The sequence below is a fragment of the Phoxinus phoxinus genome (assembly GCF_949152265.1).
Source record: "Phoxinus phoxinus genome assembly, chromosome: 12".
Taxonomy (NCBI): domain Eukaryota; kingdom Metazoa; phylum Chordata; class Actinopteri; order Cypriniformes; family Leuciscidae; genus Phoxinus; species Phoxinus phoxinus.
Genome location: NC_136887.1, coordinates 16943669 through 17008560, shown reverse-complemented (window position 1 = coordinate 17008560; position 64892 = coordinate 16943669). Strand labels below are relative to the sequence as shown.

Here is a 64892-nt window from a genome sequence, read left to right as displayed (position 1 = left end):
AAAACTATTATATAAAGGTGTTAATTAACCTTAAATGTAACTAAACTTTCATTCCAAAAGGTGGCAGCAAAACTCTACACCAGAGCTTCCAGTTTACAGTTTTTTTCGATTGCTAAACGACAGTGAGCACAACTGGAGCTACATGTGCAAAACTCTAACTACAGTCTGCACAGCAGCAGTTCATGTGGACCAAACTCTAGTTCGTTTTTCATTGCTTAAACACAGTTTTCAAAACTCTACACACTTATCCCATGACTTTAACCACAACCTGCACAACACTGTGGATTTACAGCACTTTGTTCAAATGCTAACACACTGCTGTCAAAACTGTGAACCACACATTCAAAACAGAATAGATTTCAGCCTTGTGCCTTTCAAACACTGCTGATGGCAACTTCAGCTGAAACAGGTGAGATTTACATCCTTACAGTAAATGAGAACATTACAGGAATTTATTTTGTTTTGCAATTATAGAATATTTACACAGATATATATTACAGTAAGTTTGACTGTAAAATATATTTTTACTGTATTACTGTATATACTGTAATATACAACATAACCCAAAGGCTGGCCCCAACAGGAGGAAGAGGAAACATATTTTCAGATGCGCAGGAAAATGCTATTGTCGCAGATTTATGGTTTTGTACCTGCCTGCATATTCACCCTTCCTCAACCCAATAGAGTTGTTCTCTGCCTGGAGGTGTAAAGTGTTTGGTCACCACCACCCACATGACCAAATGTCTCTTTTGGAAGCCATGCGTGCCGGATGTGAGGACACGAGTCCAGAGGACTACCAGGGATGAATAAGGCACTCCAGAAGGTTCTTCCCCAGGTGCATGGCAAGAGAGAACATTTGATGTGATGTTGATGAAAACCTGTGGCCTGATGCTAGAGATTAGCAGGATTAGCCCCTCAATTATTTGTTTGAATTACATGTACTTTTAGTTTCTATCTTTTTTTTCCTCATTACTGTAATTCTGTAAATTACTACAGACTATTGTGAAGCAAACTGCTAATTTTCATTTACCTTAAAGAATTGTTATGTTCTAAAAATTTACTGTAAATAAATCATGTGAAAGAATGTCACTCTTTTCTTTGAAGAAAATATTACTTTGTATGAAGTCACTGAAATTGTTCAAACTGTAAAGATGAAAACTTTGTATTTTCTGTATTGGTGTTTGATGCTAGTGTTTTTACTCTCAGTGTGTTCTGAGTGACAGTGTGTGTTATCTCAGTGAGGGTTGTGCTTAGTGTTTGGCTGCACTGAGCCTGTTTTGAGCCATGTGTTAAGAGTTGTGTTGCTTGGAGTGAGTTTTGCAGGTGATGTGAACTGTTTAGCTCAGGTGACTGTTGGTAGAGCAGACTGTAGTTAGAGTTTTGCACATGTAGCTCCAGTTGTGCTCACTGTCGTTTAGCAATCGAAAAAAACTGTAAATCCCACAGTAGAAAAACAACAACAAAGCAGCAAAATAGTTTAAAGCATTATTAATGCAGTAATTATTAATGTCGTAACAGACTTCCTTTTTTTTTTTTTTAACACAATAATGGATGAGTGGTAGTGCTACATTATGAACTTGACTAATACATCTTGAAATATTTTCCTTAGCTTATTGGTAAAACACTCTTGTTTTAAGCATGTTGAATTTGAATAGATTTTCAACAAGAAAATAAATAAATCAATTTGCCAATAGGGTTACAAAAATAAACAGTTCAATATATACTATCTAAACACAAGTCAAGCAACTACTTTTCAGGGAAATTTATCTCGTTTTAAGGACATTTAGGTATTTTTACAGGAAAACATGACAAAATACTGATTAAGATTTTTTTTGTGTGTGTGTGTGTGTGTCTTGTTGCTTTAAAAAATGGTTACAATTTAAAAAATACTAAGGATGCCAATTTTCATTGAAGTATATTTTATTTCTAAAGTATATAGTCCCTGGCAGGTGAACGGGTGGTTTGTGTATTTTAGCACAGCTGGAACGCTGTATTGACCCATTGGCATTCAGGACGGGCACTGTATGTTTTTGTACTGTCTCTGCAGTAGATAACAGGCAAAACGATATCAGTCACTTTAGAACTTATTGACGAATCATGTGGCATTCACGAGCTGAAAAACAAATAATTTGGACATTTTAGAAGAGTGGACTACTCGAAACATGGTAATAATGAGTATTTGACTGCTAACCTGTATTGTGTGTTTGGATTGATCAATGTAAGATTGGTACGAAGCACACTTCTTTTTAAAACACGTTTACATCTCTGCAAGCTGTGATGAGACAGTTGCATGACTTGTTCAGAGTTCTTTGAAATCATCTTTGGTATCCCACCATTTGAATGATTTAATTATCATCAATGATAATGAAAATGAATCAATAATAACATGCAAAGGCCTGTTTTCCAAGCACAACCCATGATTCCCTGGACAGCAGTGGCTGTTGTCTAAGTGGTTTGGATGCGTTCAATCAAAGAATCAATGTAAAGCTTTAGTGTAAATATTATGTAGCAGTCATAAGTGAGCATTATATGGCCTTTTATTCACCCAGGCCCAGTGTAACAGTACAGCAGGGAAGGATTGGGAATACTGGGACTGGGTAAACATCATGGGACCTCTGCCAGCGCAACGTAACCCACAATTAAACATTTTCTTTCATATATACTATATGCTGTATGTTCCTTTCACCATTTGTATTTTGCATATTCCAGTAAATTGCAAAAATGTGAATTTTCAGCATTTAATGATAAATGTTTTTACCGTCACTTTTCATCGATTTAATGTCTTTACTGAATCAAAGTATTAATATAGTAAAAATATATGCATTTACTTTGCAACTAATTTATTTAACTTACATTTTATTTTATTTATTTAATGGAAATAATGGATGAGTTCTAGTGCTACAGTATATTATAAATAGGAGTATTCAATTTAATTATTTTTCTTAGCTTATTGGTAAGACGTTCTTGTTTTAAGCATGAACCTTCCTGAATTTAAAAAGATTGTTAAAACAAGACAAAAAAATAAATAAATAAATAAATATATATATTGGACAAAAATAAACAGTTGTTCAAGATTTTCAGGTAAGTGTATCTTGTTCTAAGGATATATATCTAAGGAGATATATGTATATATAAAAGCGGTATAAGAAAAAAAATTAAAATAATAATATGTATATATATAATTATTATTATTTTTTCTTCTGGAAAACATGGCAATATAGCCTACGGTATACTCTGTATACACTGTATATATAATACATAATAATATAATATAATATATTTTTTTTGTGCAAATAATTAATTTTAATATATAGAGCACGTTTATGGGATGACTAGGATAAAACAGAATTCTAAATGCAAGGTCAGCCTTTTTTTTTATTATCTGACAGTGCATCTGTTTTTGCAGTACGGTAAACAGTCTAATGTTCTCTGATGACAGATTGCATTCACCAAGCCTATACAAGAAACCGTTTGTTTGCTATCTGTCTTATGACGCATTTGATGTTTTTTGTTCTCAGATTGTGTTACAAAACCTAAACATTTGGACTCAGAGAGCTTACTGAGCATATAATGGAACCATTTCATATCCCACGGTCAATTCTTCATCTGTTATTATCTGCACTGCACTGCTCCTGCCAGCAGAGGGCCAAATAATTAACTGAGTTGACCCCATGCTGGCAAAGTCCTTAAATGGCCCTAACGTCTCAACCACTTTACACACTCAATAAAGCAATCATAATTCACCTATTCTCTGCTAAATTACATTTCTCGCACTCCTATTAAGGGGCTTTTGGTAAGTCTTATTACACAATAAATGACGTTTCAAGAGATGATCCAAAGAGGCATTTAACATGTTATTAAAGGAGCACAATGCATTGAATTGATGAGCTCTGCACTACACACACATAACACAAGGTGCATAGTTAAAATATCATATTATACACAACATTTTTAACATTTCAGTCTCTGTCATTGCACAGGCCCCAACAATAACAAATATTTGGTTTCGACTGAATTTCAATGGAAAGTCTAGCAAAAAATGTTTCAAACACTCTCTCAGAAATGAGTGGATCATTGGAGGGTGTTCTGAGAATTTACTGACCACTAAATGATTTTTAGAGCACACTGTGTTGCGTTCATGTCAGCATTTCTACTTTATCATGTTAAGCAATAGGAATCCTTTACTTCAGATAAACAGATCAACGTCAAAATCTCTCCCCGAACTAAGAATCTAATAGACAAAATATATTGGATTACTGACCGTTAACCTTTAACTAATGATGCCAGAGCAATTGTTTGGTATGATTGGAATAATGGTGCGTTCCATTTGTCCTCAGATGGGGGAAATTCCTAGGCCCCAGTAGGAACTTTTAACTGAAACACTCTCTCGAGTAAGATTTTGTGTGTGGGAAACACGCAACAACCCTGGCTTCAGAATCCAACATGGCTGCTCAGTGCATCAACCATAGTGACACAGTAGTAAAATCACTTTTGTTTGTCTGTCTCTCAATAAACGCAGTGGTCTACACAGTACCATCCAACCTCTATTTCTGGACGTGATACTTCGGCATTATCTGTGCAAAATACCGCTCTTTTACGTGTTTGTTTTCTGAAAGAGCAAGCACAATAAAGGTTTGCCTGGACGTGTCCATCTTAGTTTTCTGTTTACTGGAACGCCGTCACCTCGGGTGTGAAGTCATTCCCAGCGCATACATTCCTCTTCCCAGGTAATGGGAATGCAGCATAATATGGTCTTCAAACTAAATTAAGGTCTGATTAAGTGACATTTTATAGATACTGATACTTGAGCCAAATTCTCTCTTTAAAAGGAAAGGGGAAAACAACTGGTAAAAGGAAACAAGACTGATAAAAACATTTAAGTGATGAATCATTGGACAAGGAACACTGCACACAAGCAGTATTTGTACTGCAGCACGCAAAGTCGAGCCTAAATTCAATAGCCTTAGGAAAGTGAGACCAAACCATGATTGATTCAGTGATATAAACAGGGAAGTAGTACATTGCTCTCTCTCTCTCTCTCTCTCAGGGTTCCGCCCCTGGCAGCACTGAAGTGCACATGTTAAAGAGCATGCTTTTACTCCCTTCCTAGCTTCGCTCCTCCCCGCTTGTGATGTTGAGGGAAAAGTAGGCAGGATCTTTTTGTGAACTGATCGGCCAGCTTTACCAATCAGAAAGATTCCTCCTCCCTCCCTTCCAGCCCTCTCCTCCTCCTCTCTCGCTGTCTGCACTGTCTGCACGCACAGGGGCAGAGAAAAGTGCGGGGCAGGGGACACCGAGAAGAAAAAACAAAACAAACAACAACAAAAAACAGAAGCAGCTTCTGTTTTTTTCTTTTTTCAAACGCATTCCCGCTGCATCATTACGAGCGAACAGGCGCCCCAGCTCATAAAAACCGGCGTTGTGTGCACACACACACACACACACTCTGGCACTCGCTGTCGAGAAGGATCAACTCACAGCAGCTTCTCCCGTGGCACCCGGTATACACTTGCGTGAGAAGGAGGGAGGTCTGCTTTAAGATCACCTGGAGCAGGTGGAGGAGAACCTGTCACAGCTACCGTCTGAGTCCCTCGTGGGGAACCTGACCCGCCTGATGTCAAGCGAGGAGTGCCGTTCGCCCATCGGCCTGGACTGCTGCAGCTGCTGTCTGGATCTGGCCAGCGGCTGCGAGCCTGAGCCGGGCCAAGCGAGCCTGGGCAGTCCTACATCAGTCAACCACTTCAAACAGCTCCGGGACCAGCTTCACTTTCAGAACCTAAACACAGATAAGCTCAACAACATCATGAGACAGGACTCACTGGAGTCGGTGGTCCGGGACCCCTGTTACCTGCTCAACGAGGGCATCTGCAACAGCAACATCGACCAAACCATGCTGTCCATTCTGTTGTTCTTCCACAGGTATGTGAATAAACTCACATGCATCACACACCTGCTCTGGCACACACGTCTAGTTCAGGTCATAAAAGTCTTTGCCAGAAGTCTTTGATTGCTGGTTAATGACCAATGTCAGGATGTTTGAGTTTAATGACAACACCATTTTGTGGTTTTCACTTATTTAATTCTGGCCTCCTCCAGGCTAACTGGTTATTCATGACTAAGCATAGTGTTAAGTGATTTGTTTTTGGTTACACTATCGTTTTGCTTGAAACAAATCAGTCTTAAGCTCATTTTCATTGGTTTGGGTCTACTAATTCATCACTTATTAATTGTCAACCACCAGCCAACACCAATAAATGTTACACAATCTCAATTCAAACACTGAACACTACTAGTTATTTACACTTCCTGATAAACTCGTGATTAAAGACCATGCTCAACCGTGTTATTTAAGAACAGGGTGGCTCACGTTCTCAGCAGGGTTCCAGGAATGTGTAGATTGGTATGAAGAACATGCCTTCGCGCACTGCAACTTAAGAGGATCTTGAGTCAGTCCACCTTATAGCATTCTTAAATCTCACTCCCCATTCATTGCAACTCATTAGGTTAACGCAATGATTTTGTGCAAATATTCTACACACGCTGCATTTTATTTGTGTAGAAATTGCATGTGGATTCCCCCCAACCAGTATAATTTGCAAAACACCCATTAATTTACAAACTATGGGCAATTTACATACCGTTCTGGCATATTCTTTCACCCCATAGCTGAAGTATGCAGCAAAACAAATTCCTCTCCAGGTAATATGCATGTTTGTCAAATTTAATGGTCAAATGAGTTTCCAAAACAACCCTGGATGCAATGAAATCTCAAAAACCTTTACCATTTGCTTTAATCTAATGTCTGACAGCATGTACACATGGTATTGAATTTTGGAACAAGTCGATTTGATGTACAACAGCATATTAAAGTGTCAAAAACAGATCGCAAGCCATCCAGAGGAGATATTTGGCAAAAGTGTCTAATCAGGATCAAGCTCACAGCTATTTTTTCCATGAAACCATGCTATCCAAACTGATAATAAACACTTGGACATCAGGATAGTTTGTTAAAATCTGATAGTGGTTGAAATGTTTAGTCTGCGGGAGAATTAGAGATGAGGCCGATGGGGAAAAATGATCAGCTGAAGCCAGGTAATTACAAAAAAATGTAACTGTATTTAATTGACATTTGCAGCCAGATGATACGAATGCATTCCATTTTGCTATTGATATAACGCACATCACTTAGGAAATATTTAATGTCAATCTAGCAGAGATATACCGGTATAAATGTTTATAGCTAGCCTGTCATACTGTCTACAAATTTTTTTTTTCTCAGATAGTGAACACTTCACACCTGGTCAAAGAGTAAAAGTAAAATTGGTTCATACCATCAATTTATCAACAAGTCAGCAAATAATTTTTACTCTGGGATATACAATTCATACATGAAATAGCTATTGTAAACAAAAAGATTATAATCTGAAAAATGAAAGGAGCATGGCATGACATAATAATGAGACTTCTTTCATTAAAAAAAATTAAAAAACTAATGTATCTCAAGCTATTGCATTTAAGACAACAAATATGCATATGAAAAGTAAGGCCGTCGATTGACTAAAGTTTTTAATTCATTCAATTGATATGTAGAATAATTATTCACAAAATTGAATTTTGTTAAAATAAATAATCCAAGAGTTGAGCTAAAAATGTCCTCGGTGAGCTAAAAATGTGATGCAATTAACATAACATGCAATATAAATAGATTCTTGAGTGGAATCTTATTTATGGCTGTTCTTCTCTTAATGCGATAAAGTTCTTGCTCAGCGTCTAATCTGTTTTACGACAGGACAATATACTTCTTAACCTTACTGGGACGCCTCTGAAACAAGATTCTTGTGTTCCAGCTAATGTTTAATCTTCTTTATCGGGGTGTCCTCAATTTTATACGTGGCAGTGAAAGGTTACAGTCTACATAATAGCTTTTCTTTATGAGCCTGGTGTCGGGATGTAAACAGGAGCAGTCTGCATGGGACCTCTGGCCCAATGACACTTCACAGTCTCAGTTACTAAACACACAAAGTTCAACAGTCCGCTGTTTTATTATGATCAAATAGCCATTGTTAGTCTATATACCGACCCATTCTTGTATTCCATGACAGGAAAGGCAATTATCTGTGGTGTAGGACCGCTCTCTGCTATGGGATAGACTTAATTTCCTTGTGATCCCAGCAATTTTCCAAAATGATCACTCTAGTGTCCTATGGACAAGATTATTCCTTTCTCTCCTCCTTACATGTTATAATATTTCCTTTTTCACACTTCTTGCAGACTAAATACTGACGTATTTGTGTTTCGGTCAAAGGTTTTGATGTCTTGAGGAAGGAACATTGTGTTATTGATAGAACAATGATAAGAAAGGTGTGACTGTTTAATAGTATGTAGGACATAAGTTATAACAGAGGTCTTGCCAACAATAAGTCCTGCATGTCCACTAAACCCACAGACATATTTCTAAAATGCCAGTCTTATTTACTTAATATGCACAAATGTAATCCACATCTCCAGGCATGCAGAGACATGGATCTAGACATGCCAAGCTGAACAGCTCATGATCTGCACTATAGCGTCTGGGAGCCAGTGTTTTTGGGAATTATCCATAGGGATTTAAATAAAAGGTGTGTTTCTGGTGCCTGGTGAATGGGTGCGATTGCACAACATATTAAAAGTGCACTCAGTATTTGTTTGCCTTTAAAAAAGCAATATAATATAATATATTAGATCATTGCATTTAATAAAATTATAATAATCTGATAGCCCTAATTTAATATTTTAAACACCAACACATTAATATTTAAATATCCTTGGTAAGCTCTAAATATAGTGCAATATATATTAATATTTATAGAATATTTATTCTTCGGAATCTGATATCCCTATCTTAGATCCGCTCCAGTTTAATGAAAGTTTTATGATAAGACAATATACATCAGATGACCGAAAACTGACATATGATGCCCACAGTCACTACAAAACACAATATCTGTCCAGCAGGGAGAGAAGCTCACAGTGCCATGCAGGAGCCGGTCCAATACAACACAAACCTCAAAGAATATGGAAATGAGCTAGGATTGCATCCAAAAACGTCCATTTTATGCTCATATTAATATGAGAAATATGAGTCTGAGAAAAACACGAAAAAGAAGAAAACAAAAGAGTTTTGTGTCACCATAACATTGTGATGAAGGAGAGCCAAGTGGAACATAAACAAAAAACATATGTTTAAAGAGAATTGAGAATAAGTCCCTTTACCTGAAAAAAAAAAAAAAAACAGAAAAACAACACAAGTGTGACTCATAGACATGCATAACTCTTGGGAGCAGCGTTCTACTTAAATCACACCCCAAATCCATGCTCAAATGCAGAGTATGCAAAAGCTTGCTAAATGTAGCCTACGCCTTCCAAAACATGTTGAAAAGACAATTGTGCCACCCTTCATGGTCAATGCCCATGTGTGAGATTACATCTGAACCCTCAGCCTTGCTCAGACCGACCCCAAAATCTCTGCCCAGACAGTTTGATCGACAAACTAAAGTCAGAACTGCTTGTTCTCAGTCCTCCATCATAAGTGATGGCTGCTTCTTTAAAATTCTACAGTAAAAGTAAACAATTCTACAATAAACGTTCAAACGGTAACACTTTAGGGTCCAATTCTCACTATTAACAAGTTGCTTATTAGCATGCATACTAGGATATTGGCAGTTTATTAGTACTTATAAAGCACTAATGCCTTATTCTGCATGATATTTTACTTCCATTTAATCTACACGTAATAACTACCCTATTAACTATTAATTAGCAGTAATTAGGAGTTTATTGAGGCAAAAGTCATAGTTAATAGTTGGTTAATAATAGTGAGAATTGGACTGTAATCTAAAGTGTGACCGTTCAAACCTATACTGTAAAAAGTGAAATGATACCATTGTTAGGCTACCTTAAGAATCTAAAGGGATTATGTAAGGGATAATGTACTGTACATCCATCCGCTTGTTATCATAGAATAAACCCCGACATCAGCCTCAAGGGGTTTATCCTGCAATAACAACTGACTGGATGTACATCATCCCACTTATTAAAATGGCTACTTGCAGATAAATAAATAATTAGACATGAAATATTGATCTTTGCGTCGAAATATTTTTATTAGCTCTTTAAACGCAAAGCTCATGAGAGCAATTTCTAGCAAGCGGGAAGTTCAATGTAGACAGACATTTAAGGCATACAGTCATACCACTTATTGCATTGTATTTTACAACATAAATAACTATGGGGATAAGAGATATTGATTTGAGATTAAAATCATATCTGTCAGTTATCTTATCCATTTATAGTGTTCAAAACAATCGTCACAAAATGGCAGCAGCTGCGTTTGTATGAAACAAGAGAGAACGAGGCCGCGATACCGGATGACATAATTAAATAACTGTACACAAAATATTGATATGAGCTGGCCATGGATTATCCCGCTTATACCATTTGCCAGATTTGACAACTTGACAGCTGTTGTTGATGTTTGTAGCGCAATATTTGACTGGAAGTTACATTATTTTCGTCAGTTCGTCTAGATCTACGGCTCATTAGATTGAGCATTCTGCCCGTTTTTAATCAGACACAGAGATGAAGTATAGTGTAAGAACATTTATTTATATTATTTTTTATTTGAATTCATTATCAAGAGAGAAAGAGAGAGAGAGAGAGAGAGAGAGAGAGAGAGAGAGAGAGAGACGATGAGAGACGATGAGAGATGCGTGTGTGAATTACCTGAGTCTGTTCAGCGTCTCTCTCTACTAACAGCTGTGAGTTTAATTACTTCAAAACCAGCTATGTTACCCACTCATTGCTGATAAATATAAGCATTGATATGTTTTCACGCTCCTGAATGATTCTGTGTGCGCAGTGTGATCTCTAATCGCATCAACACTAGAAGCGTGACTACCTTTTGCTCCACTAGCAACGGCCCTGGACTTATTCTTGTGTGTGCTTTAAACTAAAACAGCACATTAATATATGACGGTGATTAATCTGATTTAGAACTACCTGTGCATTTAACATTTTTTTTTTGAATTGAGTATTCAGACATGGTATATAGCACACACAGCACATTTTGGATTGCTTGAAAAACGTTTTACAATGCATGCACATATGGATCAGATGTGCACACTCACACATGCAAAGTCACGCGTATCTCTGCACAGCCAGCATGAAAAGGAGCCACTACTAATAAAAGGCACCCAGCACATCACATGAGGAAAGAGAGCTAATGTTCGCCACATGAGAGCTCGAGCTTTTTGTTCTTTCTCAAGATGTTGAGGACCTGTTGAAGCAGAGACTTGAGAAATCCCTATCAATATACGCAAGTAGGACTGATATGCCAAAAAAACACTCTTTGATAACAATGAACGTCTGTACACTGCCAAGTCTACAGCAGAGGACAAAAACATATCAAAAGATGAAACTATTTTGCGAGAGATCCTCCTAAAGCCTGCAGGATATTATCCGGAAGGGAACACGCAGCAGACTGTTACATAAAAGTCCTGGGGTCATGAGGGTTTTTGGTGGTTTTGGCTGAGCGGTCTTTCTTTTAAAGTTGTTTTGAGAACGTCAGGCTGATTCTGCACTATAAGCGTGAAGAAATCAAGGCTTTGAGAAACCCCAGGCCTGGAACCTCTGAGCGTTATTTCCAACCATCCCTGGCTCTCTGTGGCCTCACGGGCATATTTATTTCACATGGTCATCGTTATATAGAAGATCAGCTTAGACATACATTACACCGCATTCTGAAGACATGCTGACCACTCCCAGCTGTGTCAACAGGAGCAGGAACCATTTCATAAGACTTCTGTTTCAAAAGAATAGCAATTATTTAAACGCTGATTTGATCAGATTTCCAAAGCATGAAAAGCGAACAATCAGAGACAATGTGGAACATTACCCACGGACTGCAAAGCTCGCTGTGATATAACTTTTGATTAGTACTCATATACCGGCTAACAGCACTAGGATGTGCAGTCTAGACAGGTTGGCTGAATTCGAAATAGCATAGCTTACTTTTCATGCCATAACATTTTGCATGCTTTGTGGTGTGCTTTTCTGAATGATAGGGCAGAAATAGAAGGAGTCGAATGCTAGTACGCAATGTCGAAATCAGCCTTTACGAAACACTAATTTGCATGAATAACATTGAAAAAAAGCTATCATGTGTTGACTGGGGAGCCAGCCCGATCTCATGAAAGTGCGTATCTATACCACAAATGTTATTTCTCGTGCCATTTATACGGCAAAAATAGTTTTTGCGTGCATATGATATGCGCTTTATGGCGTGTAATACGCACGCACTCCACACCCCTAATCCTACCCAAGGATTTTCAGTAAGCATATGCACGCAAAAAACATTTTTGCCGTATAAATGGCACGAGAAATCCCATTCGTGGTGTATACGCACTTTCATGAGATCGTGTTGGGGGAGCAGAATCGAACCTGAGATTAAACTACCTGATAGGGGTGACGATGACTTCACTTTAGATATGAACGTGAGTGAGTGTGTAATTCGTGCTGCAAATTTGCTGCTCGCGATCAGCTGTTTCCTAAAAAAAAAGGCTGCATTCTTCTGATATCTGTTGAATTATGCAACATAGATGCAAGTGCATGACATTAATAATGTCGAAGTTAATTATTTGAATGAGATGCAGTCTTTTGATGCAACACATGCGGTGCATTCAGTCGCGCAGCTGGTCGGAAAATTAAACCTCCATTGTGAGAACGAGTCATTTGCATTGATGATTCTGATTGCGAGTTCACACACAGATCTGAACGTAGCGAGCGCTTTCCTCAACACGAGCTGTTTGTAATAAATGGCTTGCAGACAGTAGATGGAGTGCTGTAATAAAATGCAACAGGTGGATCGAGTTTCATAGCGGCTTAACAGGTCAATTGTCTTCATGGCAGAGGCTTGTTCCGTAATTTACTTGTCATAGTCAGACAAACACGCACAGAGGTGTATAATATCCATTTAATTGGCTGACTGAATAGCAGCATTGTTGTGACTGGGCCGGTGGAGAGTTGACAGTGAGCCAGAGGCTCGGGGCCAGCCCAGGCTTTGTTGTCTGGTATAAGGTGCTCCTGTTCCCAGAAGGAGGGTTCAGGGTACTGACAGGCACTGTCTGCAAGCCCACCCAGCACTGGCATTCACTCATCCAGAGCGGCCATGCTATAGCCAAAACACAAACATATTATTGAGGGCACTGGAGTGCCTCAGAGTCCATGACCTGGGACAATAGACTAAATGTTTACACAGGCTAATAAAGAGACATTGTGCGGTTTTATAATCTGCAGGGACCAAATAATGTCACTGACAATCATGTGATATAAATATTGTCTAATAAGGCTTACTATGAGTGATACACTGTCATGGTGGCATTTGTAAATTAATTGCAAAATGAAGACTTACAAGTTTAATGTAAAAGTGGTCAATTTGAATTTTGCTGTATTGCAAGTCTTTTGAAGCTATATAAGAACATTTGTTATTCAATGATAATCTTCATTTACATTGAGATGTTAACAAGAGAACGATTCATTCTTGAATCTGCACATTTTATTTATCTCATTAACACTAAGGAGAGCAGAGATATTTTCAGTGAATATGACTTCAATTTGGGTCTGTTCCTTACACCAACATATTGTATAGAAATTAATAGGAGTACTTTCCATTTATCACAGAATTGAAAAAAATATCACGGTTTCTGTGAAAATATTAAGCAGCATAACTGTTTTAATAATAATACCGGTAATTAATAAAAGAATAAATGTTTCTCAACCAGCACTTCAGAATGATTTCTGAAGGATCATGTGATCAAGTAATGATGCTGAAAATTCAGCTTTGCATCACAGGAAAAAATGACACTTTAAAATGTATTCAAATAGAAAACAGTTCCTTTAAATTGCAATAATATTCCGCAATATTAGACGTTATGGTTTTATGGTACTTTTGATCCAAAGAAATTACCATAAAGGACTACATTAAAAATATTGTATGGAGCACAAGTAAACTACTTTTTTTTTTGTGGAAAACTCCCAAAAAATTAAAAAAAAAAATTTCTGTACCAGGTTTGGGATGACATAAGGGTGAGTAAATGATGATATAATTGTCATGTTGAACTGTCCCTTTAAAGCTAGTGTAGTTTTCCAGTGGCACAAGGTTTCCGCTGGGAGGTAACCTATAATGTTGTTGATTTAGGCTGGCCTTCAACAAAAATATATTACCACAGTATTAGTGAAGAGGTCAAATCAGTTGCTTGTGAAATAGATTTGCCTCGGTGGCTTGTGAAATAGCCTCCAGGGTTCATGGTTTGTTGACTTGCTAAAACACTCTTCTGGATGGCTTCAGTTGTGTTTACCTCAGGGTAAAGCAGAGGTCTGATCATGTTGAGACATAATAGCAGTTTGATCGCAGACGTACAGGACTGTATCCTTAATTTCCCCCAAGGCCAGTTTAATTGAAATGTACTGTACACATCACCTTCACTGCAGTCGAAAGTGAAAGGACAGTTTTGTTTCATGTGATATTGTGCCACATTCAGAATTGAATGTGAAAATATTACATTTATTGGCTAAAAAATCAATGATCGCACAAACTCTGAAAAGATCAGTGGCCAGAGTCGATTTTATCCAAGGCGTTTGTTTTCATGGCCTCAAAAGGCTTTGCTGCATTGTAACTGTCTTGGAGAGAAATCAATTTCACTACTTCCAACATGCAAAAAAGACATTTGTTGATGTTTTCCAGTGATTTTCTTTTTGCAAAGAATGCAAAGTTGTGGAAAGCATCAGGATGAGTTGTATAAATGATGATACAGAGGTGAGCCCTGCAAAAAGTGCTTGGCCTTTATTCTCTTGTCTGCTCACACCCTGGCAATGACGTCCATTGAGATAATGACAGAACTTGTCAACAATAGTCTGCCCTCTGTAACATTTGCCCTTGTTATATCAGCGTCTGGGAGCACATGGGATGAGCAGAATCTGTACATGACTTAGGCCTTTCTCATTTCGCACGCAAAGCAGCGTGCAATTATTTCAACACCCATATTAACAGATTAGAGTATTCACACTGCCCGCCCATATCAGGAACATAGCAAAAAGTAGAGTTTTCGGAGCGGAGTCTATTTTTTCCCACACATAGTGAGCTCAACATGGGCAGAAAACATGTGGAAATGCACTAAAAACCTATTCATCAACATTATCTTTTGTAATATAGGTTTTTATAAAGGAACGTAAAATAATATAGGGTGCATGAATTACTCACCCACTGTTGGGTAAAAAGACGTATAACTGTCTTGAGTTAAAGGGGTAGTTCACTTCAAAATGAAAATTCTGTCATCATATGCTTACCCTCAAGTTGTTTCCAACCTGTATGAATTTATTTCTTCTGCTGAACATAAAAGAAGATATTTTAAAGAATGTCGGTATAACCAGACAGTTGATGGACCCCATTGACTTCTACAGTAGGAAAAAAAAATTATTATGGAAGTCAACGGGGTACAAGTGTTCAGCAGAAGAAAGACATTCATACAGGTTTGAAACTTGAGGGTGAGTAAATGATGACAGAATTTCCATTTTGAAGAACTATTCCTTTAACATAGCTTCAGTTCAGTTAATAACCAGCTTTAAGTGTGAATGCACAACATGATCATGCTGTAGTAGTTATGTGTTTGCTTTGCTTTCACACTGCTTGAGTGGGTGGTGTAAAGAGGCCTTAGTCATTGTTATTATACTTTGTCAGATGTGATGCAATAAGGCAATGATATTTTGTCAGTTGCTTAATTTCTAAATCTGTAGCATCACAGTGGAGGATACCAAGTGCACATTAAACATATTACATATTAATATCAAACATCTTCTATATCAAACAGTAACTATAGTAACGTTAACCATAATTATGATAATAAACATGTTATTGGTATTATTTGTTATTGTATTTATTTATTATATATTATATTTTGTATTATTAGCATACAAATATAATAATAATGAACAATAATAATTTTAGTGCTCTGACAAATTACCTGATGTGTGAAATGTTTCACCCCATGACAGAATTTTTTTTTTTTTTGTCATGGATGCCCTAGTGAAAAAAAACCTATACCAAAATGTATTTCAAATACATTTATTTCATACTAAGTATACTACAAATCCATTAACATATGTACTGACATATCGCTTGAGACTTACAAATATTATAATGAAACTTTAGTTGGATTACTTCTTTATTGCACATTTCTTAATATTAAGCCTAAAATCTGCTTTAATATAACCATTAGTAAGGATAGTATGATCTCTGTATAATAGCAGTATTTAAATGCAAGATATGTAAATTATAAAGTATATTAGCAATAGTTCCGCTTTAGCACAATCAAATATACTTAAAGTATATCTTTAATTGGACCTCAGCACTATTTCTGGATCACTAAAGTTCATTAAGTACAAAATTAGTTGTTCCAAGTCAGCAGACTTTAAGTATACCAATTTAGGATACCAAAAGTACAATTCACTTGATGTGGTATAGTCAAGAACAGAGAACGGTTCTGCTGTGGAGGGAACAAACCTCTATGGAAAGTGTTTTTCCACTGTTCTGAACATTTAACCACGACAAGGCATGGGTCAGGTTTGTCTTGACTGGGCTGGAACATTATGTCCTCTAAAACACAGAGTGAATGAATCCGCTTGCTAGAGCTCATCCCTGTTTGGCCACAGTCCCGTGAGAAGCTTCTCCAGGGTTGCTGTGCAGCATCCAAGCAGGATGTCATAGCTCTACCTATGGACTTTGCCCAGTATTTACAGATCACATGTTACAAACCAGAGACAAATCGTCTCTTCAAGTGCGTGTTGGGCATGTGCACAGCAAGTTGCAGTAAAATATGTGTGCGTGTGGCTACGCAGTGAACAATTTGCAGTCCAAAACAGACCTTTCACAGTAAACAAGTCTCCGTTTTGTTTTAGTTTTTTTTACTTGTGCGGCTAATTAAAGGAACTTGGTTTCTCAAAACACAAGTCTCATGCGACAGAACTAAAACCATATTTTAAGCAATAAAAGCTGAGATTGTTTTGTGGCGTAAAGTTTGCCTGTCCACTTTGGTTAAGAATAAGATATTGTAGTATAATGTTGGGAACTTTGAGTCATCCAACACAACTCAAAAAAGCTTGTCTAATGCGTATTAGGCACAGTGTTCATATATGAATAGAACTTGAAGTTTATCTTGATGTACTCAATCAAAATTGTGGATATGGTATGAATGCAACCCGCATTCATTTTGATCGCTAACATCCATGGAGCAGTTTTGTTGCAACAACTCAAAAGCATTTCTTCCCATAAGCATGTAATTCATTATAAATGTCAGGCTTGATGAAGGAAAGGCACTGTATGTGTCTTCTCATAGACATAAAACTCTTGAAGAGATGCTGACTAACTCAAACACTACTACATCTAAACAGATATTACTTACAAGCTTTATTTACGTAGGTTTACGGTTTGATAGCGTCAATTCTCAAAGACAAGAAAAGGAGAATAAAGAGTCAACGACACTCATTCATCAGGCTTGCTTTTTCAGTGGAATTGACTTGTGTGCATGGACAACCGAATGTCTTCCTCTGCTTTTATCGGAAACGTTTGTGGCGTCCTGGAAACCCTTTGTAAAGCTCATTTGCAGAGTGTCTTTCCTTAACATGTCCATGCCAGTAAACTGCTCTGTCTTTAATTCTTAGTGACTCCAACAGTCAATGTGATAAATGACAACCAAGTGCAGTCTTGGGTTTCCTGTAAACCGGACGAGGTTGTGCAATCCAGCAATAGCAAAAATAGGTAATTTTAATTACACCTCATTTTTTTGTGCAGTCTGGTCCGTAGAAAGGTTGCTTAAAAGGAACATTCACCCAAAAATTAAAGTTATGTTAAAATGTGGAACAGCCTGAAAGAGAAGTAACAATGCGGTTAGTAAACAAATCATTCTTTTGCGTCAGATTTCTTCAAATAATTGGCTGAGTTAATTCACAAAAGCCAGGTCGCTTTTGTGAATTAACTCAGCCAATTATTTGAAGAACGAATGAAGAATGACTTGAATGATCACTTTTATTGCACATTTTGACATCTGTTTACTTTTAGCAGTGTCTAACAGCGAGTAAACTTGAATCATGACAGCCCAATTGTTCATTTTCTTTCATTAAATGTACGAGCTTCCAGGATTCTTTTAAGAAAATCATATGTTCCATAATTTTCATTTTGGGTTAACTATCTCTTTAAGTCAGATAAGTTCAAAAGTGGCTCCGAAGCGAAGAGGCACACCTACGGACAAGACGCACGTTGTCAGCCGTGACTTCTTTCAGTTGTTTACAGTATCTGCCATGCTAAATATGCATGCCTAGTGTTATCATGTAGTTTATTTTCGCGCTGCTACCGTCTTGTGTTTGGATAATTACTATAGTGCCACTAACCACGTTTGCATCATCATTCTTTCCACTGATATGTCATGGAATGGATTATCATGATGGGTTGGTCATGTAAGTAAATACAAATAGACAAATGAGTAAACAGAGAAGTGAACTCTGGGACAGGCGGATATAACTCATGAACGAAGTTCTGCCAAGAAATCTAAGACACTGGGATCTGGAATGTGAAACATGCTGCTCTCAGCCTTGTCCAAAGGGGCAATTGGGTTCTTTTTGGACTTAAAATACAGAGCTGTGGCTCAACTTTGCAATCTCTCAGGGCCTGCAATTCATGATGTGTCATTTGTTCGAGAACTGGGCAGCTCTTACGTCCGATAAGAAAGAGCAAAGAACGTTCTTGTCTTCATAGAACGTACTTAACCAGAGACATCATCTGAGGAGGAGACGAGCTGTTCATAGAACAAAATATTGGGTATGTTTTCTTTTTTCAGAGTGAATCTATGTGCCACTTTGACTTATCTGACATAATCCCAAGCTTTCTGGTGTTCAAATCAGTTCCTACCTGAGGAAATGTATGTTCCTCTACATAACTGTACCTTATATAAATATGTATAGAGGTTCCTTTTTTGATTTCCTGGATCTCAGAAAGTAGAGTGTGACATATACAGTACTTAACACCAACGTCATAGGTTTAACGGGAACACACATGATAAAATGTATACTTTAAAGGGGTCCTTTTATGCCCTTTTTACGAAGTCTTGATTTTGTTTTTGTGGTGTACTAGAATATGTTTTCATGCCCTATTGTTAAAAAAAACGTATTACAGCTCCTCTCTCCCCAGTCTGGTTGAACACGTCATTTTCGAGGAAGCCTCTCCTTCCGAAATACGAAATGTGCTGTGATTGGTTAGCTGTTCCCAGTGTGTTGTGATTGGCAGCGCTTAGGGCGTGTTAGTGAAATGTCACACACCTTCATAACCGCGAGTTCACTCTCGTAATAATGAAAAAGGATGGCGTCAATTTCAAACCAATTCAGACCCTGACAATGTTAACGAACAAGAGGATTGTGCTGAAAGGATTTCAAGCACGGACTTTGCAAGCACGGATTTTTTTCATGGACGTTTCAAAGTTTGTTTGTTTTTTCTTACAGATTGCATGTTATCCACCGTTTAATCATATTTGTCGGAAAACTATGGTCACAAAATCATGGATAATATTCCCCTAAGGGGTGTGAACAGTCTTACAAAAGCAAGAGCTTACAAAAGCTACAGTAAACATTACATGCCAACTGAGTTAGCAGGCTATAGCGGAGGCAAAGCTTTTCCCTTTGTTTACATCATAGCAACTACATAAAACTTATAATTGGAATTGTTAATAGAAAACACAACTACAAATAATAAGACATACTTACAAGTTGTGATCCATAAACAACAGTTTGTCCCGACAACATAGGAACGGTTACGCCTTTCAGGAGAAGCTTTTGTGCGTATAGCCTGCATTGTACTCTCTGCTGGAAGCTGTTCTCCGTGAAATGTGCAAAGCACAAACAAACGTTGAGGTTATAATGTTTAGGAACAGTGTTAAAAATAAATGCTCATGGAGGCAGCTTTTTTTGTGCTAAACATATAAGAAAATGATCTATTAGTATGAAATACTATTACAATTTAACAATATATTTGATCAGCAGCCATTACTCCAGTCTTCAGTGTCACACAATCCTTCAGAAATCATTCAAACATGCTGATTTTCATACAAAGAAATACATACAAAGTCACAATGGAATAATTAGTTGTCATTTAACCATTTGAGAAAGATGCTTTACATTGGATTTCTAGAGGTGAATGCACTTAACATCAGTCCAAAGTTCTGGATGAATTTTGGATCAACAAGACATTTATCTTTTCCTCCAAAACAAATATTTATTCTATAATGATACGATGCCAGACTAGTACAGCCTGGACACATGGAAAGTATTGTAAAGTTGCACAACGAAATGATGATTTTCAAGACATACTCATAGCTGTTAAAAAAAGTATGAAAGACTGACAGAACATATGCTTCCATGGAAAGTATGTGCTGTAGATGAAACACACCTTTATTTTAGTTGTTAACTTGATACAGTTACATTACTAGAGCTGTCTCACAGACCATACCTGAGGGTAAAAGACTGAACTTGTATGAGCCAAATGTCTTGGCATGTTAAATTGATTGTTAACACAACAGTGCTTTTCATGTATTTTCTGAAGTTGAATCTATGAAGTAGAAAAGGGTAATGAGAATTATTTTAAGTAAAAGTATCTGTAATATATATAATATATATATATATATATATATATATATATATATATATATATATATATATATATATATATATATATATTATACATAATAATAATAATCATTATTATTATTAACAACTTCTGTTACTTCCTTGTTGTCCAGAGCAGTATCAATTACAATATGCAATTAAAGTTGATGGATTTCGTTTCAGCTTCAACATTACACAATTCTTTAGTGTTACTGGTAAAATGTATATAAAAGACATTTGATGCACATTGAAATTCAAGAAGACGTTATCTGTCAGGTTTTCAGTGTTGCCATGGTCACCTGGAGAATCATGGTTGAGGGCCCATCGGGAGCTTTTGTTCTCCTCAATTAGTATTCTAGAATAAGTTCCGTCCCTCCAATGTACCGACCAAGTGCAACTCGCAAAGGGTCACTTGTGTAGAACAGATTAAAGAATTAAAGTGTGCCTGTGCCATAAGCTGATCTAGATATAAGAAGCTAATGTCAGCATTGTCAGCATTTTGTGTGATTGGCAATAGTTTTATAAGAGGATATATCTAAAGTATTTACACAATAATATGCTTTAACATGTTTTATTCTTAAAATATTCAAGCAAAACAACTATGCATATATATTTAAGAGAAAATTAAGAAATATTGGTGGGAATCCATAATAAGTGTTATTTTGCATACTTCCACCTCGTCTTTTCATAAAAAGGCGTTGGAGGTAATTGTGTTGTGAGTCGTTTACCTAAAGAACTGGGAGTACAGCCAAGTCCACTATCAGAGGAAACACTGCAGAACAACAGCTGTGAAAGCCCTCCCACCCCAGCTCTTTCTCTTCCTCATTTTTTTATTTCCTTGTTTCAGTATGTACTTTATGTCTTTCTTTCTCACACTCACATTCATCCAGATCTAAAAGAGACACACAGGACATCCCCCAGATAAACTTTACTCAACATTACATCACGTGTCCGTTTAGATCTTGACAATATAATGGCACAAATCAGAAAATAACTATATCTGCGCCAAGCTCACTTCAAACCATGGCAAGTTTCTTAGGATTAATTATATCATTACCAAATCAAAGAATATTAACAACAACAACAATGGCAAAATAAAGAACATTTAGCCAATTTATATCCCCTTTTACTTTCTTAATGTGACATTACTAGTGAAACAGGATATTTAATGAGAAAAACAACTCTAGAATAAGACCTTGTATTTGATAGGAGGTTGAAAAGGGTGTTACATACCAGAATAAAGAAATACAGATCAATGGATGTCTTAGTGAATAAGAATTTTTTTGTTGTTGAGAAAACAGCCTGTGATTGAAACATACGTAACTGGATAAAGTGTAATAAAATAAACAGTTAAAGGGATAGTTGATAAAACTTATGTCATTTACTCAGCCTCAAGTTATTACTGTATTTCTTGTCTTCTATTGAACAGAGAAATAAGATATTTAAAAAAATGCCAGTAACCAAACATGGACCCCATTGACTTCCATATTATTATTTTTCTATACTATGGAAGTCAATGGGGCCTTGGGCCTGTTTGGTTGCCCATATTCTTCTAACAATCTTTTGTGTTTAGCAGAAGAAAGAAATATTTGGATATTTTCTGTCCACTAGTGTGAAAGAAGACCTGTTATGGAAGCCAAAAAAAAAAAAAAAATGGACCAGTGCATGAAAAACAGTGGTTTTGCCAGTAGTGTCTTTTCTTAAGTGACATCAATAAAAACTAAATACGCTAAAGAGGAAGACCAAGTTATTATAATTTAACAAACATTTCATTTTTCTTGGAATGACATGCACCAATGAACCATCAATGAATGTCTTTTATAAAAGTTAATAGGGTCACTTTTGATTTCACGTATGCTTTGAATGTGGGAAACTGCAAGATATGTAAAGTCCATCCACTTTGCTTTCATATGAGCAAAGTGTAGTCAGGGTCTTGTACGACAAAAACCACAACTTCCATGCCAGTGTCTATCACAAAGTGTCTAATAATAGAGCCCATGTCAACCAGCTTCCTTCTTGTCCTCATGTGAGGGTCATGCGGAGTCTCTTCCCGTGGTCCGTGTACTTGGGCAGGGCTTCTGAGAAAACCGCTTACCATGTTTATGTCACAGGGCCGTTTGAAGTGAGTCTGTCCACAGCCAGAAGAAGGGAGATTAATGTTTTCTAGGGTGCAGTGAAGACGGTGAAGAGAGTTCCTTCTAGCAATAAAGAATGCAATGACACATTGGTCGGAGCAGTTCATAACGAATAACAGGGTGAAAGGATTCACATAGAAGTGACTCACCTTGTTATAATCCTACAGGTAATGTCAATGTCACACCAAACATAACACCACTGCTCATGCCAGAAATAGCGTCTGAGTCAGACAAACACTTGCAGACATGCAAAGCTTGAAGCAGGGAGGGGCACATGCAAACATGCAGACGGGACGAGCTTAGTATGTAGACAATTGCTGAAGAGCTTGACCTTCACAATCTGGCGCATATTGTGCAACTCCGAACAAAAGGAATGCTTTTAGGGCAAACGAAGGTGTTGGAGCACATTTATGAAATGGCAGCTATATTGCAGTCTGCAATTTGAGCTGAGATTCGGTCATTTTACAGCTATAATTCCAGTCCTTGAGGACTCAAGATGTGTTTTCGAGAACTGGCGGAAGTGTCATTGTGTGCATTGTGAGACGAATGCCAAATTACTCCATGAAAATGTTAACAGGATTGAACTTTAAAAGTCACAATACATTATTGATCACAACTCAATTTATAACTATAATATTATACATTTTAAAGTGAAACATAATATTCAAAGGGGAAAGCCTATTCCCCCTTGAAAGCCTAAATCAGTGTAATTCAAACCGTGCATCAAACCCTGATCATCCAGACCGCATATACACTATTTTACCGTTTCTAGATTAAAGTGAGCAGCGCATCAAAACAACAGAGCGGTTTAGACCACACACACTCAGTTGTTTATGGTAATGATGTTTCAGATGAACCAACCCATTTAAAGAGACATGGTGATTGGGGGGAAATGAGATGGAAGGAATAATTATACGTTCGCAAAACATTTGCACTCCTTTGAGTAAATTTGCATTCGCTCGCAAAAGTTTTGCGTTTCCCGGAGAAACTGGTGAATGGAAATCATATGAGGTTGAAGTGCTTTTGTGAACAAACACAATGTTTCTAAGGGGAATGCAATGCTTTTGCGAGAGACGCAATAGTTTTCAATGAGAACCCAAAAAATTTGCGAGCAAACTAATTTTGAGTATTTTTTTCAGGAGGACACTAAAGTTGAACACAAAAATGTTTAAAGTCACCCTGAACCGGAAGCTGCGATCGACTTTACTTCAGTCACCTATTTTCTGATTGAAACTGAAAATAGAATGAGACAAATAGAGGGTGTGGCTTGTTTTTCCCCACTGGGAATTGATTGGATCTCGAAAAGTGGGCATTTCATTCAGGTCGTTGTCAAAGCTCGCAGCAGACTGATAGACTACTGTCAAAATGACGTCATCAGAGAAGGAAGGCCATTCCAGAGGGGAAGAACATTATTCACTACAAGATGTGCACTGACAAAATAAATAGGGTCAATTTTGATTTCATGCCGACTTTAAAAATAATTTTTCTACCCAGCTCATATTTTCCCATCACCGTGTCCTCTTAGAGGCTCTGTAATCAGCAGAAATGTAAAGTTGTCTCAGAGACGGAGCAGGATATTTTATTTTGATTAATGATTTACAAGGAATATTTTATGAAGAATACCGTGCATGGATGAATCCTTCACAATATCACCAGGAACATGCATCAAGGAAGTAAATGGGGTCAAGTCAGATTTTATGTTGAGACTACGCACTGAGATTTTTTTTTTTTGATGGTTTAGTCAATGTTAAAACAGGTTTAATACCTATATATATATACAATGTAAAAAAAAACTTGAAACAGAACAAATCTGTTTTTAAAAATGTCTTTCTGCACTTCTGCATTACTCTGGGTGTGGCAGTTGACCTAAGTTCACTGTTATGTAAAACCACGTCTGTGTGCCTGCGTATCTGAAAATAAAAGTAAGTGGTATTTTAAATATGAATAAGGGCCACACAGAGATAACTGTTTCTATAAACATGGGAAGCTTTTATAGCATAGTGACATGATCAGGACTTCTTTCACTGCTTCTGAACTTTAGCTGTGTTGCCATATATTTGAGCTAAGCAATCCTATAGCCTAAGTCATTTTGATGGAAAATACTAATATATTTGTAAACAAAAAATGGAATAATCATGGACAGTGACTGAGAGAGAGAGAGCGAAAGTGAAGATAAACTCTTTGTGTGCAAATAAACTTGCTTGCACCCTTTGTATTTGCATCAGATTGAGACTGGCTTTCTACTAACTGGCTTGTTTTTACAGTGACTAAGAACCGCAAACAATGTCTCGAAAGACACATTCTTGATGGCATTGATATGTTTCAGTCTCAGTATATTAAGTTTGCAGAGTAGAGAGAAGCAGTTGTCTTTCAACACGCACTGTTGGCACACAAAGGTTCTCAAATTATGGAGCAAATCAACGGTTGCGCCACTTTTGCACACAGTGTTTCAGTGGGAAAATCGGTGTGTTGTTCACTGCAATCCAGTTTAGTCAAGCACACTGTCTTCATTTTAAAGGTGTCTGTATCTCGGTGCTGTACGGCAGATCGTACGGCAGAGTGTGTGAGTGACATTATCTGATTTGCATAATTCATTCCCAACCAATACCCTCATGATGTAAGTTATAATCAGAGATCATCTAAGGCCAGTAGGCGAACCCAATCGTAGTTCATGCTGTTGGGCAGCATATGGTCTCCACCTTCCCTGACTCATCTGAACATTGCTTGTTTCTGCAAAAGTGGGCTGTTGGGCAGCATATGGTCTCCACCTTCCCTGACTCATCTGAACATTGCTTGTTTCTGCAAAAGTGGGCTGTATGCCAGCATATCACCATTTTTTAGACAACTTTCTAAAGTCTGACTAGGCTTCTAGATTGTTTGGAGATATACGCTGACAGCTAATTGGCTCAAACGCTGGCTACGTGTAAAAACACTGCACACCAGATAAGAGCATCTCTGCACCGTTCAGTTGAACTACGCGTTTCTGTCCGGTTGGTTGACTTTGATCTCAGCTTTTATGTCACTGCCTTTGCTACCTGCACATGTATCATCTTTCAGTTCTTACGTTTAATCCTTTTGTGTGAAAGGAGATTAAGAATGTACAAAGCCTCAAGATAACACATTTTCATTCTGCAGAGGTAATTGCTTGAATGCACATAACTGGAAATAAGCACACAAACACCTGTACTCAGGCAGAGGCGGTTATATTTCAGTTATGGCTCAGGGTGAGTGAGGTTACCACGTTTCTGGGAAATTCCTTTTTTAGCTAGGATCCATTCATGGCAAAGAGAGAGGAACAAGTTTGGGGTAGAGAGTCTAATGTGCTGTAAATCGTCCTTGCCGGGCTGCCAGCAGACTTTAGCCAACACATGGATCTCATCCGGCCTGGTATAGACTTAGAGGGACAGGATTTGTGTGAATTGTTCTTGTCTGTTTGTGTATATCTTTAAATGTGCGCTGTGATGTCAACATGCATACAAGATAACACTGTATCTTTTAACCTTTGCTCGTGTTCCTTAGTTATTTAGACATCAGTGTTTGCCTTCAGGTTTATGGTTCAATTGTGTCAAAGGCATTTTGTCTGTGTTGGCTTTGGAAATTATCCGATGACAACACCATATGATTTTGAGGACAAATTCTTTCAGTGCAAATTATACAATGCAAGAAAGTAAACCAAAAAATGTTTTCTCTCTAAAAAATAAAGAATGATTGTTCTCAGGATTCTATTTGGGTGATTTATGGTGGCCTTTTATTGCACTGATTAACACAATTATGTTTTAAATTGATTTACTTTAGTTTTCAAGCCTCATTGGTCGTGCAGAATACAAACAGGCAGATCCCCAGCCAACAGACACTGAACCGTACCTGATAAAATAAATGAGTACCACACACACACACACACACACACACACACACACACACACACACACACACACGCTTTGTTTTCAGTTGAGATGAGACGCACTAATGAATGGATTTAGCAGGAGGCCCACCGCCAGGCTTTGCACATTGTGTTGATGCCAGGGGATCTACGTTAAAGCGGATGTAATGACCGCGCTCTGACATCAGAAGCCTTATGCTTCACCCTTCTCCTGGCATGTCCACTTATCTTCCGAGGCCAGAACACTGGGGCTTCGCTATAGCATCGCTGCCACTTTGCAGGCACGGAAGTCACTGGCTACCCACAGACTCCCTTCAGGCTAAAAGTGTCCAGTAATGACACTTTCAGCTGATATCCCCTCCCCAGTCACAATCTTTTTTAGTTTATTAAATCTGATATATTATTTCATATAATAAATAATAATATAAATAAAACTGTAAGATTCAGATTTTTTAAAATGTTTTCTCTTATGCTCACCAAGGCTGCATTTCTTTGATGAGAAATACAGTAAAAACTATAATATTTTGAATTAATTAATTTTCTATTTTAATTTAAAAAAATATATAATTTACTCCTGTGATGTGTATGGTATATACACACACATACACCGACACACACACCGACACACACACCGACACACACACCGACACACACACACAAATAAAAATCTATTTATTTATATATTATATATGTATATTTTATGTGTGTGTATGTGATTTGTGTGTGTAACTTTAGAATATCACTTGAAATCATACACCAATAATATCTAAATCCAACTTTGTTTGACTGTACGTGTTTAGAATGACTTCAATATTGGTTATTATTGGAATACGTGCCAACTCTGAAAGGTTGATGGAACATATGAAGACTTCAGATGCAAAAGCCTCTATAGTGCCATCTGAAATTTTCTTCTAAAATGAGCATTTTTATCAACCTCTTTTATTTCAGTTCAGTAATTTCACTTTAATGACAATTAATAGGTCATTTCCATTGCCAATAAAGTGAAATAACTGAACATAAACATACAAGCTTGATAAAAATGATCATTCTAGAAGAAAATTTCAGATGGCACTTAGAGGCTTTTGCATCTGAAGTCTTCATATACAACAGCCTTAATACATTTTTGAAGAGTTCACTGCTGTAGAGAAACTGCTGCATTAGCAATGACTTTATAACCTGGCTGCAGATGCTTACATAACCCTGCCATGGCATGCAAGGTCCACTTCCTGAGAGAAGGTGCTCTTCCTCATCGCCGAGCCCGTGGGAGGTCACGGCCCATGTAGTGAGAGGCATTGATCAGTATGACCCGTGAGCAGCCGTGCACGGGTAACACGCTCTGATGGTTCTCTGCAGAAAATAATGCATTATTAATTAAGAGTGTACAGACACATCTGGACTGATCTCTTTCCATGTCTGCACAGCAGGGGCTGCTTGAACACGTGGATCATTGGTACATGGCGTACAGAGCTGAAGACAGATCTACTCCCTGACCTTATTGTATTATGTGAGAAATCAGGATCATCACTTTTATAGATAGAGACTACTCATATTTACAGATCTCACTGTACTGATTTGTAAATGCATGAATGGATTTTATTTATTCAACATAACCTTGGGACTAATGTTCTGTGTTTATGATGATTATATTAATGATGATAATGATGACACTTATGTCATTAGAGTGTTCCCTCCTTTTATTGCTTCAATATCTATGACGGATAAATTAGAGCGATTTGATATAATTTTACAAAGTGTGCAGAACAGACGTTTTTGTTGGAGAGAAGCTCTCCCTCTGGACTCTGTATGAAAACATGCCAAGCAGCCTTTTTGGTTTAAGTTTTTTTTTTTCATTTGAGCTCACATCTTGCAAGAAAGAACACAATATTCTTGAATATAATATCAGTCAGTGTTAAATACTCTCCTTTACTTAAACCTTGTTTTCCACTATAAAGAAACTTTTATGCAAAGGAAGGGTTCCAATGATGTCAAAGGTTCTTCAGGGATCCATAAATGCCAATAAATAACCTTTACTTTTAAGAGCGTACCCAGCTTATTACCGGGACAACAATAAGTTATTCATAGATTTTTCACTGAAAAGCCTAAACTCCCTCTCGGTGGCGCCATCAACTCTTAGAAAGATGGACATAAGGGACAAAACTGCACCTTTATCTCCATCTCACTTAATGTGTCATTCCGGCATTTCATACTTTGTATTAGTCGGAGTTATGCAATTTGTCATGTAATTTGGAAATGGCACCATCTAGCAGACCAATTATTTCCTTATTATTTTGCATGCACAGTAATAAGACTGCATTGTGCATTCAAGAGTGAAATTATGTTTGTATCTGAATGAGATGCGTTTAAGTTTTTATAGTCAAATAAAAAATGTCGCACGTACACTACCTTTTAAAAGTTTTTAAAGAAATTAATACTTTTAGTCAGCAAGTAATGCATTACACTGATTAAAAAAGTCTAAGTAAATACATACTGTTCTTTTGAACGGTCTACGTTCAAGAATTGTAAAAAAAAAAAACTGATTTCAACTGTTGTTAACATCAATAAAAATAAGAAATGTTCTTGGGTACCAATGAGCATATTAATTAGAAAGCATATAATGATGGCTGAAAAATCAGCTGTTATCCCAGAAATAAATTACAATTTAAAATATATTAAAATAGAAAAAAGGTTTCCAATATTACTAGTTTTACTGTATTTTTTATCAAATAAATGCAGCCTTGGTGAGCATAAGAGGGTGCAAAAAAATAAATATATATAATAACATAAAATCTTTCCAAACCCAAACCTTTGACCGGTACTGTATCTATACCATTACTTCAGTGATGGTATAGATACAGATATGCCCATTGTTGTACCTTGTAAATCTGAAAAGCCCATACAGCCGGAGAGGGCAGTAGATTCTCTTTAGTAGCGTAAAGACAGATGACTGCATTTGCTGAGATGACACAGCTCTCAAGCGGGTGTAAATATCCAGCAGGAATAGGGGTTCTGAATGTCCACAACAGCCTCAAGCGGCTAAGCCAGTGTATTACAGGGGACCTGTGCTTTCTGTCATGAACAGCTTGGGTCTTTAGTGGAGGCTGTGCAGAATTTCCATGAGGCCCACTGGAAACTGGGTAACAGAGAAGTTAATCAAACCCACGTGCTCTAGTCCACACCGAGTCTTGTCTAGACAGATAACAGAGGGCCGGGTCTGTGACACACCTGGGCTGTAAAGGTAAACATCTGCTAATACTTGCTGTATGATTCGAGGCGGTTCTATAACTGTTAAAATGAAGTCTTACATAAGCAGCTCCTTCATGCACTAAGATAATAGTGCCATTGACAGTCTGAGCAATCATAATTGCTCAGTCAGCCATTGCACGCAAGTTGCTGCATGGGTGATATAATAACCTGTTTTCCACCTCATTTAATCAAGTCAATGGGAACAGGCATTCATGAGCACTGCAAGCCCTCACTACAGTTAATAATTATAAATGTTTCTTGAGTATAAAATCATCAGAAATGCTTTCTGAAGGATCATGTGACTGGAGTAATGATGCTGAAAATTCAGCTTTGCATCAGTAATAATTTGAAAATATATTCAAATAAAAAAACAATTATTTTAAATTGCATCAACATTTCACAACATTACTACTGTATTTTTGAATAAATAAATGCAGCCTTGGTTAACATAAGAGACTTCTTACAATTTTTTTTTATTTTTTTATCTTACCAAACTAAACTTTTGAATGGTAGTGTTTCTCACACTTACAAATGTAAAAGCTCTACAAATGTTCTGTTTTGTATCTGGCCTAAATTGCCATCTTATTGGCTGTTAAGGCAGGACCTGCACTCACGCTATTAACGCTCAAGTAGGTCAAGTCAAGGGCTTCCGTGAAAGCACAATACATGGGGAAGCCATCCTGACATGGGAAAAAACAAGCAGAACAAATTCGCACACGTTGTTCAAAAGGAAAGTTTTACTTTTGGAACATGAAATTAAATTACATTATTGATGCCAACAAACAAACACCTTATTTGTCTTCAGGCTGACTTGAATTACGTCTGTAAGAATTATTAATGCGTTTTTGACTCAGCTCAATTACACAGTTTAATGTATCTAGCAGATTAAAGCAATGAAAACAAAGTTTTACATAACACATTGTATGCGCATCTCCTGTACGGACATGATTTATGTGGGCAAACAAAAACCCAATCACTGTAGTATGCTACATAACTGCTTTTTTTTTTTTTTTTTCGCAGTCACGCATAAGTCCTTTCAGACAGTCAGACAAAACAAAGCTGTCTGATGAGAAATGAGCATGGTATATACATAAAAGTTGAAGCACGTCTTTTCTTATCCTACAAAAGGGAACTTAAACTGAACAAACTTCTTCCATAAACAGTTATAGAAATTATAGATGGAAATTCTGCTGTTTTTGCAGAGTCATCTGAGATTGATATGGTTGGAAATTCCAGATAGCAACAACTGCCCCGTTTACACCTGATATTGATCACAATCAGACGAGGAACACACATGTCCGTTTACACCTGGTATTTTAATCCCTGTCTTTTGTCCACTGTTGTAAAGTACCACTTCTGCCGTAAGTTTTTCGAGGGGAAGGTCTATGGGCGGGTAAATGTACAGACTTTTTTCAGATCTTTTGGACGAAATTTACATAAGAACATGACCGGAGTAAACAGAAAAACAATCGGAGAGCAGTAGCTTTCGTTTCTGCTCTTAAAGCCGCAAGATCACGCCGCCGAACGCTGATGTGAATGCGTGTTAGAAACCAGGAATGGTGAGAGAACAATGTGCTTGGAACGTTTTTCGTCTTATTCAAACCAAAATTGGGTCTTCAGCTGACAAAGTTTAAAACCTGTCACGAAAGCAATCCAGTTGAATGCGTTTTCGACTACCTCTGGAAGTGGTTGAAAGTGGACAAGCTCAAACCGTTTTAGACCCTGTTTACACCTGTATTTAGTGTCATCCACTTGTGATCCGATCGACCAAAACGCATCTTAATACCAGGTGTAAACAGGGCCAGTGAGACTCATTTGTATAGCATTGTCATTTTGTTGACTTTAATCATTTATCATACTCAGAATATTCTGCTCTCAATCATGTTGATCAAACTTCCTATGTGGGAAAAAAAGACATTCGCCATATTTGTCTGACAGACAGACAGTGAACAGAGAAAAACAAGACACAACATCTTTGTATGTCCACCTCCCTCCCATCTAACAGAGGATGGGACATTTTCACACCATCCACGCTGCTCGAGTCGCAAGGTTGCATCTTGGGCTGCATCCGCAGAAACTTGTTCATAGTGACCGTCCACAGAGCAACAACCATGAGTTTACCACCTATTTACTCACCTAGTCTATTTAAGAAGAGGGACAGGCGGTAAGTGTAAGAATGCTGGAGTCGCGTGTGTATCATTACAACTGACAGCTGATGGATTAATTGTGTAGGTGTGAATGTGAGCGAGGAAAAGTTAGTCTGGTCTAACCACTCAAACTGGCGAATACTGCAGGTCTTGCTCTACAAGGTGTGAAAATCGTTACGTTACAGACAGGCAGCGAAGTGCATTACCGGGTTCATCGTCTGTGGATCATGATACAAAGTACTTACAGACGTATTGCATAACTTGTTTTTTTCAATTCGTAGGATACAAAATCAAGAGTTTACACTGATGATGTTATTTACATATTTTATTCTTCACTATGGCGAGCATCTCTAGAAACTAGATCTAATTTGTTCAACTAATAAGCAGCAGGTATTCACAGAATGCAAACTCGACATACTGAAAAAATGCCATTCCACACATTCTTTCGTAAGGATTATTGGTGTGTCCTCACGTACGCAAATGCTAACTAAGTTACCCAAGTATGGTTAGGTGTGTCTTGAAAACTCTAATCCAGTTTTGTGGGTTTTTATTAAATGAAGTCATGTTGCAAGTGAAAATAATTATGCCACTCAGTGTAACTGTATTGAACATAACATATACATTGAGACCAGTCTTAAAGTTCCCAACCTTGTTTTAAATTGTGTAGCAGTGTAAAGGATTTGTTTATCGGAGACTGTCTGGGACATCTCCACCCTGGCCATGGTGACAGACGGAGACACACTGTACCATGGCACATCTGTGTTTACTGTGATGTACGAGTGGCGACTGAATGAAGCATCTGTTTGCTCATCGCGCTGCATCAAAACAATGTGAAAGTTAACATTTATTCAATACTGAACGATTTTTTAGCAAATTTATTTGTAAGTCCCGCTTTCCTTGGAATGTAATGTAGCTTTCTCTTTGCTAGAGAGTCTGGTTGTCCTGGTTTTGTCACGTCACTAAAATGACGACGATAATGAATTACTACTATTAGCTGTAACAGGGAGGTTCTGTTGACACTTCATTGCCTGCAGACTCTCATGAGGCATAACTCTTCAAATTAAGAAGCCACTTCATGGTCTTTCCCTCTTCATCTGAGGGTTGATTATCATTTCATACAGTACAGACTGTACAAGCATTTGCCAATTACCCTGACTACAGCTCACCAGGAGTCCGGTTAACTCTTTCTGGAGCGCTCCTCTGAAATCTAATCTGTCAGCTTTACTAACTCTGCATGAAATGGAAAGTGACAGCACTACGGTGACTAATTTGTGCTTTTCTGTAAAGTCTCATTAGGAGGATCAACTTTGAGCCGTTCCCTTTTAAAGGGCTACACTAGGATCCAAACAAATTCTTGCTCCGCTCAGAAAAGATAGATGATAGATTGTAAAATGTAGTGAAAGAGTCGATAATGTCCGTAAAATGACGTTTTGTGTCATACTGTAATACAATCATTTTCATAACTTTGCGTTGTGCGATGGTGCTAGCACGTCCCATCAAATGATTTCCCCCAAAAATTCAATTCACAAAGCAGATATTATGTGAATAATAACAGTGTCTGTTCATAAGCTGTGCATGTTTATAAGTTAGACAACATTTAAGTTTGATTTTGTTATAGTTTATATTATTATATAGTTATATTTACATTTTGAGTCTACACCAGGTATTTTTAGAAGGATTAAAACATTTATTTTGGTTACTTATATTTTTGTTTATTTTTTGGTGTGTTTTTTTCACACTGTTTTATATCTGCAACATTGTAAAATGCGTTAAAATGTACTTGCTGAGGACTTTACAGTTGTATGCTTTTATTATGAACTCATGAGCTTTAATGTTTAAAAGTAAACTGATGGACAGCGAACCAGTGTGTTTATGTTCTAAATGAGCAAAATGTGCAAATATTAGCTTACTGATATCAAAGTGCCAGTGACTTAGATTCCAAGTTTGGTTGAGCATGTGTTTATGACTGTTATACACAGTTTGGCCACTAGAGGCACTAAAGGCTGAAGTTAGACAATATGGAAAAAAAGTGTTGTGAGAAAATTTTCAAAACTTTCCCATCCAGTTCTCCTTATCTCTGAGCAGTCAACTCCAAAACTAAACGTATGAAGACACGGAGACATCGATTGAAAGACAAATTCTGTCAATTTACTATTAATAAAACTGCTCAATTAGGCTACTGATTTTCACCAAGAGACAAATGACCAGGTTTATAGGAACGCGTCGTTCCTTAAAGTGACAACTTTACATGGATAAGACAAGTAGCCTACATTTTCACCTACTTAGTCACAGGGCTATACTATACATTTCACGAGGTAACGTTATGTGTCATAACTCGTAAAAACGTACTATCAATTATCAAAAAATGCCGTTTTTTAATGGCGTACTACGTGTCTTGTTTGTGTTGGTGTGTTGTGGAGGTTTGTCCCGCGGTTTGCTGCTGCTGCATGCTGTGTGTTCTTTGAGGGAGTTCAGTGAGAGGGCAAAACGAAAATCTATGCCACAAGCCTCATTTGCATAATACATTCGGGCGTCATATGACGCCACCGAGCGGAGTATAAAAGCGCGCTGCGGCAGAAATAGCATCACTTGCCGACAGTGTTTCTCTGAAACCGCTCCTAGTTCACTCATAGTGCCCGGTTTTATCTGCGCGTATTGCAACAGAGCAACGCAACACAAACAACCAGGATCTTAAAATCGTGTTCAAACAAGTCGCAAACGTGGCGAGAAGTATTATTCAGACGGGTCTTGTACTCAACATGAGCACGGAGATGTTTAAAACGCCAATGGAGCTCGCAGTCTATCAGCTGCACAATTTCTCCATCTCCTTCTTCTCATCCTTCCTTGGCGGGGATGTAGTGTCGGTCAAACTAGACAACAGGTATGCCGATTTTACGAGATTATTAGATGCTTTTGACAGTCGACAGGAATTACAGTCGGACATAAATCTTATTTTGCTGTTTTGCTGCATCGACACAGATGTCACGCACTAAGGGCTTGTTTACTACTGCAGGGTCTGAACTGCGTTTTAATACTTTGTGTCTTTGTCTTTTGCAGTGCCTCTGGCGCAAGCGTTGTGGCAATTGACAACAAGATCGAACAGGCAATGGTAAGATCTATTCTTTTAACACTATGATCAGATGTTTGCAGAATTGCAGTGGAAAGTATCTAGTTTCTGTGTAGGCTGTAACCAGAGCTGTGCCACGCTCTAGAGCTGCTGCATATACATTCATTGCATATGCTTTGTTTGCCCACCTGCAGTAAAAGTCAAAGGTTGCTGTACAACACCACATGCACCCTTTTGTGTAAAACTAGTCATTATTTTAACCCATTTAATCCCCCCAGTAACATCTGTAACCAAAAGTCTTAATGTACTATTTAATAATATATGTATTTATTAAACATTACTATTAATTATAAATGAAAAAGCAGATCATAACTATTTGGCACAAATAATCTGAAAAGTATTTTGTTAATGTATTAAGATTGCTCATTATATACATAATGCTATGCAAACATTTATGTTAACCAGAGCCAAATTTGAATAATTAACTTGATTGTAGATTATGCAAAAGTAATAATAACAACAACAAATACTTAGATAATTATTCTTAAAATCCCAACATTAAAATAACCTGATAGTAAAAGTTTTAACCCATTTAATCTCCCTAGTAATATATGTAACCATTTTTTCACCTTTTAAAGGGTCTTAAATTCCTATTAGTACTATTTAACTGTAAAAGCAAATGCATATATTTAACTACCATAACTGGTACAAATAATCTTTAAATTATCTTTTATTAATGTATAACAATTACTGTCTTACAGTATATAAATCACGCTCATAATAGATGTAAACATTGCAATAACTTTGAATTGCAATAACTTGATTCACATAAAGAAAATGTAAATACAAATAGGAAACATGCATTTATTCTTAGGGTACGTTTACACTATGTACTAAAAACAGGAAAAAAAATCGTACAGACGACAACATTGTCAAAACGATCCCCATTCACACTGATCCGCTAAAACGACTAAAAATGCTGTATTCATGCTAGGCCAGTAGTTGGCGATATCACTTTGTAAAGAAAATACTACGCGCCTATAGACTGAACATGCACACGTGACAACACATAATATGCATGAAGTCACAGTTTTCACAAATTCAAAAACAAACCTTTATAGACAATAGCGATTTAGTTTTTAAACACTTGCACTTTGAATCCTTTTTTATCATTTGTGTTTTCAGGCCCCAAAAATGCAGTTGTCGTGTAAATGAATGGCCAAACCGCATATAAAGTTTTCAGTATTTAATTAAAAACAATGTTGTGTAAACAGCCTCTTGGATTCTCTTTTACCTCACAATGATAGAACATAATGTACAGTTGTTGTCATTACAAATTCAGCAACCCTGAATAAATGACAGTTTATTTCATTGGGCTATTCAATGAGTAAAATACGTGTGCTCAATTAGAAGAATGAGGCTGAGAACTTGGATTTTTCCAGCCGAGTTCATACATTAATTCCACAAACAGATCAGTTGCAATGTATTCAATAGTCTGGAGTATGTTTTGGTGTCATCATGGAAACTCAATTCTCTGTATTTCTCTTGCAGGATCTTGTAAAGAATCACTTAATGTATGCAGTTAGAGAAGAAGTGGAGGTCTTGAAGGAGCAGATCAAGGAGCTGGCAGAGAAAAACAACCAGTTGGAGCGTGAGAACAGCCTGCTGAAGAACCTGGCGAGCCCAGAGCAGCTGGAGAAGTTTCAGTCCCGTCTGCCCTCAGACTCCATCCTCCCCCTGGAGCCCCTGGAGCTGGGCTCCCCCGAGAACGGCGAGCACCAGTACATCAGCACGGGGTCTGCTGTATAAGTGGCTCTGCCATGGGGCGGGCAGAGCCACAGCTCTCACCTGAAATGGACCTCCAGATATGCAACTTCAAGATGAAGCTGGCTGTACAGATGAAACCTGACCTGAAATGAAAGCATTACGACGTACCAGTGGCCAAGTTCTGTATTATCCGACAATCTCTTCGGACTAACATGGAAAAGAGAGAGTGATGTAGACGTCTGAGGTTACTGTACAACGGGACTGACGTGCCCCTTGCTTGGAAGGGGGCCCAGCCTTGCTTTCCTTTGGTCCCTCTCACGAAGAGACGGAGAGGGGTTTGCCTGATGGAGCTGGCCGAGAGCGCAACTTCGGTCAAGCCAAGGAAATGTACGTCCCTACGAGATGCCCCCACAGTCTCACGAGAGCCCCACCTGACGTGAGCTGTACGGGACTCTTGTTCATGCCCTCCGTGTCACCGATCCCTAGTGCTGTGGACATTCTCAGCTCCCGTAGTTCAGGACGCTTGAGACGGACCTGTACGGAGCACCGGTCCTCTCGTCCACAGCGGTGACTCCTGCCATATGATTTGTATAGCATCGCTTGTATCTCTGCAGATGGGGCCTGCTGCTTATGGGGATTATTGCTTGTTTGTGTTTTGAAACGGAACAAAAATCAACTTGTTTATGTGGGCTGTGTGTAAAAATGATTTTTTTCTTTTTGTGGGAATGAAAATCTGTATACATTTGCTATAGTTCTGTAAATTAGCATCTGATGTAAAGCGAAATGTTCTGAAACGGACGGAGGTGAGGGGCGGAAAATGTTGCTGCGAATGTTCTGCTGACACGTCGAACGTGTGTTCTGTTGACCCTCTATGCCAACCAACTGACAGGCACGATGGTGTCTGAAGGAGGCCACATGTTTTTCAATGAACTTTGTGTTTTCTAACCACCAAAGACTTGCCTAATACTCACAAGCCAACAGGACCATGTGTAACTTTTCACAGGGAGAAGTTTTTTGACAGCAGTCTTTTTGTAACATTGGTATTGTTGCTTTATTGTGTCCATGGTGTTTTTTTGTAACGATTTATGGATGCAAAATGCACATCGCAATAAACCTGATGTTTACACTAAATACTACCCTCAGATCTTTTTCTTTTTCTTCATGAAGGACAAGAGCATTTTCTGTAGTTTTATATTTAGTGCATACGACCTCTTAGAAGTTACACTCAGACTCTTAGTATCTATACAAATGCCAACTTTAAATGTAATGTAAAATCAGAGCAATCTTCCTTGGTCTCAATATAAGATTGAGAGTCTTTAAAAGATGATATGTTTGACACTACATTAGTAAAGTTCATGCATGGAAGATGAGGCCTTCACAAAGCAATTATTTAGACCAATAATATCCCCTTAGCATGCATGGTAGTTTATGATAGACGTTTGCTATTCAAGTATGCACTGACATCACTTGCTGCTCACATTTTACTACATGCAATGAAACTTCTTTATATGAATAATCAAATTCTTTCCAGTAATTACATATATATAAAGATAAATGCCATTGACCTCAGTGAGCGCATGATAATATAATATGCTAAGTTTGGACTTTCCACTGAACTATCAAAATGACTATTAAAAAAACTATACATGGAAAAAAGAGTGTTTAATTGCAGATGTTTATGTACATACACAGATCTAGAGCTAAGTGCACAATGGCTACTGTGCTGTAGTAATCCACAAGGCTTTGGGGCCAACATAGTGAGAAAACAGATCCTGGCGTGTGAAACCCTCATCTTTCCTCCTTAGGAAGGGCACGCTCAGTGTAACTCAATCCTCTCCCTTATGTAAGACTTATGTAAGACCCACATCTCAGTATTCTACAGAAGTTATAAGGTAGGAAGTAATACAATATATTCAAAAGACTATTCGGTTCCAGCGGGTCACGTCCACTGGGTCCTATTGCAGATGGGTGGAGGTTTCAAAGGAAATCACTTCTGGAAATATCAGAATCCAAATGCACTCTGATCTGATGTTTCATTCATGTTTTATTGCCGTTATTAACATCTAACTAAAGCCAACTTAATTGTACTGAACATTTATATGGGAAAATTCTTATAATTTAAAACTGTACAGACAGCTTTTTCTAAACTGAATAGACAAAACACATACAAAATAAACATGCATAAATATTTGTGAAGTTTATGTGAATATGAAGATTGGGTTACACTTTATTTTAAGGTATCCTTGTCCTTGTCACAGTGTAATTAAACATTTGCATACGGAGTAATAACAATTAACAACCTGTACTTACTATAGGATAGGATTAGAAATCATGCATAATTTACTGTTACAATAAGTACATGTAACATATGTAAGCAAGGAGTCTGTAAAATAAAGTGTTACTGAAGGTTCATATTATGTTACTTCATTGTGTAATAGACAAGATAACTTCTTTTGGCAAATAACTAAGTAACCAACAAACTAAATAATAATAATAATAATGTTATAGTATTATAATATAAATAAATAACAATGATAAAGCCTTGGTAGCAATTGAATTAAAGCCTTTATGATTAATGCATTATAAAGGTATTGACAATGTTATATTATAATGCATTATATCTTTTCATAAATAAACCAAAGTTAAAATGCATTATAAAATTAGCAGATTCCTTGTTAAATCTGAAATTGGTTGTTTGTCGTGTTTCAATGCATTATGCTTTCTAAAGGTGTGTCCAATGAATAGATTAGTATTATAATGTATTATAACTGTCGTTACAATTATTCAAGAGACCATGCAATGCATTATAAGGTGCATTACCAGGCATAATCAATGCATTAAAATACGTTTAGAATGCATTATATATAAAGGCATTAAGTAAGTGTAAGTTTTTGTTCATGGTATTTTTGGACTGGAGTAAACAACCATGGACAATGTTCAATGGTTCAATGTTCAGACTCAGAGTGGATTCACTGGTGATCTGGCATTTGTTCTGCTTCCCAAAACAGCTGCAAGACCTCTGCTGTTATGCAACTCCCAAACATCTGTTTCAGTTTGGTGTAGTGGGTGGTGTTCTATGTCGAGGCCTGGTGAAGTGTGGCCGGGTTTGCATGCGAGCGAGTTACCGTGCACTGATACATTTACTTGTTTGTTCTGTATGTAAATATAGGCTCAGAGTAGGCTGTTTGTGCCATATTTCAGTGGAGTGACATTATTTCCTAAGCCTCAGATCTAATACCCTGTTGTGGAAAATCATTGAGTGTGATCCGCAGTGTAAACGGTGTTACCTCATTCTCACTTTATACAAACAGCCTCTCGCTCCCAGGTGCATCCTGTAGAGACAGAAGCAAATGAGAGATGTTTGCTTCGGGAATTTTTTTTTTAGATCTTTTGGAAGAAAGTTGACAGTATAAATAGACAAAGTCATTACGAGGCCAAAGTGTTTACTACTTTTGTGCAACGCACTGACTGGTGTCCAGCTACCAAATTGAGTAATTCAAAATTGCTGCAAATTTTCCATTGAATTACATCAGAGACACTGATGCCTAAATCCAAATAAATACATTCAAGAGTTATATAACTTACTTATATTTAAAATACATGATGATTTTTCAATGTATAATTTAGAATTAGACTATATAATTTATATAGTTAATATTAGACTTCAATAGGTTTCTAGAGTCCTGCTAGGTGTATGGTCTATCTACTTTAGACATAAAAGGCAAACAAATACCGGTACATGACCCATTGTTAAACTTGGGTTGCATATAAGTCATAACCACAGAGATGTAAAAAATTTCCATTGTACAAACCACAATTTCAGATTGTCTGTGATGCGACAGCATGTTTTGCAAGACTTATGTCTCTGTGTATGCACAAACTCATGACCTTTTGTTGCAGTCAGACATAGGGCCCTATCTTGCACCCAGCGCAAATTACTTTGAACACCGACGCATGTACCATTCCTTTTTTTCACCCGACTCATGTCGGTAAATTATGGAATGAACTTGCCCTCGGGAGGCGGTTCAGCGAAAAAGAGGCGGCATGTTCCGGCGCAAAAGTTCCTTGGTGCTACAGTATTTTGCAGGTTCGGAAAACAATTCCACCACTGACCAGGAAAAACCTAGTCTAAAGACATTCAGATGGCAGTTATTCAGATGCTATTTTAAGGGCGCATGCTTTGCCATAATGTAGCGTGTGCACAACGCGCATACACTTTGCTTCTCTCATAGACAGCAGCAGTTCCCATTTTTGCAAACCATACATAATTACAAGGAAAAATATTACCACACGAGGGAAATCATTGTGGTGTCCATGAAGATGTGAAAAAATAGGCATAAACCTAGCTTACACATTTACCCAAATTATTCAGGCTAATTGTAGTAATGACGGATCAAACCTGTTTGATCAATAGTGGCACGACACATAGGTATATAAGGACATCTGACATAGTGGGTTGTCTGTCAAGAAACAAAATTGGAATGTGAGATGACGCTCTAATTGGTTTATTGCACATTACGCCGAAACCTATGAGTAATAATAACTTCAGACCAACCCATTTTAGATTTGCGTCGGCCGCAAGAGTCATTTATCCCGCCGGTATAATAGCGACAGCTCACAGCCCGAGATCCGCCCACAAAGTTACTTGCGTTTCGCGTTTGATACTTGCGTTTCAGATTGTTAAAATAGGGCCCTTAATGTATACAGTCTAAAAGTATTGAATCTTTTCAAGTTCTCTGATATTGCTTTGGGTGTTTTATCTCAGTATACCCAAGCCAGTTTGACCCAAATCATTTTCATCCATAAAGTCTCTAATGATTTAATATTAACTGGTTATACTTAAAATATAAACTTCTAAATGGACTCTCTGTTTTGCAAAAGCAGTAAACCGTGAATAGTTGGCGACTAATGAATTTAATTTGTCTCCAGGTATAATCTACGACAACGTCTTATTAATTCCCATTAACATACACAACTATCTCTTATAATAGAGCATTTTGTATTCACAAGACCAAATGTTCTGTTTATTTAAGGTAAGCTACTATTGCTCTTGTTTTTACAGATTTCTAAGGGTGTGGGAATGTGATAAGCTTACCACACTCCACCTATAGAAAGAGGATTTGGAAACCAACATTGGTTACTTTCACACAACCATAAAAGGATGTTGCCTCACAAACACATATGGGTAGTAGTTCCACCCTAAACTCTTTACTAATCTATGGGCTGATGCAAGAGGTCAAATATACCAACAGAAGTTGGCCAATGACTCTGAGTTGCAGGAACATAGAAAACTTATGTTTGTTAGTCCCTCAACTTGATGAGTTTTAAATGAGGAGGGTATAAAATATCAATAAAGATCCTCCAACTTTATGAATGGCTTTAATTGGGCTCTCCTCAAAAAGAGACTCTTTTAGGAGGGAGAAGGGAAGGTGCTCCTATTTAACAGTGCTGGAATTCTTCCTTGACGCATTAGATCTGAGAGGAACAGTGTTCGTCTTTCCCCAGGGGTTTGGAAAACACTGTGAAACACTGTGTGTCTGTGTGAGAGGTGTGCTCCTCTGTGGTACCAGTCTCGCAAAGAATGTGCTTGGAACACCTTATTTTGACCAAGTGGGGCAGAACAAAGGCCACCAGCATGAGGTTGAGGATTTGAGAGGAAAGCCTCGAATTCAGAGTCCTACCACGGGACAAGCACAGTTTGTTTTCTAGCACTGACGTGTGTCATGGGGGAAAATGATGTGCTCATTACATAACTTTTTCATGATGAACCCAAGTACCTCAAAATTGTTGGGCTTCTGGGAGTTGTTATTGATTAAAGATATTATGTACTACGTACAATGTGTTATGTATATGCATTTACTTTCAATCAACTCCTCAGATAAACTGCTTAGTGGTGGGTGATATCGAAATTTTTAACCCTGTTATTTATATGCATCGCTTAACTATGTCAGTGATACACATCACCAAATGAAGGCTTTTCACTACACCAAATTGTTAAAAATGTAACAAAACCTCACAGGTTTCATCAAGTATAAACAGCATAATACATTGCAAATCTCAACTTGATTGTTGTAAATAATTGAAATAATGTAACATTTTCGCCAGTGATATTTTACAAGTTATATATAGTACGTCCTACTTTGCCTGCATATAGACAGTATACACACATTAAGGTATATTCTCAGCTATGTGATTGTTTATATTGCTGCAAAATGAAAATTGCATAATATAACTTTATTTTCCCATTTAAAACTTAAGTCTTCTATAGTTACATCGTGTACTAAGACCGACAGAAAATGAAAAGTTGCAATTTTCTAGGCCAATATGACTAGGAACTATACTCTCATTCCTGCGTAATAATCAAGGAACTGTGCTGCCGTACCATGGGTGCAGCAGGCGCAATGATATTATGCAGCGCCTGAAAATAGTCCCCAGCTCGGTAACTTCCAACGTGACCGGCACTACGTTTGTAATATCATTGCGCTGCTGGTACGGCAGCACAGTTCCTTGATTATTAAGCAGGAATGAGAGTATAGTTCCTAGTCATATTGGCCTAGAAAATCGCAACTTTTCATTTTCCGTCGGTCTTAGTACACGATGTAACTACAGAAGAGTCAAGTTTTAAATAGGAAAAATATCGAAACTCTCTGGTCATTTTGTTGAGAGAGATGCTAACAGTCTAATCAGATTCAATGATCTATGCTAAGCTATGCTAAAAGTGCTACCGCCAGACCCGGAGATCAGCTGAATGGATTTGAAAACGGTAAAACTCAACTGTTTAACTCTAGGGGAGTTGGAAAATTAGCCTATTTCCAAAAAAAGTGGAGTGTTCCTTTAAACTGCTTGATTGCTTGTTTTGTCTATGCACCCAGTTCGAATCTGCTAAATGTGACTATAAGACAAGATGATATTAAGATATTATAAACAATAACATGACTTTCTGTAAAGTTACTTGAAACAATGTCTATTGTGAAAAGCGCTATACAAATAAATCTGACTTAACTTGATTTGTAAGTAATGTGATGCGTGTACCAGACAGGTCAACATTTTCTTTCCCTAAAAGGATAGTATTCTGAGCAGCATGGTTTTGTGTTTAAGATTGTAATCTGAGCAGTTAAATTGTCGGTGTATTGTGTTGTTGTATAACTTTATGTGGCGAATGCATGCGAGTGCAGGGTAGAGTATAGGTCGACTGGGGGTCAAATGTCTCACCTGGGATGCTGTTGCAAAACCAGTTGAACTTTAACCTCTGTAGGTCCCCTAAGGGAAATTCAAACTGTTTTAATTTCACATGAGTGTGCAAAAGACAGAAAAACAGCCAATTGTAACACAGAAGACTCAGCAATTATTGTTGCTTGTGAAACTTCTTGTTATGAATCACTCTCTTTTAAGAGACTCGTATGGCCAAGTGCTGTTGAGACCATCAAAGTAAAGAAGCCTTCGTATTCTATTAAATATGCATATAACAGAGTTATTTCATTACTGGTAAAAAAAAAAACCCACTTGCAAAACAGTGTAGAACAATTATGAAGTGATGCAAATAGTCTAGTCACGTCAGTTCTTGGAATTTAACTCATCTGTCTTCAGGACATGTCACGTTTGACAGTAAGACATTTAGCCTTCCAACCTAGACAGGTACAAGGCAAAAAACAGCCTGTGAATAAGAAACAAAGTAATACCTTGTATTGCTTACTGAATGTCAAGCATGGAATGTGAAACTCCTACGTGATTTGCATGCAGTATATTGTAAGGTGCTTTCCTTCTCACATGCAGCAGCATGAAGGAATACCAGAGCGCCTGTTTGTTTCGGTCATGATTCTCAGCCAATCAACACTTGGATCCCCGGGGAATGATCTCAGCATGTCTCCTGCCATAAATACACTCTTCACTCCCACAGACAACCCACTGACCATCTCAAAAGACCATCATGTGAAAGCAATTCATCCATCCATCCATAGTTAGTATGTATCTATGTATGTTTCTATGCATCTATCTATCTATCTATCTATCTATCTATCTATCTATCTATCTATCTATCTATCTATCTATCTATCTATCTATCTATCTATCTATCTATCTATCTATCTATCTATCTATCTATCTATCTATCTATCTATCTATCTATCTCTCTCTCTATCTATCTATCTATCTATCTATCTATCTATCTATCTATCTATCTATCTATCTATCTATCTATCTATCTCCATCCATCCATCCATCCATCCATCCATCCATCCATCCATCCATCCATCCATCCATCCATCCATCCATCTGGCTTATTAGGTATTGTTTGGTTTGTGTTGACATATTTGCCCAAAATATTTAATGTTATAGTGGAGGTAATATGAATCATTCTGCCATAGAAGAACATCATGCCTTAAGATTCAAAATTTAATAATCTTGCGTGTTAACAGCAGCCTGGTGTTCTTTTTCGTGAATCATCATCTGAAATCTAATTTTGCAGATCTCAGATGCCCACAGAGAGAGAACCGAGAAAAAGAAAATAAAAGAAAAAAAAATAATCAGCAGAGCTGCTTGATGCTCATTTTTCTTGGAAGGCATTCAGGTTTGGAAGATTAGTTTCTGAAACACGCAGCTCCTCTGTCACATTCCATAACAATAGAATAGCTGCTTAAAGGATGCTGGAAAAATGCTAGAAACTGATTGCACCACGTCTTTACAGTGTATTAATGATGCATGTTGCATACTTGTAAAATTGTGTATTTTTCGGAATTATGTTTGGAGCCTGTCGTGACTGTGGAATAATCATGGTTTAGATCTGCTTGGCTGGGCAATGCTGAGTCCTATACAGGAAACTAAATGCAGTAAACAACACTGGATATTACCTCAAGGGTAGGTATTGTTAAAAGTGAGTGTTTTCAAAACACAACCCGGATGTTCATCTCTTCCTTATGACGTTGGTTTAATCCAACAACAGAGGCCTTGGAGTGCAGTTAGCCCGACGTCTGCACAGGTGAAGCATTCTTGCCATTGTCTCTGCAAATGCAAATGCATCTAAAATATAAAAGGAGGGCAACTGGGCCCGTTGTTTTTGTTATTTAGTCCATCAACAGTTGGATTAACAGTAGGATCATGTCATATCTTCAGCTGGTCAATTCTCGCATGTCTATTGTGTTCTGAATGAGGAGAATATTAAATGTTTTGATCTGGTTGCTGGGTGTGGAGGCCAATGAGAGCAGTCATGATATTCCCACCACAAGTGAGTACATGTTGATTTAGCAGGCATCTACTAAGCTGGGAAAATACGAGCTATTTTTGACCACATACACCATTTAGTTGTTCCTGCCTCAGGAAACTCAGGAGTCATGAGTTCCAGACCTCATACTATTTAAGGAAATTTTACCCCTGTGACGTGGGGTGAAGTTGACAAAAATGCTTGTAAACAATGGTACTAAAGGTAAAATTAAGGCTAAAACCACCAACGCAATGACAATGACATCATCTCATCTATCATACTGTACCCAAAGACACAAAGACATTAATTTATACCAGAACAATTATATAACAGGCAAAATAATAAAAAATGTCCTAATAAATAACTCTCTGACTGAAACAATCACTGTTGAGAAATCGCTGAGTTTTTGGAGAACTTCAAGGATTACTTCACCCAAAAATGCTAATTCTGTCATCAAACCAATATGACTTTATTTCTATAGTGAAACAGAAGTGCTGTCCACTTTTGGTCTATGCAGTTACAAGGAATGAGGACTGAAGCTTCAAAACAGATGTAAAAGCACCATGAAATGATCATAAATGTAGTCCATATGACTCATGCAACTCTATGTATTTCAAGTCTTCCAAGTCATTCAGTTTGTGTGAGAAATAGGACAAAATGTAGGCTGTAATTCACTGATAATCTTCCCCTCCAGCAAGCTGTTAACCAGATCATTGAGTCAGTGAGTTGAATTGAGAACTGAAGGAGTCAGATTTACGAATAAATCAGATGTATTGTAAACTGGACCAACTGAATCATTGAAAAAGTAAAATCTACGGCAGATGCTAACATATTCAGTGTTGTGCAGTTGTGCATATGTACTATCTTTTTGAGAAAGTCCTCACTTACTTTTTAATTATATAAAAAAGAGGCCAATATATTCTTCAGAAAGTCTCCATTTGCGTTCCACGGTAGTTTTCTTTTAACAACATGAGGGTGAGTCGTTTAATGTGTTACTCCTGAGGGCAAGGCCTGCGCACATTTCTAAAGGACCAAGTAAATCTTCCAAGATCTGTTTTTCTTAGTCTGGAAAGTGGGGGAAAAATAATTCACACACAAAGAGAGGATTAGAAACTAGTTCTATCGTATTCACTATAAAGAGGCACAACCTTGTCTACACACCTAAGCCATTTGGAGTAGTCACAGACATGAGAACATGCTAATCAGACATTGATGTTTGAGACAGTTATGTAACCCACCGTCTTTTCGTTCCACGTCTAAAGAAATAAAGAAGGCATTAGTGTAATGGACACAATTAAGCCTACCTTGGCAAGGTACACGCTTCAACTCAGCCTGAGCTTAACCTGCTGTCTGTGTGCTCATGTCTCTCACTTTCCTAGTTATGAAATCTCACATTATTTACCATAGAGCTCCCAAATGTAACTAAGACGTCTTCAGAAGATGTGTTAAAGTTTTATGATTGATGTCTCACTGACAAATTTGAGAATTTGTCAATCAAGAGGTGTCAGTTTGATCAGAATCAATTTGATCGACAAAATAATGACTAATTTCATTAATGAAAGCTTTTTGAAAATGTTAAGATGCGTTAGATTATTATCCGGTCCGAGTTCTGCCTAAGCCTATCAGTTTCCCTTCCTGTTTACACCTTAAGGGGAAGAAATGCCTCTAACAAGACCAGCGGTGGGGAATTTGCAGCATTCCATGTGTGAAGAAACTTCTGCAATATTAATAATTTAAGTCTGAAATGGGGTAGACCTGGTTGAACTTGGCACAATGCAGATAAATTAACAAGAAAAGCCTTTGCAATAAGCTTATTTAAGTGCTTCATTGCAAACACATCAACATCCAGCTTGTTTTTGCTTTTGTTTTGAAGCCTCAAGCACCGTTAAAGATTAAATATGGGAAGTCACGGTGAAATAATGAATGTGAAGAGCGAGACTAATTGCATGGTGCTTACACGGCGATGCAGGATGGAGCTGAGCCGGTATGGCTCCCTGTACATTTTTGTGTTTGTTTCGTCATATAATTTTACATGGTAATTACTACCCACCTGTCACATATGCTCAACATACAGCATTTTTCAACAAACTGAGGAGGAACACAGTGTTCTCTAGAGACTTTTACAACTCTCCTGTGGTTTGGGAAAGGCAGCACTTCACACGAGTATGCTAGAGATTATTAGTGCGCTGCAACCCTCACGGTCCCTACACACCGGACGCGTTACACGTCTTTGCATTGATTTAACATTGAAATCACTCGCGCCTGACGCGCTATTCGCATCCGGTGTGAACGCACCATCAGCCACACAAACACAACACCACTATCCTATACAAACACATGCAAGACTCTTGGGCCAGGGCTTTGCACACAAATGACATGCACATTGGTGTATTTACTTTTTTATATAACATTCATTCCCTTGTTTATTGACTGCAGATGGGGAGATGTCCTAGTTTACTAACGGTTCAACACACGCCTTTCCTGTATGCATGGTAAATATCGTCATATCTCATCAACACAGAAGATGAAAACAGTTAAACTGCAAGCTGTGAGACTCAACTGCAAGGAGGATACTAGAAAACTATCCAAGCATTAGATTTGTGTGTGAGAGACATTTTTATGGGAAATGCCACAGGGCAGATTTGGGGTATTGAAGAAAGGACTGTGCAATGGCCAACTCCACTCAGCCAGTGAATAATGCTTTCAGGTTTAATGAATCTTCCGGATGAGGCATGAACCTCTCTTTTAAAAAATTAAAACTGCGACACATACAAACCAATGTTAAATTAAAAAATAAATCTAATGGTTGAAGGAAATAACACTATGTCTAAAGCACTCATTTGTTGACTGTTTGACAGGAAGAAACGTCCAGACATTTTAGTTACACTTTAGCTCACTGTTTAATGTTTGATGGATTTAGTAGACTACTTTAATTTTAGTGAAACATCAACTTCAACTGAATTCAGAAAGCCGCTGGCAGAACACCTGGACATAATAAAATTACAGCCTCACTTCTTCCCAGACTTTTCACAATTGAACAAGAACATGAGTAATGACATATAAGAAAAAAACAAATATTACCATGCCTGACATAAATGGCATTTTCAGAGGTATTTTTGGTCTTTATTTCGTTTTTATTATAGCGGTAAATTAAAAAGTTAAATTATAATTAAAGTAAAAAAAAAAAACGTCATTCTGGTAATTGTATTATATTAAAAATCTTAAATCAAAAACGGACGCTGAAAAAGTAGTGTGAATGGTGTAAAATGGTTGGACAGGGATAATCAAACCATACATTAATTTTAGATAAAACATAATAAAACACAAGTGTGCCAAGTATCTATATTCCTCCTAAAGCAGGGTGCACACTGTATGATTTTGGCAGTGATCTGGCCATCTGAGACAAATGTTGAGAATCCTCTGATCCTAGGCCAAAATCTGAAGTCTTTGGTTAACATGTTCACCGACGACAGCCGATTAATCACATTTGCGATCAGATTTGACCTCAGACGAAATTCTGTCAGTGTCAGAAGATTTGACACACAGTCCTGCAGTGTGGCTTGTCCCATGACAACCGTCAAATGCAGAACCTGATGACAAAGAGTGACAACAACAAACCATCACTTGCGCCACTCGCATCGTCTTTTTTACTTTTTTTCTTTTCAAGACAAGCCATGATCAAAATTACTGCTAGAGATTGTTTTTGTTTGCAAGCCACCCTTTCAATCCTGCATGTAATGCATGCTCGAGTCACGGATTGATGATGTAAAACTCCAAAAAAGCATGTGTTTCCAACGCGTCTTGACTGCAGTCTGATATCAATGACAACAGATCCAACAGTGTGTCATGGCTCACAGTGGGGATCATGTTCGTACAGTCTGACAAGCAACATTCAACTATTATGAATCATACAGTGTGCACCCTGCTTAATTCGTTTAACCTCCAGAGAGCAGCTGTTCATGCTATTTCAGTCATACCCACACTATGAAAATGATTATGATCTGACTTCACTTTGAACATGCAGATATAAAAGTTTAATTAAAGCTTTAATACACACTTTGGCACTTCTACCACAGCTTGGAAAGGAGGTTTAAATACAACAGATTTTAATATTTACTTTATGGTCGTAAGGTTTACAGCAAAACGTTACTAGCGGTGATTTTTCAGCTCAATACCACATGTATTTTGTGGTTTTTAACAGTTTTTATTTGATTTTTAATATGTGTGCTCAATCAAATGGCAACAGAAAACATGTTACTCTGCAAATTTCTTTAGGATGATAAAGTTTATAGCAAAATACTAAAGAACAGTGAGCTTGTTGAAGTGTAGGGGGATAAATAACATTTTCAGCTGTTTCAAGAAGCTAAAATGGCAATACACAAGGGATCTGACCTTACAAATTAATACACAGGGCTTCTGATCCAAGTACAAACCTCCACCCCACACGCGTTATGCCATGCCGTCCACAGCCTAGATCATTAAATAGGAACTTCTGACCCTGTAAACGAATGTGTCTTCAAGCAGTTGACCTGTTTGGCACTCATGCCTGTTTAGACATTCTGATCTCCTGGATTTAATGGGGTAGTTTTATTTATACGATCAAAGATTTATCTCTCTGTCCTCAAATAAAAAACGAACTGATGCAGCAGTAATGCCTAATTATTAGGGGTGTAACGGTACGCAAAAATCACGGTTCGGTACGTACCTCGGTTTTAAAGTCACGGTTCGGTTTATTTTCGGTACAGTAAGGGAAAGAAATGCAAACATTAAACTGCAGGTTGTTTATTACTATAAACTTTTTTTAAACAGTTTGTTTACACTTTTTTTAAACACTTTTTAATAAAATATAATAACATATATATAAAATAAAAAAAGAATAAGAAATAAAATACTGCTGCAAAGTTCTCCACTAAATAAAATACTCTCAGTCTCAAACCAATATCACATAATAAAATATAATGAAAAATATAAATAAATAACTATGATTACAGTGCAGCATTACCAATCCCAGCTTGTTGGCCTGCTCATATTTAAAAATTAAGGCTGGGAATCGATAAAAAAATGAACTAATTAATTGCACAATTTGCTGTTATAAATTGCAATTCCTCAAATATATATATAACTATACCAGCTCAGCAAATAGAAGTGTACTACTGAGAAATTTCACCTTATTTGAGCGGACTTTGCTTTTCCAGTGCGTGATCGGTACATGATTGGAGTGTTTGGGCCGTTAACGACAGAGCAGAACGCGCAGCGCAAACACGGACTCGAACATTGAGCAGAGAGCGCAGCGGGCCGACACACACACACACACACACACACGCACGCACAGGCACACGCACACACACGGAACGGAGAGTGCGGCGGCGCACGCAGAGCGGAAAAGCTTTTTTTCGCCCTGCAGTCTATTTCATTGGTTTAGGTTACAGCGACGACGGGTAAAACCATAGACAGTATATAAGAGGGTAAAACACTGGTAAAACTTTAGAATCAGCTGCAGGGCGGGATTTGCGCTGAACGCGGAGACTTCTGCCACTTAATATGTTCGTGTGGAAACACGAAAATGTACCTATGTTCCGCACACAAAATATTGCATTTGGTCATTCGGTACACACGTGCACCGAACCGAAAGCCCTGTACCGAAACGGTTCGGTACGAATACACGTACCGTTACACCCCTACTAATTATTAACCACATTTGTTTGTTTTTTGATCATCCACTTTTACACTAGTTGGAGGGACTCCAGTGCTGGCGTACTAAATATGCTGAACACTTCCAATTTAAACCAGCATTTTGGCAGCCAACACTGAAGTAATGCATTCAGATAAAATTAGAAAATAAACAAGGCTTGCACCTACTGAGGATTCACCCTCTCCATTTGGAAGAAGATAAATTTAAGCTTCCTCTATGCTAGACACGCAGAGAAAGATTTTACACTGGGGAGCACAATTGGTTCTTGTTAAAAAGTTAGTATTGAGTGCAAATGTGACCACAAAGTTCCAGCGTAAATCACCAGCTAGGTCTCAGGAGAGGGGTGGAATGCTGATAAGACAGGACATACTGTGGATAGAGGGCCTAAATCCAATCGTAGATCATAAAGAGTCGTGGTTTTAATGCACAAGTGCTTCTGCTATAACTGCAGGTGCATGGGAAACACATTACAGATCATCTATCATCTACTAAACCAGGGGTTTTCAAAGTCTTGGGCTCTGTTGGGCTCCCTCCTGATCCACACAAGATTTAATGGTGAACAAAAAAGAAAATTCATTACAAAAATATACGTCATTATATTTAATACATCATTAACTCATCCTCATGTCATGCCAAACCTGTATGAAAAGAGGATATTTAAAATGTGTCATTGCTGTTGTTCGGGGTCCAATGTTGTCAGATTCAAAATTATAATTTTCGAGTTGTTTTTAAAAAAATAGCCAAATTAAGCAAATCAATTTTGGGTCAAAAATAATAATTGAATCTCTTTGAATAAAACCTTGTGGGTTATTCAGACAAATAATGCCACATGAGGCAACTCATTCCATATACACCAAAAAAGCTAATGATACTATATATATATATATATATATATATATATATATATATATATATAAAAAAAAATAAAAAAAAATAAATAAATATATATAGGCCTATATATATGTAGTATCATTAGCTTTTTTTTCATATATATATATATTTAAACAAGTTTGCAATTATTTATTGGAAAGTTTTTATATTTTCAAAAAAAATACCATTCCTTTAGGAGTAAAACATTTTAATAGAGGAAAAAGAACAGAGTGCATATTTAAATACACTATAAAAAATATTAATTGAAGTAAATAAAACAACTATCGGAGCATGTTTTACAAGACATTATGGAAACAGCCTTTATATAATGCATTATACAAGTATTTTAATGCATTATGTCTTGTAATGCACCTCATAACAGCCTATATTAAAGCCTTTATATTGCATTATAAAAGTATTTTTAATGCATTAATTATGCCTTGTAATGCACATTATAATGCATTGTATGGTCTCATGAATTGTAACCACGGTTATATTATTAAGCATATGATATAACATAATGCATTATTAGTAATATAACAATGTGTTATAGTATAATGCATTAACATGGCAAACAACCAATTTCAGATGTAACAAGGAATCTTTGGGAAAACGTGATTTTACATTATGAATACCTTTACAACGCACAACACATAGTAAAGTGTTACTAAAATAACCTTTTCAGTCCTTCTGCTTCAAATTTTCACATTTAATTCAATGTTACTTTGTAATTACTTGTGAAATGTACTAGCAATTTCTGAGTAAAAAATAGTTTCTACATATTTTTTTCCCCAGTGTATTTTTATTGCATTGGTGTTCTGCTGAAAACATTTCAAAACAGTTAACTCTTTTAATGTGCGCTAAAATAAACCGGATTCGTGGTGCTATGTGCATTCCAGCTCAGTCAGAGTTCTTTGCACAAGGGCCAGTCAGTGCACATGAGAGCACATGACATTAGGGAGGAGGTGTAAACACACGCATGCAGCACAGGATTAGAGTATCAGCCCTCCCTCTTTCTACCCACCACTGAATCTCTGGGCTATTTTGTGCGAGAGAAGGTGAAAAACACGCAAGAATAGTCTGCCGTCAGCACAGACACCAAAGGCAAAAACAAACTCAAACGCTGCATTGATTCATCGGCGGTGCAAAACGACAGCTGCATGCAGATTTATGCATGTGAGCGGGCTCGTGCGGTACATTCTGTCCTAGTTGGACGGACGCCCGCACTCCCTCTTTAAATCCGCTTTGTGTCCAAGGAACTCTGTCACACGGATCATGTGCGGAGAACTCCCACTGTTTTGAATGACTGATAAAGTTCAGGCCACTACTAAACCAAGCAAATTAAATGAGCTTCATCGTATCAATCAATTCCCAGAAACGCGTGGACTAAAGTCCCTCAATCCATCACTCTTTAAACACTGTCCCAAGGACTGTTTCCATTGGCAATTGGTGGAATATTTGTCAAGAGGGGCATGTTTTGTTTGTCTTGTTCCTTTCCGAGAGAGAGAGGAAGTGTGTATTGACTTTTTTAAAGTGCAGTCCAAAACATTTAGCTGACTTTGTCTCCGTTACCTCCAACTCAGAGCTTTGATTTCAGTGTTGAAAGCAGAAAATAGCTGTTATAGTGTATGTATAGTGGGTCACAATCCTTTCAAAGCTTAAATGAGACATTGGCCTTTGTAAAGTACACAAGATGTCACAAAGAATAAGCACAATCAAAGCAGAACAAAAGTGTGACAGCCTTATGCAAGTTTCGGAAATGAAACAGAAAGGACAGGGAAAGGTTTCCTTTGAGGAAAATGGCTGCAGGGCAAAGAGCCCACAAAGAAAACAGGCCAGACAAAACAACCTGCCCTGTAACATACATTTGTTACAATGGAGCGGTTGGCAAATCTGTAGCACCCAGTCATATCCCTGTCACAAGCAGCTTCCTCGCTTTCATTTGCCGTCCAAGAACAAACACTGGAGAGGTTTGTTTCCAAGGATTGGAGTAGTTGTGGAAATGCGTTTGGGGTTAATGCGTTTGGGCACGATCATCAAATTACACTTGGCTAAAATTACACAGAAAAAAAAAGGTTAATCTGAATTCAAATCTGGACTGGACTACAATAAAATACAGATTAAGCATTTTTAGCATGTTTGGCACTCTGCAAGACAAGATGGCAATGGATGAATGGAATTCTACAAAAATACAGTCATTTCAAACCAACAGTCCAGTGGTTGCTGTTTTTTAGTGTTTTTGCATGTACAGTAAATGTATGTGATACGTAAAAAACAAACAAAAAAAAACTGTTAATCACATATAGCATGCAGTTTATTTTAGAATTTATGTTAGAAAATGTTAATATAATATACAATTTTAATTTCATTAAAACCACAACCGAACAAAAAACTATCTCAAGTGGAAATACAACCGTAAAAGTTCCTCATTATTCATAGCACCATTCGGTTTTGTAATGGATTTTGTGGACTCATGGATATGGAAATATAGCAAACAATATATGGACTTCCACAATGATGTTTTTACGTGGAGGCTTTTCACAGCAAATAAGTAATTTGACTAATTAACTGCATATCATAAATACTTTTGATTACTATTTTAAATTGACAGCACAATTGACAGCTCACAATCTGTGTGTGTGTGTGTGTGTGTGTGTGTGTGTGTGTGTGTGTGTGTGTGTGTGTGTGTGTGTGTGTGTGTGTGTGTGTGTGTGTGTGTGTGTGTGTGTGTGTGTGTGTGTGTGTGTGTGTGTGTGTGTGTGTGTGGGTGTGTGTGTACAATTACAACAATTTATGCTTCTGTCTGGTCTGCTAATGTGACCTGAAATGACCAGTAAAACATCTGTGAGAATGTAAAGCATGTCCTGACTCCAATACCACTGTTGTCAAAATTAAATAAGATGAATCAGATATAGAGCAGGCTACATAATCAAAAGGGAAATCAGAGGCTCCTTTCAGCCTTTAACATACTGTAGGCCTACATTTCTGGTTATGATCTAATCTTTTCAGCATTTCCTTCTGCAAAAAAAGCAGTGTATACTATTAGAACCTTTATAACACTAAAATAAACATCAGCACAAGGGTTGGCAGGACTGCGCTAAAAGTGTGATGTTTACTGAGTCCTTTGAGTGTGTGATTTTACAACTACAAACGTATAATGTGGTTATGCAGAAGGGCATCTATATGTTTCTAATTTGATTTTAAAGCTCATTATCCTTCCAAGATTAAACTAAAAATGTTTACCAGCCATCTTAGGTGGTCCATAGGATTTATTGAAACCAAGTGCATTTGCAATCAAACTAGATTCAAGAGGCTGCAAACTAACCACTGCAATTTTGGGCTTACTGTGGTCTATATATGGGTAGAATACCTTTCCCATGAATTGATTACAGAAATCTGGATCCCGGAATGTTACATAACAGGACAATTTTTTGGTGAAAGCTTTATGCATAAGCCAGCATGAACACACAATATGATATCCGTAAACAGAAACCTGAGCAGTCTTCCATTTATTGACTCAGGCTGCTTTTCACAGGACCACTCGGCAGTATTTCTGACCAAAACAAACGGCATTCTGGACCTTTGCTATGATTAATCCAGTTCACATAATGCAACCGAGCAGCTTGTAGAAATGTGGTCAAGCGTTCTAAAGCTTAATGGATGTGAAAGTCAGCAGCACAAGTAAATCGGTGGAGAAATCCAGACCTCAATCTCAACCGCCCCGTTTGGAAAGGATATGCAAATACAAGGTCTCTCTAGGCCAATGGGGAACAGGAATAGAGAGCACATGGTTAGGTGGTGGATTACATAACAGTTAAAGCAGACAAGGGCGGTGTCTAGGGCCAGCAGATGCTCTACAAGCTCCAAACGGCAAACAATTCACACCAGTGTTGCTGAAACCACCTGTCCTCACAATTCATACACCATGGACTCTTGTTTGTTCATGTAGGAAAAACATCATTAATGAGAGCTAAAACACACAATTTCAATTATTTGCATCAGAAACAAACATTTCCATAATGGAAACAGACATTTACCTTGAAGTAGCCTAATTAATATAAATCATAATGTCCACTTGATGAGCATTTTAGTCTGGTTGAAACGTCAGCATGTACAGTAAATGCGCGATTCCTCACAATGGTGTGGGATTAAGGGAATAGAATGTACTATCATACTGTTCATCAACATCTCAGACTGGGGGAAGTCATCAAGCCAGAGCCTGTGAGTGGGAGGTAAACACAATAGCTGGCACGCAATACTTGTCTGTGTGGTCTATCGTTCAACAAGGTCAAGCTTTGTGCGTGACTTTTCCAATGGCTGTAAATGTTTGGAGCTGTTCTCTTGCAAATGAAACCTCATACAGATGCCTTCCATGCGGAACAGTGGGACAATACCAGCATTTTCCCACTGGAAAATATACCGAGGACATCACATGCTGTTCCTGAACAATACATAGCTCTGTTTTAAATTGCAAATAAAACATTTTTACCGTATTTTTTTTTTTTTTTTTTAAATTTAGTTTCATTTTTCCTTTTCCAAGTCAAGTTCTAAATGGACGGTATTTAAAAATAAACATAATAAAAAATATGAGCAGCATATCAGCATATTAGAATGATTTCTGAAGGATCATGTGACACTGAAGAAGACTGAAGTAATGATGCTGAAAATGTAACTTTGCCATCACAGGAATATATTACATCTTTCAATATATTCAAATACAAAACAGTTATTATAAATTGTTTCACAGTGTTGCTGTTTTACTGTATTTTTGATCAAATAAATGGTCATAAGCATACAGTAGGATACTTTGTTTAAAAACATTAACACATCTTATCACACTCAACCTAACTTTTATAGAAATATTTACTATCGAAATAGCTCAATTATTTAACATAAGATAAAGCCATTTATGTGCAGTAATTGCAGCTAGCTAACACTGGTCATGCAGTGTTGGAGGGAAAAGAAACAAAACCAATCCATAAAACTATAAACATCCATTTTAGGTCTCAGCAGCCACTCTTCACACACCTTCACACAACTGTGCGGGGTCAGGTTAACACTAAGGAAAGAGCTGTAATAAAGAAGGGTGACACCTAAAAGAACACAAGCCAGCCAGGATTTCCTTTGCAAATGTTTATGTGGCTACCCACTGACCAGATGAAGTGACCCAAGTCCAGACATCTCATGGCATTTGCAGAAGGCACGAGGAGGAAACGCAAAGCCTTTGATCACTGAGCTGTTTTGCAATCATAGTCTTCTATGGACTTTATCTTGTGGATGTATGCAAAATGCTCTCAAATATAGGTTGGTTTCATAACTATTTTTCCATCATTCCAGATGGATCATATGTGGTGCGCAGAGATGAAGATCTACAGCCTGCTGGTGTACAAATAGATTGACACCGAATCCCAGAGAAACATACCGAGAAATGAGAAGCGATTGCACTTTTGAGAATTGAATGCCTATTAAAGCTGCAAGGATCATGTTGACTAAACTGATTACAAAAACTAATAAGTAACAGTCCCGAGCAGTTCCCACAAGCTTTGTCAAATTCCTTTCAGCACTACTGATCTTTTACAAGAAAAAAATGATTCCTCAATTCCATAGCAGTAAGCCATAGATTACACAATGCGTTCATGTTAAAAAAAGATGATAAATTATGCAACTATCTGGATATTTCAGAGAGAGAGAGAGAAAAAAAAGAAATTCAGTAAAAAGCCACATGTATCTATCCGTCCATTATTGGTTCACTGGATCATACAGCTCGCGGTTTGGATCATATTATGGTTTTTCGAGTCGCAGATTAGATATTTTTTGGGAAAAAGGCTCCTGTCACTTTAATATTGAATGCACGGGTCCAATATAATAATACACATCCGATTTCTTTCTCAACTGTTTACTTTCACTTAAGACATAACTGACTGTGTTAACGAATATATTTGTTGAGACGTGTATTTTGACAATTTTGTGTGTATGTGTACATTCAAGTGCAATGAGATGCTTTCAGTCTATGGTGGTTAAAATTGAAGAGCCACGAATCACATGCGTGCCAATCGTGAGGCCTGGTCCGTACGGATCAACTACGATACGTTTAACGCCATCCATCCATCCGTCCGTCCGTCCATCCATCCATCCATCCATCCAGATCCTCAAAACAGAGTTTTCTTTTATATTGACAGGAACTGATTTGGAGTGTACCCTCTGAACCCAGCGCAAATTAGATTTTTCATGCAATCATATTTGTATTGGCAGTCGTAGAGTGCCTAGTAGACACTCTGGTACAATCACATGCTGTTGCTTTATAAGCTCTGCCTGTTCATATTGAGTCAAAAGACCATGAGACTTGTATTATTTATCAACAATGCCCTAACTTCGAGCCATCCATCATACCCTGAAGCATGGAAACACTAGGATCAAAATCCACTGTTGCACCTGGGTTACACTAAAACATATCTCCCTTCCATTAGCAGTGTTACAGTTCTGTTTAATGAAGTAGCAGCTTAATTAGTGAGCTGGAAAGTAAGATAGCCGGAGAGCTTAGCAGAGGCGAGTGTACTTGACCTTTGGTGTACTTGACCTTTGACCCAGACAGTGATAAGAAATGTATGAAGCTACAACAGCAGGTCTGCTGAAGTATTGTAGAAGACACACACAGCACTAGTAATGGGCTATGTATATTTATAAATGAATATATATTCGTTCACAGAATCAGAACGAATTCCAGCACAAAGGATCCGTTAATGTTGAAAGAGAGTGAGGTAAAGTTTAAATAGCGAAACATTTAATACGTCAACTGTCTCACAATCGAAATGTTAAACAACCGACAGTAACATCCATTATAACATTGACATGTTTGACACATTAGGCATTGAAATAAAAGTACATGTGTGCATATTTAAATGAAAATGAATGCAAATATTATTTGCGAATAGTTCAAAGTGATATACATACGTATCATAATATATATATATATAATAGGTAATTAAAGTTTTGGTGTAAAAATGTCTTGTCCAAAAGGTCTAAATAAACATTGATGCGGTTTTGCTCAAAAACAGACATAAAAAATAAGCATTCTCACACTATTGGAAAGCACAGATGTGTAACTGACAGCGGGGGATGTTTTCATTTGTTTTTCTTATCAGTTTGATAGGGCAGTGGGAACTCACCAGTCACCGTAGTTCTCATTAAAGGTTCATGGGAGAGGTGAATCAACCAGTTATACTTTATATTTCAAATGGCCTCATTACATCTGGAATATTGGTGTTAGCGCCATGTCGCCTCGAGCTGTGCACAGAAGGAGGTGTCTCCTACCGCCTCGGTGCCCGTTGTGTATTATTTCAGCTGCTAAGGACTCCGCTCAAAGCGTACTACAGGTTACTATTGGATTAAGGAATTACATTTGATATTACATAACCCACATCTGTGTGGGCGCTCCATCTTTACTAGGACTTAAAGTCTTTTAAAACCATTTTACGGATTTTACACATAAGGTAAAGTTTATGCATGAAACGCTGACCATGCATTTTTCCCAGGACTTGCTGAGGCAGCCTACAGTTTGGTGTTAAATCCCAGGGGCCTTGTACCCCCTGTGACACACATCTGTGCTTAGCAGGAATGCCCTTTGCGGCCAGGACCTGACCCACTTCGCTCTGGGAGTGAGGCTGGGAAAAGCTCACTCAGCCTGGCTGGATGTGAAGTGCAAGCAGCCTCAACTACCACAGTATGGCTTCACCAGCACCACTCATCAACCAGGCCGCGCCTGATGAAATCTATTTTCATCATTCTCCAAGTTCAACAGATCCCCTGTCTGTTTATTTGCATACAACCAGAGTCACCATGGCAACTATGGTGTGAAGAGTCCGTACCGGAGGGTGAGACAGAGAGAGGGAAATAAAAAGTCATCAGTGAGTCACGTTGGCCATCCCAGAAACCTCTTCACTATAAAAGGTTGTATGGGTGTACAGGGTGTTTACGTAAGACTAAAGACTGTCACAAATTAGCTGGGGGAGAAATTTTGATTCATTATTTGCTTTACTGTTTCTTAGTGAACAAAATGCATTGCTATGGACTGAAAAAAACACAACACATTGATTATTTTCAATTTGTTTTTGCAAATTCAATTAAAAAAAAAAGTTTTTTACCAGCCTGAGTCAGGACCTAAAGTAAGACTTTTAAATGACTAGAACAGGACTTGGCAAGACTTGTACACAACAGTAAGGAACATCCAGTGACAGATTATATAAATTCCTGTTGGGAAGCACAGCTCTCCAGCTTCTTAACATGGGCATGAACACACTATTCCCTATGGAGTCTGGAAGAACTGAAAGTACTCATATGCTGCCAGGGCTAAAGAAATGATCCGATGCCGTGAAGACAGCCATCTTTATGACACCATTGAAACAAGCACATTTGCTCATCAAGTTGCTAGCTATTTGTTATTTGTATATCTTTCTCCCCCATGTGCGCACACATTATTACTGAAAACAATGACTGTGCATTCTTGCTGAAAGAGAGCGGTGGGCTATTGTCAAGAATAGCCAAAAATAGAAGGAATTTCAATGGTAAAATGTTGTATTTTATTTAGTCCTGTGCACCTGTGTAAAACAACAAACTATGTTTTTTAGAAGGACAGAAAGCACCCAACACACACGCACAAAAACAAATTACCAAAAATAAAATACCAGTGGGTCCACACTGTATGATTTTGGCCACGATTTGGCCATCTGAGACTAATGTTGAGAATATTAAAATATTTCTCTCATCCAAAATCTGAAGTCTTTGATCGCTATATTGACGTTTGCCGGCAGTTGATTAATGACCGCTGCGATCAAATTAAATTTCCAACGAAATTCTGGCAGATTTGACGCACAGTCCTGCAGTGTGGCTTCTCCAACGACAAATCAAAAAGCAATAGGAGCGCAGAACCTGATGACTCAATTAGCGAGACAACAACAAAAAAACACCATTTGCTCTACAAACATTAGGGGTGGGCGATATACGGGTAGACACGATTAACCAGTAGATATTTGTCTACCATCTACTGCGGTTACACTCACGCGTGACAAGAAACATGATATGGTATACAATTTGTATATACATTTTATAAAGCAAAGATGACTATATTGTGAAAAATGTCGTTATTGTAATATAAACGTACTCATAACTTGATATAGGGCTGTTAAACGATTAATCGCGATTAATCGCATCCAAAATAAAAGTTTGTGTTTACATAATAAAGATGTGTACTGTGTTTAATTATTTTGTATATACACACACGTTCATGTATATATTTAAGAAAATGTGTTATTTATATATAAAATATTTATAATTTTTATATAATATAAATTATATATATAAATCTATATACAGTATATGCATGCAAATATTTCTTAAATATATACAAGCATGTGTGTGTATTTAAATATATAAAATAATTATACATAGTACACACGCTTATTATGTAAACACAAACTTTTATTTTGGATGCGATTAATTATGATCATATCTCCCACAAACCATAGATAAAATGAATCATTTTTTTTGTAAGCCACCATTTTGAATCCAGCATGTAATGCAGCTCACAGTCACCGAATGCGGCACAGATTGATGATGTAAATCTTCACGAGTCTTCTTGCATGCGTCTGTCTCACGTCTGACATTAATGACAAATGAGATCCTATAGTGTGACATGGATTACATCGGGGATCATGTTCTTACAGTCTGACAAGCCACATGCGTAAAGGACTATTAATCGCAGTGTGCACCCAGGTTTAGCGGATGAAATAAATCTAATTAGTTTCCAACTTTGTAAAAACTAAGTAACTTTTTTCAGTTTCTGTTGTCACATAAGACCTTCACACACAAGCATGGCAAAAATCAAGTCAGATTTACTGAAAATAAAGTGTTTTTGTGCCTAATAATTCACAATCTGTAACTTTCACTAATGGGTGAGTGATTCACTCCATTACTTTATGTTGCTTCTCAACTCCTTGACTCCAGATAAACAGCATTTGACTGCTTGTGCGTGCAGTGTGAATGCTGTAACCTGTTAAAACGGGCACCAAAATAAATACCGCTCGCACATGTGGTGTGAAACAGGCCTTTGGCACCAGTCTAGTAAGACCATAATGTATGTTTAGCTTACTGTACATTGTGACAGTGCTATCTTGAGGCAGCCTGTGAATTTCATCTGGTTATGAAGTGTGAACAGACATATCAGGTTTCTTTTTGCAGATTTGCCGTAGGTCTAGTCTGAGGGCTCAGGTTGCTGTCTCTTTCTGACAGGTAGGAACAACAAGTCAAGGGTAATGACATGAAAAACAATACTGTTTTGCAAAGTTGGCTACAATACGACAAAGCGGCAGACGAGACAGGAGTGGCGTCAGTGATGCAAACTAAAGAATACATGCAAACTCAGGACATGGAACATTATAAACTCACACATATACAGTACATGGATGGATGTCACGTACAGATGTTATACAACGCGTCCAATAAACCCATTTATAAGCCTAATTTTCTGTCAGCATGATGTCTTGTTTATGGGTTATATTTTATATTTGGTTATATTGTCTTGGGTGACTAATTTGATCACTTTGATTGCTCTTCTGCTGAAAAAGAGTGGAGACCTGGAATGAATAATAAAAAAAATTCTAAGCAATTCCCCTGAAGAGGACACTCTTACCTGGATTATATTCACTTATCTTATATTTTTCATAGTCAAATTCCTGTCTGCTTGGTTGGTCAACGACATTGTCTGTGTCAGCATTTGTGGTTTTTAAGGGAGGCAGGTGGGAGTGATAAACTAAATTCACTTCTCACACTCAAAAATGTCCTACGTTGTCTACTATTTGTCCACAATAAGACCGTATTTAAAACACACTTAGAATAAACTATTCTGCATTTCCTTTTAGCACAAAACTAAATTGCACTCATAGGTTCTTTCAGCGAAGTTAGCCGTTTTGCTTATTAACCACTAATGTAATTTAAGTTGAAATGACTTAAACATCCAAGTTGATTGTACTTAAAAGGCACATAAGGCCACTAAATAAAAGGCCACTAAAGTTAACTTAAAGAGAGGACACTTTCAGGACGATGTTTCTTAACACAAATACACTTTTAAAAGAGCACTTTGGCATAAATGTCCAATCAAGTTTGACTTTAAAATATGTTTTGTCGTGCTTTAAAGAAGTGCCCTTATTTTGATGTCGAAACTAAAATACATACAACTTCAGATTTAAATACATGACATACAAGTATATTTTCGTTTAACATAAATGCTTGCCAGTACATTCGACAGTACACTTTAACCATATTTCAAACAAAATTTATACATATAAAGATAAGTGCTTAAGTGGGTCAAAAAGCTTTTTAAAGTTTAGCTAACTGCATTTAATATAAATGTAAACTACTAATTAACATGCCATTACATTCAGTTAAGCACTTAAGTATATTATTTTTTAACATTTATTACTGCTGTATTAACTACTCTTTTTAAAAGTATGCTAAAGAGATCATCACAAGGGATGTCTCAAAAGTATTCTGATTGGCTAAAACCATATATGTTGTTGTTCATAAAGCTTACTGCACCCACACACCGGACGCGAATAGCGCGTCAGGCGCGAGTGATTTCAATGTTAAGTCAATGCAAAGACGCGTTACACGCGTTTTACGCGCGTAGTGCGTCTTTGCATTGACTTAACATTGAAATGACTCGCGCCTGACGCGCTATTCGCGTCCGGTGTGAACGCACCATTACCCCTCATTTACACTGCATACGTGTGCGGCACATTACGGCTGCGACACGGCTACCGGAGCTGATCGCGCCTATTCTAGTCAATGCTTGTGTTTACACCGGCCACGACGCAGCGCGTTTCAGAAGCTTCCCAGAAGCGGCTCTCCGCGCTGCTTCGCTAAATATAGGCGCCTAGTCTATTTTTGACGGACTCGCGTCCAAGTCGCACCGGAAATACAAAATAAAAGTAAAAAAAGCAAAATAAACACCCTTGGCAGACTCCCATTGTGTTGCAACCAATATATCCTTGGTAGAAACCATTGACTGTAAGGTAGAAACCCAAAAATCAAGAAAAAACACGTCGGACAGGCAAATCACGTGGTCTCGCGTATCCAGTCGCTTTACTTCTGAAATGCTCCTGG

At 37.6% G+C, this 64892-nt stretch overlaps 1 protein-coding gene across 2 annotated transcripts; it reads left to right on the top strand.

Moving 5' to 3' along the window:
- Positions 1 to 5252: 5252 nt before the first annotated feature.
- Positions 5253 to 38109, top strand: tsc22d3 (TSC22 domain family, member 3). 2 transcript variants are annotated; one of them, XM_079631816.1, is made up of 3 exons: positions 5253 to 5919; positions 35202 to 35253; positions 36763 to 38109. In XM_079631816.1, exons 1-3 carry the CDS (start codon positions 5615 to 5617, stop codon positions 37018 to 37020), a joined length of 615 nt encoding a protein of 204 aa, XP_079487942.1. In that variant the 5' UTR covers positions 5253 to 5614; the 3' UTR covers positions 37021 to 38109. The 2 variants fall into 2 exon arrangements, with proteins under 2 accessions (XP_079487942.1, XP_079487943.1); XM_079631817.1 differs by lacking the exon at positions 5253 to 5919 and adding an exon at positions 33169 to 35025.
- Positions 38110 to 64892: the final 26783 nt, after the last annotated feature.

Coding starts and splice junctions, on each gene's coding strand:
- tsc22d3 (XM_079631816.1), top strand. CDS start 5,615: ATGTCAAGCGAGGAGTGCCGTTCGCCCATCGGCCTGGACTGCTGCAGC. Junction 5,920..35,201: donor ATTCTGTTGTTCTTCCACAG/GTATGTGAATAA, acceptor TGTCTTTTGCAG/TGCCTCTGGCGCAAGCGTTG. Junction 35,254..36,762: donor ACAAGATCGAACAGGCAATG/GTAAGATCTATT, acceptor TTTCTCTTGCAG/GATCTTGTAAAGAATCACTT.